The following is a 52,557-nucleotide window of genomic DNA, read 5'->3' on the forward strand; positions in this document are numbered from 1 at the left end:
ACTTCAAAAAAAAAAGTATACAAACAATGAGTTACTTGATTAGAATGAAAAAGAGTTTGAAAGCTAATTGATTAAAAGGATAAAAAAAAGGTATTACTATGTACTGCCCTTATTTACTAGATAGCCCTTTTAAATTACCTCCTTACCCTTTAATCAAAACATAATAACGTTTTACCTCTCAACCTTATTGCAATCCTGAAATTGTAATGACTGATTACTATTTCAATTTATCAAAAAAACAAGTATTAAAACTACGAAAAATTTCCAATATAATTTTTTTATTTTTATTTTGAATTTTTTTCTTGGAGAGTCCCCAGATTGCGTCTCCAAATATGATGGGTCGTCCCCATTTTGTATTCCACCATATGGTGGGACGTTTGCGCAAAACGTCTTACCATATGGTGGGACAATAGCACAAAATGTCCCACCATATGGTGAAACGCAAAGTGGGGACGTCCCACCATATTTGGAGACGTCCTCAGAAAAAAAATCAAAAAATTATTTAAAAAATCTAAAAATTATTTATCGAGATATTCTATCTTTTACTCAGTGAAATTTGATATTTTTATTCGAAATTTTTATTATATGTTCTTCGTGTTTGAATGTGAGTCGAGAGAATTTGAATATGAGTTTTAAAATTAAAAAAATATAAAAGGAGTTTTAAATAAAAAAAACGGTATCTAGTAATTTAAAAACAATAAATAGTAATCTACTAAAAAATGATTTATTGGATCCTAAGCACACAAGTCCTATAATCTAATTGATAAAAGTCTTTTTTTTCGAAATTGATAAAAGTAATACAAAGATTGCCATCATTTTAATGACGTGTCATTATATGATAGGCTTAATTCACGGATGACGTGCTGGACTGAGTCTACCTAAAAATCTCTCGTGACTTAGACTCTAATCCTTTGCTGAAAAAAATAAAGCAAAAGATATTGAATTTTATCGAGTAAGTAGATTTTCATGTCTTGTATAGCTTCTTATATAAACGACAAGTGTCAAGTATATATCCTTGTGATCCACTACACTTCTCTTCACTTCAAAAATTCTTCCCTTGTCCTTTCACTTATCTCCCTCCATCACCACCCCTACCACAAACTCTCCATCTCCAGCTTTCTCTCTCTACAAACAACCACACTTTCTCTCTCTAAATCACACTGTCACAGACTAATTATACATAAACTACTCCTCTTCTGCCATGGCGGTGGCAGAGCTATCATCACGTGCAGCACTGACTCCATACACACAAACAAGAACTGGACTCAGTAACTCTTCGTCTCAGCTCTCATACTCATCGTCTTGCCATCTTTCTCTTCGTCTTCGTCGCTCTTTTCGGCCTCTTCGACAAATTATTAGTCCTATCACTTGCTCTGTCAAGTAAGTTTCGCCATTTTGTTTACTTAGAGAGGAAAGCGCTCGTGGGAGGAATAGAATCCATGCATGCAGACTACTGCCCGGCGTTTATATCATTTGAGTTATAACTCGTTTTTTTAAATTCGTAAAGAATTCAATTATTTAGTGACTGTTTATATTTGTTTGTTGAATTTTGATGGTAGTCAAGTTGAAGCTCGAGTTGCTGAAGAGACTAAAGAACAGTCCACGGATAAGTCTGAGTGCTTTGGTGTTTTTTGCCAAACATATGATCTTTTTGCTGTATGTTCTTTTTCACCTTTCTTTTGTCTTTTTCTATCTCAATCTGATGTCATCTATGTGTTTGATTTAATATATGCACTTTAACTCAGAAAATACTCAAAATGTAATATGCAATTGAGTTTTAATACATTTTTATAATTAAATTTTTATTTTTATACTAAACTTTGATATAGAATAGTTGAGTATATTTCTAAAAATTTCATATAGATAATTGAGTCGAGTGGAGTTGATTCTCAACTATTCCATTGAGATTGAGCTCCCAAAACAAAACTTAGTTGAATTCGGATTAAGTTTTGAGTTTTAGAATTGAGACAAATTCAAACTTGGTAGTGTTTCGACACCACGACTCCTGCTATTGCGGGTTCGGAATATGTTTTGAAGAGGCTAACTGAAGTTCTCTGATTCTTAGTTGGCTTCAATTTTATTCTGAAATCAATATAACATAAACATGTGAGAAATTGACTAAAATTTTTGTATCTGTAGTTTGTCAGAGTTCAATTTCTTTGAAACTATATGTTCTAAAAATTCATTTCTTAGTGTCCTGGTTTGTCTTTATGGAGTAACTCATATCATTTGACTATAACACTTATAAGTTATAATCTATCCGATTCCGCTTAATTTCAGGAAGAAGAGACAAAGAAATGGAAGAAACTAATCAATATAGCTGTTTCTGGTGCTGCTGGAATGATTTCCAATCATCTACTTTTCAAAGTAAAGATATTCCAACTTTTTCTTACTCTTTTGCTTATATATTAGAAAAACAATATTACTTGCTTTCAATTTCTAATACAAAAAACAGTACTTTTCTTGTTGTTTAGGTCCCTGATTTGTTTTGTCTTGCAGCTTGCGTCTGGTGAGGTTTTCGGGCCAGACCAGCCAATTGCATTGAAACTAATGGGATCTGAAAGATCATTACAAGCCCTTGAAGGTACTCTTACTAATGTAACCGGTGGCAGTATATTCGAAGAATATGTTGTTGTATAAAATACTAAATCATATGGAAATTGATATGGCAACGGATGTGGCAATATAGTTTAAGAATATGTTTTATCTGGTTGCTATATCAAATCGTAAAGTGAAGAAGTATCATCACCTAAAATAAAAATAAAAATTTTGATACCACTTTGATACAAATTGAAGCTTAGACTTTCAACCTCATTTAGATGCTGCATTCAAGTAATGTTGGATTGTTGTTTTTTATTGCATATCATGCTTGACATTGTTTCATAGCTAGTTCAGTTTCTTAAGAAATCCATAGTAAGTATCTTCAAAATGAAATTTTATTTTGTGCAGGAGTCGCCATGGAGCTTGAGGATTCTTTGTATCCCCTATTGAGGGAGGTGAGCATAGGAATAAATCCTTATGAGGTTTTCCAAGATGCGGAATGGGCTCTGCTGATTGGAGCAAAGCCTCGAGGACCTGGTGTGGAGCGAGCTGACCTATTAGATATTAACGGACAGATTTTTGCAGAACAGGTATCATTTATTTTCTTTATTTTACACTTGCAGTATCATATCAGCTATGAGTCAATTATCAAATTACAATCTTGGTGCTAATTATTCTAGGGGAAAGCTCTGAATTCCGTTGCATCTCGCAATGTTAAAGTGATCGTAGTGGGCAACCCTTGTAACACCAAGTAAGAATTTCCATTTCCTTCCACACCTTTTATACTGTGTTTGCTTTATACCCTAGTGACACTATGTGCATGTCAATCGCCATATGTAACGTGGCGCTTTAGGATATATGCTGTTATCGATTTCCGATAAATTAATTTGATCTGAATAAAGTGAAAATATATTCTTAGTACTTTATTTGAAATAGAAAATATATTCCTAGTATCGTTTTAATATGAAATGAAATCTTGGTAATTTTAACGCATGTTTTAGTTTAAGAGAATCTTTTTATGAGTCTAATTTGAATTTTGTTTTTCATGTATGGTGCAGTGCTCTAATTTGTTTGAAAAATGCACCAAATATACCTGCTAAGAATTTTCATGCTTTGACTAGACTAGATGAGAACAGGGCAAAATGCCAGGTAAACCTCTCTTCACAATTACTTCTAAGGATCCACAGGAAATATAATTATCAGAAAAAGTCACTAAATCGATATGATATATAACGGTTTATGCAGCTCGCTTTAAAAGCTGGTGTTTTCTATGATAAAGTATCGAATATGACCATATGGGGAAATCACTCAACCACTCAGGTACTTAATTTGGATGGAAAAAAAATATCTGAAGATTAAATTCCCATCAACTTTTCTCAAAAGGAATTATTTTTTCAGGTTCCGGACTTCCTAAATGCGAAAATCAACGGATTACCCGTCAAAGACGTCATCACAGATCACAAGTGGTTAGAAGAAGAGTTTACTGAGAAGATCCAGAAGGTAAAACATAATGCATCATGTGTAAAAGTTCATAAGTTTTTCCATATAAATAACTTGGATGTTATCCGAGTCTATATGGTCTTTAACTGTACTCATGTTTGCAGCGAGGTGGGGATCTTATTAAGAAATGGGGACGATCATCAGCTGCGTCGACTGCTGTGTCCATTGCTGATGCCATGAAATCCCTAGTAAATCCCACCCCAGAGGGTGATTGGTTTTCTTCTGGAGTAAGTTTATTAACTTTAATCATGCGTGATGTAGTAAAATCGCAGACTATAATATAACTTGAGCGATTAAATTTTATAATATTTTTTGATATTGAAATCGACTTAATAATAGTATATTGGGGCTAAACAGTAACTTTAATGACAGTGGAAATATGAAATAAAAACTGAATCTGAAACAAAGTGAAAAAATCTAAACTAATGAGATGCATAGATTTTTTGACAACTCGAAAATTTCTTAAATGATGAATTTTGGCCTGAAAATCAGTTGGCCCGGAACTAATGTAGATCTCTGAATCAGCTTCAGTTTGATACATTATGGCTCTGCAATTTCCAAGCCAAGTTCATCCTCCGCATCCATGCATATGCTTGTCAGTTTTAGACAACGAGACTGATGTAGTGATATCGTCCGCAATCTAATTATAAGATGATAAAAGCCTACTTGGCAAAAATTATGATTTTTGACTTGCTACTTTTGCAGTCTTTAATCTCATGTTTTGTATACAAATGCAGGTCTACACTAAAGGAAATCCGTATGGGATATCAGAGGATTTAGTTTTCAGCATGCCGTGCAGATCGAAAGTAATTTCTACCTCGAAACCTTTCTCTTTTTTGCTCTTCCTGTTCATTCATATGTAGGTTTTCTGTCAATCTGACTCGCATTTGGCAGGGAGATGGTGATTATGAACTTGTCAAGGATGTCATATTTGATGATTACCTTCTGAAGAAAATCGCCAAGGTATATTTTTTGCTTTTAACGGAACATAGCTAAAAAGTGAACTCTTCTATTTCTAGCTATGTTGCACAGAAATGGAAATGCTGAAATAGGAAACGTTGAAATGACATTTTTATTACAAAAAAAAAGATATTAATTAAAAATTTAAGAGTTCCAGAAGTGTTTCCGAAAATGAAACACCAAAATGTACGAGTTCGATAACTTTATGTGCAATATAGATCTCTAGTATGTGATTTCCAAACATGATTTTCAATGAGTCGCATGCATGGCCAATTGGCCACCAAGAAGCTACATATAATTCCAATCTTACGCAATTTGTTGTAGACTGAAGCTGAATTGGTTGCTGAGAAGCGCTGCGTTGCCCACCTTACTGGAGAGGTAAATATATCTTTTCAATGTTTGAGTGTGTCATCCTTACGTTAGATAAGCCATATCAATTAATAAAATTCCTGTTGTTTCCAGGGTATTGCCTTCTGTGATTTACCGGAAGACACGATGCTGCCAGGAGAAATGTAGTATCCGAGCAGACACAGCTGCTCTTCTTTTGGAATTCTTCTGCAGCTAGTAGCTACTAAATGAAACTGCTGGATTATAAGTACAGACATAATGATTTGTTATGAAGAATAATAGAGCTGGTATTAGTGATATGTCAATCCTAAACATGTAATGAATTTTGATTAATTGGTCCGCAAAGGGGCTGGTGTAATTATGATTCCTTCTTTCCTTTCTTTGCCTAATGTTATGTATATTACACTCTGCACTATTTAATTGAATGATCTATGGTGATGTTCAAAAAACAGTATATGATTTATAATTTCTTCACTCACTTACCGACCAAGAACAAGAAGTTTTGACCCGTGAAATTGGCCACTGTTTCAAATCGACGCTTTGGCAAAAGCCTTCCGAACTAGTCGCTCACATAAGCACACCTAGATAAGAGAATACTAATCCAAAACCCTTAAACCTTCCGACATTTTCAATTTCTCTTTCGAGTCCGGAAAACCTCCCACCTCTACATTAAAGCTTAAATTTTTAGTAGAATATTGATTAATCTAAAGTTTAAACTTGAGAAGCTGCCCTCCTAGGAAAATGAGAGATCTCCAAGAAAGCAAAGCATTCAATGTAGAAAATGTGAGATCTCACCAAAAGAAAAGTCAGCACGATGAATTATGCTTGCTTGCTATCAAAGCAAGCATCAATGACACACCGATGCAAAGTCCTTTCAAGTGAGATGAACTGCAATTCCAGTTTGCTTTTAGGAAAGCAAAACCTGTTGCCAAGTAAACTTCAAAAAGAAAAATGCAACCCGTCAGCCACCGGATACCACACATCTTAGCAAACTTCAAGCCACCTATTGCCAATCATCAACACTCGGAAAGATTCCGATTGCTAAAATCTACTGGAACTCCTCCAAAGCATATGGGATATCCAACATTCTCCTCTACGATAGCAATAATAATGAAACAGCAAGCAAAGGAACCATATAGCCCATTCAAAATCATCTCTCTTAGCATCAAGGAGGGAACACTATCTTTTCACTTGAGCAGATTGTCTTGAATGGTTAATTATTGTTTACACATGACCATATAATCTCTAATGTAAAACCCTATTTAAATAACGTGTGCAGTTCTGTAAAATTACAAAGCAGTAGAGTAGGTCAAAACATACCCTCTATCAGACTTGGCAGTTAATATAATTAAAGAATCTATAACATCTTCCTGTCCTAACATACCTATAATGGAGATCAAAGGTTGATCAACCCCAAAAGAAAATTAAAAAAAAACCCCACAGAACAGTTTCCAGGTGTCTTATGGCCAATTAAATTTGACCAGATAAGTTACTTGGTAGAAATATAGGTCCCAATTTTGAAACTCGCTGAAAGAATTAGAACCCAGAAGAACATTAGGAAGAACCAGCACCGCGACACCATTGACCATGTCTTGCTCGAGAACGGGTTCCCCATTGGAGCCAAGTTACCATCGCCTTGTGACACGTCAAAAGAGAGGACGATACTGACATTCCCGCTTTTGTCAAATGACCAGTCCAGTCCATTGTTTCCAAAAGTAACATTTTCCACTCTTATCATACCAGCAGTAACACGAATTGAGCTGGATGATGACGCTGCATTTAAATGCATAGCGCTGCCCTTGAGAGGAAACTCGGAAGCAAATGCAGGAGGTGCAGAAATACTGCCCAGCATCTGACTGGCCTGCTTCATAAATGGATATTTGAAATCTGCAGCAAAAACCAGATAAAAGGATGAAGCCTAATCACGCAAAGCAGGGCAATACAAACTGTTGCAGGAAGGAATATCAATGAATTTAACTAAGATATAAAGTTACCTGACTCAAACTTGGCTGGTTCTGGCTTTTGTTGGTTAGAAGAGGATGTATTGGTGCTATTATGTGTTTCAGGTAGCTCTTGGTTTGCTATGGGCAATTCTTTAACTCCTCCATTCACATCCTGTTGCAAAGTAATAGCTAGGTAAGCCTAAAGCTCAAAAGCTGATAAACAGATGCAAGTGACGGTTAAAGTGAGTATTTACCGTCTCAGAAGACACAGCTTCATTAGAAACAACATTTTCACTTCCGAGAAGTTCAGAAGGATCAAAAGTCAGGTTGTCATCACTAGCATCAAAGAAATTGAGGTACTCATCAACCATGTCAAAGACTGTTGAATCACCAGTACAATCTCGTTCTAAAGGATTTGAAAGATCATTTGCTTCCAGGTAAAAGCCTTCATTGAATGGAGGACTGTCAGTAGCATCCAAGAAGGGTTCATCAAGCAAGTAATTGTCGTCAGTAGCATCTATATTGTTACTTGATTCAGCTCTAAATTCTTTTCTAACTGGTTTTGCATCAATCTGATAGTCTTCAGGGAAGCTGAAAAACACTTTTTCCTCAGGCCGATCAGAGCCATTCTGGGCATCCTCCTGTTCAACTATAGGCTTTTGCTCATCTGCATTGAAGTTCCCAAACTGCTCATTGCATGTTTCCCCATGATAGTAGTTCACCGGAAGGACAGCATTTTCAGATACAGCTGCAGCATTGAAATTCTGCCAAAAACCGTAGATTTAGAAATTCAAAACTAACAAGGCACTAAACCAAGTTGCTATGTTGGTGAGACACTAGATATCATTCTTTTCATAGTTTTCAGTGACTTCAAATATTTCTATCCTACCAAATCCAATATTTGAACCCTACTTTCACATATAAATCCCAACGTCAATATCATCTTTTTCAAGTATTATTAAATTTGAAACTGTATTTTATAAAGCATTAAGGACCAAACAGTTCCAGATTATTCATAAAGAGTCTTATAAAAGTACAAACCTGGTCAACTTCATTTGCCTCCACATATGCACCATCGCCAAGTGCCAAATCATCACTGACAACCATCTCTTCACCTGGTAATAGAACCACCTCATCATCATTATCCCATTCCTCCTCAACAAATGGCGCCCCATACTGCTCTCCATTCTTCGGTCCAGTTCCACTTTTTTGGAAAATCCTACAAAGCACAAATGCATCCTTCTTATAAAAAGGATGCAGACAAGAGAACAAACAGCAAATCAAATAAAACGCAACAACAGCATAAACAAAAAAACACCAAAATTTACAAATAATTTATTAATCTCACTTGAACAACACCCGCCTTCTCCAAATCCACATCAACTAAGCGGTACTCATGCATCACCCAATTGGATCTCTCACCACGCGGTGCCCTTCCAAGATGATAAACAAGGGTCTTCTTCATCCCCACATCTCGCGAGTTCCACCGAACAGGACGGTCTTTCCCAGTTGTCTTCCAATATCCTTTCTCAGTAGCTCGATTCGTCTTAGAGCCATTGCTATACTTCTTATCCAACATACTAAAGAAGTACCACTCTAAATCCCTAGTCTTCAACTTAGACTTGCCTAAAATCACAAAAAAATGAACAAGTTCAAATAAAATAAACAGTTAATTTATAAAATCAAAATCTCAAACAAGTCATGTGTGATCTAAGTAGCACGGAGACTTCATTCGTCCCATTTCGTAAACATTTCGGACACAAAACTTCATCTTTTACATAGAAAACTTTAAAATAACACTATTCAGCGGGGTCTGTGCCAAGTTCCCTGTGTCTCTGTCCCTGCTACCTAACTTGTGATACAGCATAATTCCAAAATTTAACTACTTTTCCCAATTACCTAATATAATTTAACAATTAAAACATCAAAAAACAAACAAACAAATACCAAAAAAAAAAATTAAGCAACAAAACTCAAAATTTCCAACCCAATCATCTAAACATTACACACAGCATAAAAATAACAATAAACTGATTAAAAAGGAAAGAAAATCTGACCTGGAAGATCCCAGGGCTCAGTCTTATAGACATCAACAACAGCAATTGCATCGAATTTAAAGGGTTTATTAGTAATTTTCCGCTTAAGATAATACCTAACCAGCTCTTCATCAGTTGGGTGAAATCTAAACCCGGGTGCTAAAGAAGAAGCTGAACGATCGCCACGCGCCATAACAAAATTGGAGTCTTTAGGGTTTTGAAAATGGTTTATCAAAGTAAAAAAATATGAACAGAGTTGAAATTGTGAGGGGATTAAGTGAAATTGAGAGCTAGGGTTTGTAAAATTGAAGGGGTTTTAATGGGGGATTTGAAGGAATCGGAGATTTGAGAGGGTAGAGAGAGAAATAAAAGACATTGTTTTTAGAGAGAGAGTGAAAAAAGGAGATGAGACAGAGGAAGCTTTTATTTGGGTTTTCTTTAATTTTAAATATTTTAAGTTTTATTACTTTTTATTTAAGTTGTGATTTTAGGAGGAAGAGATTGCAAAGGAGTTGAAGTAAAAATGGTGGAAGGTACATAGGTGACGTGTTTCCACACGTTGATGAAATGTGGCTGTCTATTAGGAAAGTACAACATTTATAAATTTTTAAACTTTTTTTTTAAAACTAAAATTTCTATTAATAATAACGAATAATTTTTTAAACTTAAAAATTACATTCATATTTTTACCAACTTAATGTTTATTATTTTATTTTTATTTTATCTATAAAATTATGCTTTAAAAAACTTTTTTTTTGCCGGATAAAAAACATTTGAAACACCCAAAAAAATATTGTCGGAGTCCAATGACTTGTCGTTGAAATTTGGCTGAATTTTACCCGAATTTTTATGTTGATGTCAATCAACAATATGGTCAACAAGTATTATGTTCGCGGTTGACCAATGGACTATTAAGTTTTGTAGATATTTATAAATGTGTCTTGTAAGTTATTTTTAGAAATATTATAAGTGTTTTTTTAGTTTTTTCAGCATTTTTAAATGTATTTTTGGTGTTTTATATAAATTTCAATGTTTTCGATGTGTGTTTTTTCTAAAAAAATTGCAAATGTTTTTTTCAGTACCTTAAAAAATTTATTTTTCGTGCCAATATTTTTATAAATATGTTTTTTACGGTCGTTTTGACAAAATCCCTAAAATTAAATTACTATTTTTAATCACTGATTAAATGTGCATAAAATTATAGATTTTTGATAAAAAAAAAATAATAGAGTTAAAATTGATTTTTTACATAACTATGTATTATACAAAATTATAAACTTTAACTTTAATAGATTGTTATATTAAAAAGGCCTAATCACTCAAAAATCTCTCACCTTTAAATTTTTTTTCAATTCCACCCCGACGTTGAAAATTTGTCAATTTTACCCACTTTTAAATTTTCCGTTTTCAATTGTACCCCAATATTTTAATTTTTGTTAATTGTTTTACTTAAATGATGAAATCATTCAATTAATTAAGTCTAAACATGAAATTAAATTCTTTTTCATTAAAAAAAGTACAAATAAGTCCTTTATTTTTAAAAACTAACTAAAAACCATAATCAAATTAACACTAATTTAAATTCTTAATTAATTTAACTAAATTTAAATAAATTTTAAAAATATACAATCAATATATGCGAGACATGGAGAATGTTTTAAACAAATTTCCAAACGTAAAAGACGTTAATTTAATTTTTCAGGGTACAATTGAAACACAAAAATGCAAAATAGGGTAAAATTGACAAATTTTCAACGTCAGGGTATGATTGAAAAGGGGCTAAAAGGTCAGGGTTTTTTAAGACATTAGGCCTATTAAAAAATAACTAATACTTATATTATTTTTCAGCTCTCAATTCGACCCCAACTTAAATTAATAGTGTTTTTGAAAACCTTTGACCCTAAATCAATTTTAGACACTTTATTCGACATTTTAAAGTCAAATATTAGAGTTTGTTTTAAAGATTGAGTGTTGGATTCAAGTTGAATCTTCAAGGGTTTTAAACTCTTTGGGTGATTTTTGTTATTTTTTTCTAAAACCATTTGACTTAATTTGAGAATCTTTAATAAATAACTAATTTTGTCTTTTGTTGATGATTTACGTGATATTTGGATTTGGGTGGTTTGGAATGAGTTGAAATTGGGTTTTATGTTATTAATTGTGAATAGTTGAGTTCAATATGATGCTTATAATTGATGAAGAATGCAAAAATCTCTTTAAGGACTATGTTAATAGTTTGTTGTGTTTTGTCTCGGTTGTCCAATTATATGTCTGGTATTTTCAGTTGGAGCGTCAGATGTTTCAGATATTTTATTCTTGCCTTTGTATTCGGATATTTCTAATCAATATTATGAGCGAAGCGGGGTTCGGGGCGGCTCGCTCAAGGCTTATGGCTGACTTTTCGATCTGGAAATGGTTTGAAAAATGGATCGCCACCTAATTCAAATAGGAAATGCTTTTAACCGACTAGATAACCTTACTCGCCTCCGGTAAGATTATCGTGCATCGGACCAAAGACTAAGGTTCGTGAACCTCCCCAACACTCTTGTGCTTGACTTATCTGTTATTGGCTTTATTTACTGGACATATTCGTTTTATTCTCATCTCAACAGTATATGCAGTTCATGGGATATGAAAACTGTAAATAAACATGTATAAAAGCTGTAATCACGTTTGACGCGCATATGACTCGATCTGGACTGCATTTGAGGCAAATAGCAGGTAAACCTAAACATACATCTAACCTTAGAGGTTTATAGCAAATAGTCATACGTCTGCATGATGTGGATTGATTACATGAAAAAAAAACACTAAACTGGATGTAAACGTTTGATTGGTTAATTGATTTTATTAGGTGAGTCTTGAAAAACCTATACAACCGTTACTATATTTTTGTGGTAGTCCCTATGATGTCTAAGTGATCGGATGGAATGCAGTAATGGGCTAATTTATGTGATTAATTCTTTAACCGGTTAATTTGATGGATTTTTGGAAAGCGGTAAACATTGCAGGCATGCTCAGGGAGCAGTTTAGTATACATACAAGGTTAGCGATACTTTTTAACCTCGTTGACTTTGAGTGTCTGACATTCGCGTGGGTTTTGACCCTTGTTCTGGTCAGAACGAGCCCTCGGTCAGATCACGAGAGTTGTGAGTCTCATCGATCCGGTTCTACTGGTTTGATCCGGAGTCGATTCCGAGTTTGGGTTAACCCGGAATTGGGTCCAGAATTTGTTGGTTTGCTGGGCTTCGTGCTCGTGGGCCCGGTATATACACTATGTTACATTTTTGGACTTCTGAGTTTTTTTTACATCGGGTATGGCCCGTTACAAAGAAGGAACATAAAATACATGAAAAACAGTAAATCTGGATCTAAACAGAATCTAATTCTGAGCTTAAACGAGCCCGAAAACCTAAATTGAATATCTAGAAGTCGTCAGGAAAATCTGAATGTCAATATGAAGCAGGAGTCATCAAGAACACGGCGGCACCGGCAGGTTGGAGTGGCGGCGGCGGTTCGTTGGCAGTTTCAATACACGTTTTGTTTTGTTTCGTTCTCACTCGTTTTAACCCCGTTTCACATGCAAAAGTAGTTAAACTCGTATAAAATAAAATAAGGAATTCAAATATGGCATTTAAATAGTGTTTAAAGCTGATTTAAACAAAAATATATTGGGCAGCAACTTCGAAAATAGATTTTTCATGGCATATAAGCTCAAAATCACATCAAACATGTATCCTAAGAGCTACAATTAACTGGGTTTCCGTAGTTGAACATATTAAACACATTAAATCAGTCATTAACATGCGTATTCGTCGATTTCATGGCAATTTGCAATTAAATTATTAAGTCTAGCATGTCAATTTTATGACTAAAATTGGCAAATAAACTAGCATACAGGTAAATCACGCAACTTTAGCAAAAATAATGATCATGACATACAAATCAAAAGAAAATCAAAGGGATAAATAAGAGGGTCCTCATATTACTGGTCTGAGTCCTCGGCTCGTTTGATGGCAAAATGGATGCGGAATCCAGCTTCGAATCTGGTGCTTACGCTGCGTTCTTGGAGAATTAACACGTATTAGGCTGTTTTAGGACTAGAAACTGGTGCAATTTAGTGTGTGTGGTGGGAAAGTCAGCTAGGGCTTTTGTTTCTAGTTAGGGTTTTACGAAGTTGCTATCTAATTTCTAGGATTTGTGCGCCTAACCCTAAGCCAGGCTGATTAAGGGTTCTATTTATAAAGTTTAAGGGTGACCTAGGATTAGTTAGAGGTTAAGTTGATTTTAAATTATCTTAGTTAGAGTTTTATATATACAATAATAGTTAAAGAGTGTTAAGTGATAGATTATTAGAATTAGGATTAGGTTTAAATTATTTACCTTAACTTTTTACTTTTTAGATTCGTATTAATTAATTAAGTGATAACTATGTCTAAAAGTATTATTTGGTGCCCGAAAGTATTAAAAGCGACTCTTGACACTCTATGAGTTTGAGTATGGTCAATTTCAGTCCATAAAACTTGGAAATTGGCCATAAACTTCTAAGATATTGCATTTTAGTCTAATTTCTCGCTTAGACTACAATCGCTTTGGATTTTTATGGGCTATTTACGTCTAATTGCGTTTTAATTCTCCAAATTTGCAGCTGTGCACAGATTACGGCTGCTTGAATTCCAGCAAACAAATCGAGAGCTCATCATCCGGACAGATTTCTCTGAAAATCATCATTGAACGCTTCAGTCCCTTATCATTTTTTACCTGTCCGAGAAATAGGTGTCTATAAATATATAATTTTATTTTCTAAAAAAACATATGATAAATCAGAGCGAGCTAATGTTTTAAAGCATTACCTAAATTAAAAAATTTGACTCATGATTTAGAAGATATATATGAATCATATAAGAAAATAGGATAATTGTAAAGATCATCCCTATAACAACTATAACAAATGGTAAAATTCAAAGATAATTTTTTCTACAACTATTTCTACATATTTTTTTTCAACTTAATTAAAGTTGATTTAATTGAAAAACAATTATGCAAACATTATTTAAAAACAAAATTTAATAAATAATAATATAAAATTTTATTTTGTATCTCATATTATATTAAATACATTACATTTTTCTAAAAATATGTTTAATAGAACATATTACTCAAAGAGGATAAAAAGAATTAAAATAAGAAAGGTTAGATATCTATATAACTAGTATAAAGATGAACCCAAAACACTGTTCATTTGAGTTCTCTTTTACAATTTTCTCCTTATTTTGCATTGAATTTACAAAATATAAACGACTAATGAATGTCATCTTTTACCTATTTTGGTACATCTTCACTTTTAAAAATATAAAAGCCCACATCTGCACATTTATTTACATAAAAACCATTTCAAAATTTAGTTTTTATTATTTTGTCATTACATTGATATTATAAGTGTAATAAAAAGTCTTCTATTTCATTTAATTTACAGTAAAACCTTCATAACCCTACAATATTATAAGTCTCTTTTGGTAAACCATCACTTTGTTATCATCCAAAAAGCCACGTTTCATCTTCTGCTTTCTTAGAATCTCTAGCTGATTGCCAGCTATTATCCAGCTTATTGCATAAGATAAGATGGCTTAAATTTTAATAGTATTTATATTGCATTTCAGAGAATTGTAAATTCAGTCTTACTTCTCTCTCACTCGGCTGATCTTTAATTTGTCCCGTAATTTTTTCCTTTTCTCTCACTTAAATGGCCTCATGCTTTCTTTTCGTTTCAATTCTCTATTACTTTTGATTTCTCGATTCTTGAAACTTTGATTCTCTCTCAGTTTTTCTTTTATATTTGATCTCTGACTCCTTCAAGCTTTAATTTTCTCTCAATTTACCTTTTGCTTTTAATCTTCGTCTTTTTACCTTTATTTCAAATGATGCGTTTGGATTCAAATTTCGTAGAGTTTGTTTACTACGTTACTCTCAGAGATGACACAATGTTGGTATTGATTGATTTGAATCAGTAAGTTGCGATAGGTTCAGATCGTGTTAAGCGAGGTGGGCAATCCAATCATGGTAAAAACTCTGGCTTTAATGGTCTCCTGGTGTTGATGTCAAAAAAAATCAGTTTCTTAATTTTGGTATTACCAAAAGTGTTGTTTTTGATTGGAAACATTTTTAGTATTTACTTTTTTTCCTTTGTTTTGTAGTTGTGATGTGATCGGATTATGCTTCAGTACTCAAATTGGCAAAAGACTATCGTGGAGTGGATTGGAAACAAAATAGGCTCTTCGTATTTTGCTGTGTCTTCCAGACGATGTGAAGCCTCCTGATACTGACAATCTTTTTCGTTGCCGCCGGTCAATCTATAATTGATTTTTTTATTGACAGCAATACCTTTAGGAAGTTGGTATTGAGTGGATTGTTGATAATGTATAAATAATTTTTTATTGGAATATATGATGGATTGGTTAGATCATTTTTTGTAGTTTTACTTTTAATATAAATGAAATTCAACTTTCATGTAATTTCCTTTCCATGTTTATATTTTTTATACATCGCTTCGTTTCCAGTTTAGTTTTAATTTGATTTTCCGAGTTGCATGACCTTAGACCATTAATAAAATTGGACTATTTATAATTAATAAAGCAAAAATTTAAACTGGCTTTCCATATATTTTTAGTCAATTAAGAATTATTTTTCATTACATATTTTTAAATTTTCACGCTTAATTACCACAAGTCTCACAAACATTAATTCATTTGGTATAATAATTTCAAATTATTCATATATCTCACATATTAACGCCAAAATGACCACATATTTATTTCTTTATTTCTCTCAAAATACTAGAAAGGAAAAAATAGCGGATGAAACTTTTTTATAAAGCAAGGCCATGGAAAACTGAAAAATTATCCTTTTCTCCAAAACTTGGTTTCCAGGTTTAACGTCCAAGTTTATCCGTAAATTTGGAGTCCTAATTTATTGTTCAAATTTATCCATAAATTTAGTTTTCAAGGTTTAAGTTTATCCGTAAATTTAGTGTCCGAATTTATTTTTCAAGTTTATCCACAGATTTGTAAACTTGGACATCAAGTTTATAAATAATCTTGGTGTTCAAGTTTTAAGTTTAAGTTTATCCGTAAGCTTGGTGTCCCAATTTATTTTTCAATTTATCCACAAAATTAATTTTCAAGTTTATCTATAAACTTGGTAAGTTTATCTATAAACTTGGACACCAATTTTTTTTTTTTTAAAGAAAGTTTACAAGTAATACTTCATTTTTAAAAAAAATATATATTCTAGCATTTTGTAGTTTATGTCCAAATTTAGATGTTAAAAAAGATTTTTACCAATTCTCCATTTCATTTATGGAAATGAACTTTTTATTTTCATGGGAATAAATCAAAATTTAACTACATATTTTAATAATAAATAAATTATATATAATTATTAAAAAGATTATTTAAGTTAAAAGTGAAAAAAATTAAATCTTTTGAAAAAAATAATTTAATATTACATATCAATAAAAAATATGTGAAACTTAAATTGATTGTCCTTTATAGAGTGTAATGTTGGTTCAAATCGAACCAAAGTGATTTTCATTGGTTGATCAAATTTAGTTTATGAATATCTATATACATTATTAATCAAACTATTTGTACTACTACTTCCAAATCAAGTTTTATATGTTCTTTTAATATATGTATATACATATTTCTATTTACGTCAGAATAGCTATATATTAGTAATCTAGATGTTACCACACTTAAGAAAATTAATAGTTTGTATAATTATACTACTAAGTTAGATAAATGAATCAGTTATGTGAAGCTTTTTTTTTTATATATAATTTATACAGTTTATTTGTTGATATATTATTATTATTATTATTATTTATTGTTGTAATGTTAGTTATAAAGTGATTATTTCCGAAGCATCGCGAGGGTATCATACTAGTATCATTTACAAATGAACAATTTGAGCATATTAAGCTTGGTTTTACTATATATATCCACGACCGTAAAATTTTAAATTTAGATATCAATGATAGCAAAAACAAATGATATTATTGTTATAACAATGTCTAAGTAATATGATTAATTGAAAAGTGAATTTTCTTTTAATATCAGGTTTAACTATTCAAAAATATCTCATTTTTTTTATATTTATTCATTTATAGACAAAATTTTAAAATTGTTTGATGTCAATCCATTTTTCTATTTCCAGTTTAAGTTGTAACCATTTATTCAAGTTAAAATGAAAAAAAAATTCATATTATTTTATATTATTCTAATTTATATTTTTACCATCGAGAATTCCAAATATAAAGAGAATATTTGAATTCTTTTCACTCCAATTTAAACAAATAGTTACAATTGAAATTGAAAATTAAAAAATTGACAATTTCAAAAATTTGGATTATAAACAAAGAAGTCGAAAGATGAGTTATTCTCAATGATGAAACCTTAATATTAATGTTTAATTTGGACACTAATTTCTTAATTACCTCTAAATTATTGACGTGAATGGCCAATTTCTCAGTTACATACTTTGCTTGGCGTACTGTTTGATAAACATTCAAGAATATGTACATTAAGCAGCTAAAGAAAGACTATTTGCATGGAAATTGTGAAAATTCAAACTTTTAATTCAAACCAGTTTAATCTGCTTTCATATTTTAAAAAATTGATCATAAACTGTATGTAGCCGAAAGTCTTACAATCCCATAGACTATATAAATACCAACATCCTCATATCAATTAATCATAATCTTTAATATACGGAAAATAGGAATGGCAACAAATTCTCTCAAGTCTGTCTTGGTCACTTTCTTTATCTTTGCCTTCGTATTGTCGCCGATGATGCCTAGCGAAGCAGCTCGGTTTAATCATCGAGGTATATTAATTATTTTTATTTTGCAAAATTAAAAGATTTTCTTAGTTACAAGTGATTAATGGTTATGTTATTGTAAAAAAGAATATTTATTACTGTATAGTTACAAAATTTTAATTAATTTTGCAGACCTCCACCGACGAACCCATTTTTTGCCCGGCTTGTGTGTGTTGCTCGCCTAAACCACCGCCACCGAGCGTGTGTTGTGAATGCTGCCGTACTCCGGTACCCGACACTGTTCATCCATGAAGGCTGCTTAATTTATGTTAAATGTGAAAGCCTTAACATGAATTCTTATTACTATAAATAAAAGAATGATTATATATTACGAATAAGCTTGAGGAGTGCTTCTCCTTTAATAATAAGTAACTATGTATTCCAGAAATAAAATATTCTATTTATAAAAATTCTAGTATATATATAAACTCTTATGTTTGTTTGATTTTTAACTTGCACCTTGATAACTGTTTTGTTTTAAAGTGGTATCTAAATGTTATTAAAAATAAACAAAACAGACACTCTTTTAATACTATTTTTTTACTTATGCAGACGTGAACGACTTATGGAATATGCAACATAGCATCCAATAAATGTCTATTTTCTAATGTTAAATTCCAAATAAAAATAAACATTTATGTTCAAATTAAATAAAATGCCACTTACATGTCGTACGTCTTCTCCATTGACACAGCTAGGATAATGGTAAAATAAAAATTGATGAAAAGAGTCAATTTTATCATTTTTAAGAACGTTATTAAAATAAATCATTAAGGTCTAAATTAAAAAAAAAAAAGAGCGTTAAATGAGGACTAAAATTATACACTTGGCCCATATAAAATATATAAAAAGGGAAATTGCAGAAAATACTCCGTTTTAAAAATATTTATAAAAATACTACGTTTTTGAAATGTATTTTTTTACTTTTTTTTCCGAAAATTTATTTTTTTACTCTGAAAATTTGTAAAAATACTCTGTAAACTGTTTGAAACTGTTTTTTAGAAACCGTTTGACACTCTATTTAAAACTGTTTTTGAAAACAGTTTCAAATTATGTTTTAATAAATTGTTATAAACCGTTTGAAACCCTATTATAAACTGTTTTTGAAACGGTTTATAAAACAGTTTCAAATTGTATTTTTTTTGAAAATGTTTAAAACTCTATTTGAAACTGTATGCGAAAAGTTTTATAAAACGGTTTCAAATTTTGTTTTTTTGAAACTGTTTGCAACTGTTTGAATCTGCAGAGTAAAAAAACAAATATTTAAATTTTTTAGGTACGTTTGCAAACTTTCAGATTATGAATTAAATTTTGCAGATATTTTTAGTTTTTTTAGATATTTTGCTAAACTTTCCATATAAAAATTGTCAATAGAACACCTTAAAGAAAAGAAACCCAATTTTTAAACATTATCGCGATCGGATCTTTTAACTTTAACAGTCATATGGCAATTGTATTCAAATTTTTATGCCCCACTTTAAAATCCAAATATTTGGTCCTTTATCAGTTAGTACCAAACTTTTAAAATATGGTACAACCTTGAAAAATGATGATGATATTTATGATTTGGTCGCAATTTTAATTTAGAACATTAAGATTTGAATTTTAAAAAAATGGAATGAAAAAAATTTAAACCAGAGTGCAACAAGTGTTTCATATTAGGACATAATTGTACAAAATTAAAATATTTGATCGCCATTAATTAAAAAAGCGTACAAGTTTTAGACTTATAAATGATTTGGGCAAAAACCAATGTGCCAATTTTTTTTAATTTTTTTAGGCAAGTAAATGTGTCATCAGATAAGAACATAGGAGCAATATGTGATGCTACCATGTGATGCTACCATCTTTGAGAACATAAATAGAGGAACAACAAACAAAGCTGTAAAGTGTCAACAATATGATACATTACAACTGATAATACTAAAAATTTGTCAAGCTGATTAAGCAGCACTCTAAATTTGTCATCACAGAGTAAATCCAATATTATAATAATCCAACAGCACAAATTATTCAAATGAACATAATAAAATAATAACCTAATTTTACATATCCTCAAGTCATAACAACTTGAGGACAAAACTCAGCATTTCGTACCCATCATTTATACGTCAGGATATCAATAATAAGACTGCAGGAAGCCGTCGGTACGCTTATTTATCACGAATGCTACGTTTCAAATCCTCATTTTTCTTACTGAGAAAATCAACTCGAGAATAGAGGTTGAAGGATGTTAATTATTGCTTGAGCACTCATCATTTGAAGCTTCGATGTCCTTCGCTCAACAGAAATCTAATGGATCTCACTCTGCAAATCACTTTGATTACAGTCTAATATGTCACAGCACCTAATTGGTATTGATTTAGTTTTTGAAGAAATTGGCATTGATTTTCTGTTCTTGCATGTAAAATGTTTTTCTTTTGTTATAATGAAACTCACAGGACCGGAAACAACACCTAATTGGTATTGGTGTTCTGTTTTGTTCTTGCATTTGGTGCTGGTCGAGCAGCAGCTTATAAAATGTTCGAGACTATTAATAGAAAGTCAGAGATACCGATGGCAGAGCATTGGATGACATCCGCAGAAATATAGAACCGAGGTCCGTACAGCGGTCGAGTGTATATCGGTGGGTGTGGTAACCAAATCGAAATGACCAAAAACGAATTGTTATAATTTTCATAACTAAACCAAAACAAAATTAAACATAAAATATGGGGTTTGGTAGGATAACAGAGCTTCACTCCAACAGTTTCTTTCATAAAAATTAAAATAAAAATAAAATCACACAATTTGACAATAAAAATTACTCAATCAACTTGAATCTCAAGTTTCAAAACACTACGAAATACAAAATTAGCTAACTGGTTCATAACACTTAAAGAATTGTTGTGTGGTGAGATAAAAGTTAGCTAACTTGTTTAAAGCACTGATTAGAAAAGAGCAATAGAGTATTGTGTTTGAAGCTGAGATTTTTGATTTTGTTTGAATTTCTTACACTTGCTTTAATTCATAAAAAATCAAAATGCTTTATTTACGGACAGAGCACACATTATCAATAGGCCCTCCATCATTGTTATGTATCATGGAAGAACTCTCAATTTATAACTAACAAGCAAACAATCTCTCCCAGCGGAAAAACATCAGCAATACAGCGAATCAGAAATGCTACAAGGCTTCAATTAAACTGTTAATACTAATCCCGATAAATCGACCATAATAAGAAGCGAATGCACATTTCGTAATCCTCAATTTCGAAACCATATTGCAAACTAGCTAGAACATGAACCATTACAATATGCCAAATTATTCATCCCTACACTGCCCTTCTCTCCAAAAACAAAGAGTCGGTAACTGCACATCTACTTATGTCGAGTTTGTTTTAGCGACTCACCAAAGTTATAATGATATTTCAAAAATCTGAAATTTCAAACTCGTTCCGCACAAAAATAAGAAGATAGTTTGACAGAACTATATGAAACTAAGCATTACTCCAACATAATTTTATCAGAGATTTCAAGTACCATTTGCAATACCGCTAAAAACAAATGCCACGAGTAAAAACTAAACAAGTAATGGTCGCTAAGCTCATGATAGCACAAAAAGCAAAATTTAACCCTAAAAAACACAAATCGACCTATATAAGCCGCCTGATCGAGTTGATGAACCCGAACAGCAATTAAATAATCTCCCTAATGTCACTGCAGCACAATTATGAATTTCTTAAACTATCCAAATTAATTTATCATGATTTAAACACACACCCATCAACTGATATACCAAACTCATATAAGGAATTTTCAACCAAATCAAATAGGACCCAATTGTAATAAAAGCTTAACATTCAATTCAAACTACAAATCCAAGAGTTGCTATTTAAAAATTCAAAATTAACATAATAAAATGTCTGATAGGCAACAGCAATCCCACAATCTATAACATAAAATTCAAAACCTGAGCTTAGAGAAAAACCAACGGTTCTTCCCAGTTTTGAACCGCTCTTCGAACCGCTTCTTGATCTCCTTAGAAGCGGTTACCTTCTTATCCTTAGAAACCAAAGCATCAGGGGTAACAGCGTCTTTTAAATCAATGTCAAGAGTGTACCTCGTCGGCATCAAATGGCTGTAGTTCACCACCTTCATGAACGCCTTCACACGCGACTTCTTCGCCGTCTTCTTCGCCGAGTCCTTCTTTATCACCTTGGCCGGGTACTTTGATATTCCGGCCACCAGGCAATGTCCGTAGGGACGGTCGCGAGTTCCGTCGTCGAATGATCTGACGATGACGGCCTTCCGGCCGGCGTAGCGGCCCTGTAGGAGGATTACGGCCTTGTTGGTTTTCAAGAACTTCACCATTTTGGCAGCTGCTGTGGTTTCTCTGTTTGCCGTCTAGGGTTTGGTAGTTGTGTAATTGTCACTTATATTGACGCTGGGGTTTTATTTTAGGGTTTGCTAAATGACTGGACTTGATTTATAAGTCCAGTCCAGTTTTAGTGATGAAAATGTTAGTTATAGGAAAAATTACGGAAATGTCCAAAAAAGAACAAAAAAATTCAAAAATATACATACTAAAAAAAGTTTTCATTTCGAGATCCAAATCGAGATCCAAAAAGTTTTTGCTTTTTATATATGCACTGTATTAGAGATGTATCGAAAATGCATTAATAATGTGTTTTTAAAATATCAAATATGTATTAAAAACATTAGTAAAAATATAAATACATAAAATGTAATAAGATTTTTAATTTTTAAATAAAAGTAATTTTTTTTGACTTAGGGCGTATTTTTGAAATTTAAATGATTTTTTAATGTCGTTATGTAAACAACCCAATGTTATAATGTGACAAAGTTTGGGATTTAAGTCAAAAAAAACAAATATAATAGAGTTGGATTATGTGATTAAAACCTGTTTAATCTTAATAATAAGATACAAAGTTAAATGGTAGTGTAGTTCTAATAAAATTTATGTTAATTAAGAGTTTAATTTTAATGAATAAATTATTTCCTAGGACCTACTCCTTTCATAATGAATAAATTTCAAAGATCTCCATATAACACAAAATTGAGAAAATAATTTTCACCACAACGTCAAGTGCTAAACTATTAAGCTACTGAGGTGCTCCGACGAATAAAATAAGACCAACGAGATTCAGACGAAAAATATTAGTATAGACAAAAAGAGGAGGAAGACTAACTAACAATGTGAAAGAAAAGATGTAACTAGAATTTGATCTTAAGATTTGATACTAAGGGAAGTATACATTTGGTCTACCACACGTTTTTATTATATTTTTTGCAAAAGAATGTACTTCTCATATACCAGTCGATCTTTGTAGTCCCTTATAATCTTTCGGACCAAGTAATGTCTCAGACTCTGAGCTATACTTGGCTCAGTTCAAACTTGTGTGGCAGCTCATACTTTTAAGGTACATGTTTGACAGTCTCTAGCTCATGATACTCAACTATAAAATCAGCTTCTACAGCCATGAGAGATCATATAACTAAGGTAATTTTTTCTACAACAATCATGTAATATGACCAATAGAATAAAAGTACTAGATAGATTAACAACACTCTAAGCTGTAAGGTCTTAACAAGACGATACATTACAACTGATAATACTAGACAAGGTCTCGAGCTGATTAAGCAGCACTCTAAATTAGTCATTACAGAAAGTAAATCCAGCATTACAATAATCCTACGACACAGATTATTCAACAAACATGACGAAATAATATCCTAATTTTACATACCCTCCAGTCATAAGGACTTGAGGGGAAAACTCGCATCTGGGATCCATCATTTATACGCCAGGATAACAACGATAGACTGCAGAAAGGCGCTGCTGTGCTTACTTGGGACCACGAATGCTGCGTTTCACATCCTCATTTTCCTTACTGAGAAAATCAACTCGGGATTGAAGGATGTTAATCATTGCTTGAGCACTCATCATTTCAAGCTTCAGTGTCTCTCGCTCAACGGAGATCTTATGAATCTCACTCTGCAAATCGTTGATAAACTTCATACAGCTAGGAGGCACTGTTGAATCGAGACCAAAAGAATCAAATTTTGGAGTAGGAACACGGGGTTTCTCTTTAGGTTCAACCGACTCCATCAGAGAAAATTCCAACAATGCAGATATCGCAGTTGTTGTTGCGGCAGCTGCTGCTGTTATTGTTGTTGTCTCTGTAGTTGTCGTTGTTGCTCCGGTTGATGTTGTGGATGAGCAAGGATCTTGAGTTGTCCTAGTTGAGTTCTGTGAAGCATTTGTTTGGTTAGGCACAAAGTCAACATTGTGCTTTCTTCTTTTGTATTGGAGCAAGGGAAAGGATGCTTCTGTATTAAGCACACAAGGAGGGCAATCCTCCATTTTTTCTGTCTTGCACACAGGTAAGTCATGTCGGCGAAGTTCGTCTTGAGTTTGAAAATCATTGGGAATTTCATTAATATTAAGAGGATCTCGATCTCGATTGAAGTAACCGTTGTCCTGCAAAAATCAATATACATACTTTTACCACATTTGAACAAGTTCAGGTAAAATCATAAAATGAAGTTTCACCAAGTATAGCCATGCAAGACATATAAATCTATGACCAAAGACTTCCAAGAATGAATTTTATTTTTTCCTTGTAGTGTGTCATCTTATTAATATTAGATACAAAGTGAAAAATTTAGGCAGAGTTAATCACCTCAGATAGAAGCATATACCATATAACTCTACATACAAATGCCAAACCCAATTCATTCATTATTATGTTAAAGCTTATAGTTCGACAAGGTATTTTACAGAATAAAACTGCACCCTAGCACAATATCACTAGACACACTACAAATTACTACAAATTTATCTCATATGCTCATTGCATTAATTAATGTGACAAGCAAATTATCAGTTTTGAAATTCTTGGCCAATTGCAAAGTAGAGTTGACTTGGAGAGTAAATTGACAGGTTTTCTGATAAAAAGTTTGCAATCATAGTTTCTTAAGATCATTCGTAACCTAGCTGCAATGCTTGGCCCTACAAATTTGACTTCAATAGTTCCTATTCCTGCATTTCCAACCAATTATGATGGAAAACTAGATGTACAATTCTAACTATTCGGGCAAACAAACAGAGTACTCCCATTCAATCCTATAGGCATTCCCGTTTCAACTACACCACGAACTTTGTCATAGCTTTCTAATATATGATTTGTAGTGCCGTAGCTCACCATGTTTACAGTTAAACATAAGGCAAAACAACATGGGCATTTCCAATCAAGCAAAACTCCTCTTTTCAAGCAATATTGTGCTGTTCACAAAATAATCCCCTAATTTAAATCCCAACTGCTATGACTGTTTGTCGTTGAACATCTTTCCTAATCAAAGATGAAGACATCCTTCACAGCTCATAAAAATTCCAAGTTAAAAACCCAATCACCATTACAAGGCTTACATCACATGTAGTATCCTTTTACAGCAACCCTGAGGACATCTACTCTGAACTATATATTTAATAATACTCGTCCAACACTTTTCAGACCTTCAATTCAAAATCTAGCCAATCAGAGTGTTTCCTAATAACATCGGATAGCTTTTTCAAAACTCCAATATAGATAATAATGCCAAAACCTGTCACAGTTATTGACATCAATAATGGTTCAGCCAAACCAAACAAATTTGTAGACATTTTCCATGAATCAATAATTTATATTTCAGTCAATATGCGTCCCTTGACTAAGGATTCGAACAGCGGGGAGTCGCCTATAATTAATAAGGATAACCAGCAGCACTTCGCTAGTCATCTTGCCAATCAACTGCACTGTCCTTAATCAACAAGGGTGCTTAATCAACAAGGGTGCTTAATCAACAAGGGCGCTTCTCAACCTCTCAATATTCACTTCTCTATAAATAAGAGCAGTTAAAAAATTTACTGATGACAATGAGAAGAAAAATTTAAGAAGAATTACGTTTAGATTAGAAATGCAAAACAACTTATTTATCTAGAAGGAAAGCGCCACTTCTTTGTTTGATTTTTTCCTTTTCTATATACCAATGTAAAGCAGTGTTGTCTATATAAATCCAAAAGATAATTCAACATATAGGTTTTCCACCTCTTTTATTTTCATTAGTAAGTTAATCAGACAAGGAGGCTTTCCAGTGGTTTTTAAGATCTTGTTAACCATTAAAGAATAAAGGTTATCAATTTTTATGACGTTTATGGAAATTTCTACCAAAAATAACTACAAATTCAATGCGGGCATGAAGGCAAGAAGATCTAGAATTTGTGTAATAATGGAATTTGCCTCACAGTAGAATCATTTAGGGACCCAGCCAGTAAAATTTTCAATTTATCTTTTTATTTGACAATTTGCTACAACAATCCCTCTCGCTATGCACATTTATTTGGTTGTTTATGAACAAGGACTTCATTAGGAGACCAACTAGCTTCAAGTCCAATATTCCAAGGAATCACCAGATTGAAAAACTGGAAATTTCCGGAGTTGTGTTAAAGCTATTTTCTAAGCCAGAAGTCTGTAAAAGATTACAGTGCATAAACAATCGTCCATCTTAGACAAGAGAGGCCTTAGCTTAACTAACATCTTATTAAAACAAATTGGAGAATATGTAAGTAAGTGCTTAAGCAATTCAATGTGCAGTTAATGGTATTATTGAAATTCAAGCAAGGAAATCTTTGAAGTTGGCCTTTTTGGCATGCAAGAGGATCTTACCAATAGATGAGTAAATAAGGATGAAATGAGGCAGCTTATTTGACAAATAGATGTTGCAATATAAAAGTTAATGAATCACTTGCTACTCCATCGAGAGCAAGTAAAGTAGCTTTGTCTACTTTGTCTACTTTGTCCTTTGGCTTATTCTTCATGAATAAAACTAATGTGTCTAAATGGAAGGGATAATAGGAGCAATTCCTTTGAAACATTATTAAATTTAAGGCAAAGTTTAAGAGTTTTTTCAAGTAGATAACCCTCTATAATGAAAATATGGGAACATGGCTGCAAACTCTTCTTTGACGTTTTGACAATTCCGTGGAAAATAATTTTTAGTTATGCAATTGCAAACCTAGGTATATGTTGGACACACCATTCCGATGCCTCCAACATCCATTCCTTCTTCTCTTAAAAAACACCAATACATATCACTGCCTAACTACAACGGGATAGGCTTGGATTCAGTTGCAAAAGATAGTGTTGAGCACCCCTAATGAGCTCCCCAGACTCTTATCAACAGATACCAGACCAATACCCAGGCATGCCCTCCTTTGGAAAAAAACTGCCAAATTGCTTCTCATCACTGGTATTCCTTAATGTTGCACCAAAAGATACCTACTTGGAGAAATGGAATGCTCATCAACCTTCTACTACAATGCTTATCACATGTCTTGTTGGAGATACGGACTTCATGCTTACCGAGATCAAATATTTAGCCAATTTAAGGTTTCAACAAAAACACAATTGTTCGCTCTTAGACCTCTTCTTTTGAATTACACTACTGCCTAATTGCCGCCTCATTTAACAATAACACTAAGGCGTAACATTACCACTAAGACACAACAAAAGTAAGCATCTCTACTAATGGTTCAATAGAAACTTAACCAAATAATGCATTTACCTGCTCAATCCGATTGTAATCAGCATTATCATGACCAGCAACCCCATCATCAGCAGCATCCTCTCCCGGAATGAGAGCTGTCTCACCATCAACCCATTCCTCCTCAAGGAATGGAGCGTAGCGATTTCCATTTGGTGGTCCTATGTTATTCTTGTGAAACACTCTACACAGCACGTATGAATCCGTCTGCAACCAAGGGAAAAAAAACAATCGTGAGATAACCAATGCTGAAACAAACAACAATATACTTTCATTGCCTAGATATTCATTGAGAAATAAGAAGACAACTGAACTAAGATGTTAATCATATTTCAAGACATTCATAATACTACAGTTTCCTGTTGCACCAACCTCAACATGCCAATTTAGACATAACATAATTCAAATAAAACAACTTAACACATAAAAAAAACGAAAAGTTTTCTCTATCCGCGCAATAATATTTTATTATCAGATTCTTACATTCATTTTCAAAACTTTCTACACAAGCTAATGAGAATCAATGAATCACCATAAACTGCTAAACAATTTCTTACCTGTAAGGATCCAAGTCTTTCCAATTCTTCTTCAACAAGACGGTATTCATGCATAACCCAATTGGTCCTCTGCCCACCAGGGGCACGTCCACTATGAAACACAAGTGTTTTCTTCATCGCCATGAGTTGGTTAGCACGACGAACTTCCCTGTCCTTACCAGTAGCTTTCCAGTACCCTTTAATCGTAGCTCGATTCATTCTTGCTCCATTTCCATACTTCCTATCCAATGCACTAAAAAAGTACCATTCTTGGTCTCTACTCTTCAATATTGCCTTATCTACACTCACAAATCACATAATCAAATTTAAAATCCTCGCAATAACCCGCTATCGAAAAATTCAAAATTGAACAACTACAACACTTCAATAAACACAAAAAGCTTCAAAATTTCTCAATTAAACATACAAATAGGTAAACATTAGTAACTAATCAAAACAATACATACCCAGAAGTTATTTCCAATTCCATACACAATAAAGTACACAAATTTCGTGAAAAAAAAAACTCAATCAAAACAAAAATAAACACATACCCAAAAAACCCAATGAACCAAAAACAACAGACAAGTAATTAAAAATAAATTAACCTGCAAGTTCCCAGGGCTCGTTCTTGTAAATATCGACCTCAGAAATAGCATTAAAACGAACTGGTTTATTAGCAACCTTTCGTTTCAAGTAATAGCTAACAAGTTCGTCATCTGTTGGGTGGAATCGAAACCCAGGTGCCAAAGCTGTTGTTTTGACCGCCCCGGTGGGTACAATCGCCCCCGCCGCCGCTGCTGACGGCGGTGCTGGTGTGGGTGGTGGGGTATAGGTTTCAGGACCCATTTAAAATCTGGAAAATTGAAGAGATGAAGAAATGAGTTAGGTTATTTTTTGAAGAGAGAGAGATAAGGTTGGTATATGTAATTGATTGATAGTGAAGAAACAGAGAAGGGTTACCTTCGATTGCAAGCAATTTGCTTTCTTCTTCTCTTTTTCACTGTAAAATTATTATTATTTTTCTTGGCTTGGTTTGAAATCGACTTGTTTATTTTTATTTATTTATTTATTTATTTTGGTGGGTTTTGTTATAATTAGGATTTAGGGGTGAGTAGAAACCGAACCGGATTGGAAAATCAAAATAAACAGAACTAAAATTTGTTGTTGGGATCGGTTTTTTAGTGAAAGCAGTTTAGTTCGGTAGGTAATTTAGAGAAATTTGGAGTTTGGTTAATAGTTCAATTTTGGATATGTAAAACTGAAATAAAAAAAAAAAAACCACATCGAACACAATTAGCTCTAAATTTCGGAGCTTTTTTTGTTATTTTATTTTAAATTTTAAATTTTTTATTTAGTATTGAAAATAAAATTAATCCGAATTTCAAAACCGAAATCAAACCTAATCAAATTAAATTAATCAAACTTTTCGGTCAAATCATTTTCTGTGTTTGGTTAAAAAATTATGGTTGGGTAGAAGATATAGAGAATTTTTGACATTCTGTTGCGGTTGATTTAGAATCGAACCAAACCTACAAATGCTCGCCACTGGTATAATTAATATTTCTGCATTTTTTTACTTTTGGAAATGGGAATTGGAAATGGGAATTGGAAAAAATTGAAAATTAGAAAATGATAAAAAGTGTGGATATATATGGGAAATATATGATTATTTTGGTAAGTAATTGATCATTAAGGGTTTGTTTGTTTGTATATATCCAACGTTTAAATTTGTAACAGGATTATTCTTCAAGAAAAAGTTATAAAAGAGTTTTATACTATTTTTATTGAATTTAAAAATTAAAAGTTACAATTCTAAAAATATAAATAATAATAGAAAAGGTGAAAAATATATGGAAATCCATTTTTATAACATTACTATTATGCTTATAAAAATAGATTAATTATTACTATATGATATTTTAGATGATTGTTTTACATTATTTTTATTTATTTTTAATATAAATCACTTGTTGAGAAATTATATTTTATATAAATTTTTAATTTCATCTAACGCTGTTTAACCTTCCGAAAAGTGAATTACTAACTTTTGATGTTCAAGTTTTTTTAACTATATTTACTCTGTTTACTATGAAAATTATTAAAGAATTTAATTGACAAGTATAAGATTCAACTTAATCTTTCAACTTAATTTTATTATATATTAGCCATAATGTTTCAATAATCTAATAAACAAAAACAATTTCACATAATTTATTAAAATCAAATATAATATTTGCATGATAAGTTATTTATTTCTATTTAACAGATAATTTTTTTATAAATATAATAATTAATTATCAAATAACTATAAAGTGTTTACAAATAATAATTTAGATATAGAATATATTAATCAGAATAATTATAATTTATTATGATGAAAAATAAATTAATTTGAGGATTTAATTTTAAGTATTTAAAAAGATTAGTATATTACCATATCGATTGATTCTCAATTATATATAAATACTTTGAAAAAATAGAATATTATGCTACTAGCGCAAGGAAAGCACTACTAATATAGGTAGGGGTAAGTATTCGGTCGGTTTGATTGAAACCGAATCGACATCCTCTTAGCCGAATTAATCGTTCGACCGAATAGCCAAAATCGTACCGACTGAATAAGAATTTTTAATCAAAAACCAAACTGAGGTAGAAACAAATTTCCAAACTGAACCGAATGAATGGATTGGTTAATTCGGTCAATTCAGTTAAAACCTAGAAAATTATGAGGAAATTTTTTAAAAAATCAAAATTTTGGCTAATGGTCGGTTTGATCAATTTTGATAATTCAAGCCGAAACGATAACCAAAAAACCAAACAAATTTACACAAAAACTGAATTGACTGAATTAACCATTTTAACCAAATTGGACCGATCATAATTCATCGGTTCGGTTGTTTAATTCGGTCGGACGGTTTTTTTACTCACTCCTACTAATATGTGGTGTTCACGCTCTATAGGCGGCTACAAACTTGTGGCTACACTTACCACTTCACTAATAGCACTAATAGTTTGTGACAGCCACAAGCCGAAGACATGCATGAAGAATACATATAATGATAATAAAAATCAGAAATACAAAATTCTAACTTGTAACTAGGGAAGATTAATTGTTGAGAAATTAAATAAAAAATTATCGAACACCTACTTTTGAAGCTAATATTGTTAAAGATAAATCAAATGAGGACTTTAAAAGATGCGCTAACATCTTGCAGTGGAAATTTAGAATTTTCAGATGTTTTTGGAGTGGATAGAATATACAGCCAATTCTGCCTAAAGAACTGGCCACAGAACTGACTTGAGACCAATTTGGACAGAGGGCTAAACTAGCTTTACAACCGATTATGCCCAATGAACCGGTTGAAGAACCGATGAAGAGGAAAAGTGAGTCAGTTCTATATCCAGTTTTACCTAGTGAACCGGCTGATGAACCAGTTTAGGCAAAAAAAAAATAGCATAAATCTTTCGATCCAAAATTTTACGCAGATTCATGTTGTTCATATTTCATCTGTGTTATTTTTGATTGGTTTTCCGCCTACAACACTGTTAATAATGGAGTTATTGTTATAGACAACAGTCAAACGTGAAGAATTTCAGGTATTGTTTCACTCAAGATCAAGATGCATGATGTAGAAGTTAGAATATTCACAGATGTTTGAGTTACAGATATTAGTTTTATGACAAGAATCTCATATCTCTATCTAATTTAGAAATTTGCGGCCATAAGTTTTATGTCAAGAATGAAATTTGGGAAATTGTGAAAGACGTTGTGATGTTATCGAAATCCCATTAAATTAGTTGAGTGTATTAGATTGATGGATTAGTTACAATTTTGTCGTTTTACCAGATTCTACTAATGATGTTGCTAAACCGAGGGCCAACAAATTCATAGTGTGTGTGCCAATTAATTGATAAATTTGTTGATTAATCTTTTGTGTCATTTTCTGTTGACAAATTCATAATATTGTTGGGCTTGTTTGTAGTTCTTCAATCGAAGTAATCTTATTAGGATAAAGTGGATAAGGTGGAGTTTTGTATTTGTTATTTTAATTTATTGAAAATACAAGAGAATTGTATTCAAAAAAAAATTGTTAGATTATTTTAAAATTTTAATTAGTTTGGTGTTGTTTTAATTAAATTTATTTTTTAATTAATTATGCTTATAATTGGTCTTTTGTGTAGGAATAACAAGTACAATCCTATTATGGCTCTTACTCTTTAGAGTTAATGTTAAAAAAATCACGAACTTTATACGTTTTTTCATTTTAATCACGAAGTTTAAATTTTCTCATTTTTATGCACGAAACTACTATTTTTTTCTCAAAATCATACACGGTGTTGAGGTGTCACGACTCTATTGGTGTAATTCGCTGAGGTGAATGTCATTTTAAACCAATAAATGAATGTCATCTCAGCGCCGTATATGAATTTGAAAAAAATGATAGTTCATACATGAAAATGAGAAAATTTAAACTACGTGATTAAAATGAGAAAACATGTAAAGGTCATTATTTCTTTTGATATTAACCCTACTCTTTATTACTTTTGATCTAATTTGATCCATAAATTGACAAGTCTTATACTTATAAAATTTAAAAATGTAAGCAAATTAATACTTATCTCAAGCATCATTTGGATTTGTTTAATTCTAACTAAGTTTTGAAATTAGAGTGAAATCTCTCCCAAATGTAATCTTGAATATTAGTAAATTAACCTTTTTTGTGGAGTTGTTCTTGACAATCCATGTAAATTTTGTGTGATTCCGTATTTTTCTATAAGTTTAATTTTTTAATTAATTTTTGACTATTTCAATGTGATTAATCTCACAATCCATTACTTTTTACTTTTAATCTTGAATCCCCTTAAGATTGACATGAGACTAAGTAAAAAAAAACTCACTGTTTTCAGTTTAAATCTTTCTTATTAAACTATTCATCTACTTCAAATGAAATAGGTTTTCTATAAATTAGTATTTATTTTAAAAATAGTATTTATATATTCATTTATGTTTTATAAAATAACCAAATACAAATTTTAAAGGAAAATAAAATTTTAAAATGGACAAAACTATACCATTAGATTTTATATTAATATTTTTTAAAATAAATAAATATTAAAGCAAACAAAACTATATTATTAAATTTTATATTTATATTTTTTAAAAATATGAAAAATTATAAGATAGATAATTACCTACTTTGCTTTCTTTTTAAAATTGTTCATGCTTATAGCTCTTTTATTTAGCTATGAGAAAACAAAGTTCAAAAGTGAATAGCAACTTTAATTTTCAATTATTTTGAATTAACAGGATTGACTAAATATTATTTCATAAGTTGTATAAAATTATAATTTTAAATTTATGTTTTATCAAAAATATTGCCACATGAACAGAATAATAGAACATAATTTTTGGTTAAACAACATTTTCAAGAAACAATTTCAAAATTTTTGAAAATGAATTCAAAACCCTAATTTTCTCTGATCCAATAATGGTGAAAGAGTAAGCATCACGTTTGTGATATGATACTTGTCCGGTAAGGCAAGAAAGTTGATGTCGAATGAGTCCAATCCAATACTTTAGTTATTAAAGACAACACTAGAATTCAATAAATTACAGTTTTTGATACCAAAAATTAAATTATATCAAAGTAATACTAAGATAAAATATTATTTTAGTAATATAAAATATTTAAAAGTTAGATTAGATATGACAATTGATTAATTTTAAAAAGATGTAATAATAAAACATAAATCTAAGGACAAAATTTTATGGCACGAAAAACGGATAATATAAGTGTTAAACATTTCTGAATATAGAACATCTATATCTTTGAAGTGCTTCGTTATTCTATTAAACGGCAACAACTTTAAGTTATTGAAAAGTTTAAAATTACAATCCGAACAAATACTAAATAATTTTAGTTCTAACTAAAATTCGACATACTCAATCACTTAAAAAAACATCACGAGACAGTAGATTTTTATAATGAAGCATTTTATTAAAAAAGATAAAAAAATTATATAAATGAAAGACGGTAATTTTTGGATCAATTACTGAAGATCATTAATTCTACAAGTTTTTGCATTAAGCTATTTGTCCTTTTCTGTCTTTCAAAGCAATAATCAGCCCTTGACCTCTTTCTCTCTTTACTTCATCAAGCATTATAATTTTCTTTTGGTATTTTCCTCTCTTTTCTTGAAGAGTTATCAAAGGTATATGAAGGTGGTGTTTTTTTGTTTGTTTAAGAAAAAAAAAAAGAGAACACTCATCAAAAAGAAAATATAAAGATTTATTTAGTTAAAAATAGTATATTTTTAGAAAATAATATTCTCTTAAAATATATTTTCAAAATTCTAAATTTTAAAAAATTATACTCCCTCCGTCCCATTTTATTTGTCCACTTTCTAATTTCATACATATTAAGAAAACTTTAATTACTAATAATTCTTCCCTTTGTACCCTTTTTGATTCTTGAGTTAATTTAGAATTACTACTCTCAATAAGTACTAATTAATTATGTTTGGTACATAATGAGTATGTATATATATATATATATATATATATATATATATATATTATATTAATTCATATTAAATTAAAGATAGTAATATCTTTAATAATGTAATTTATTATCAATGTAATTTAAAATATAATCATATCATCATTGTATATTTATTTAATTTAAAAAACTTAACTTGTTTAAGATTAAAGTGAAGTTTGATTTCTTACTTTTCATAAAATAAGATTAAAAAACGAAATGTAAAAAAAAAATTCGTTCCCAAAAAATTGAGTTACTCTAGTTTATTATTGGGATTATTTGCGAATATCCGTTTCTCCCAAAGTATTTACATCGTTTTTTGCCATCTTTCCTTTATTTCCTACGATACCTATTTTTGTAAATTATTTATAAAAATACCCACTATATATAATAGTTTTATCTCATTTTATGTTAAACTTTTATATAACTGCTTTTTTCTCTCTCTTCTTTATCAAAGTTTTCTCTTTTTTTTTTATTTTCAATTCGGCTCTTCCGGCTGCTTTATAGTTGGTTGGGACATTCTTACTACTCGAGTTAGTCAATCTCGTCAACTGTTTGGGATTTAAAATATAGAAAAAGGCGCAAATATATACCCCTATTGTTTATATAGAGACTAAGATATGCTCTTAATGTCTATAAAAGTACAAATAAAAATTTGATGTCTATAAAAAGGGTCAAAGATGCCCCTCTTTTTAAAAGGGTGTTAACTTCTGTTAACACAAGATAACGTGGATGTAAGTCATACTATATGGCATTCCAAATGCATGTCTAATATGGATGTAGGTAATTCTAGATATGTTGGTTAGGCTATAGATTAGTGTTTTTTCCTGATTACAGACCTATAGTTTACATTATTGTTATAGGGTAGTATATCACTGATATAATTGATGTATGCTACGAATTATGTTTCATGTTTAAAGTTAAATTATTTTGATACCGTTTATATATGTATTTGCTTCCGTGATGGATTTTACAAGTATTTTGCGCTGTATTAAACCGTTTTCTAGTATTCGTTAATCTATGATATACTTACTTAATTATATATAAACGTTTTATGCTTGCTATGTCTATTCACTGAATTTTCGCTCATTTTAGTTGTTTTTAAATCTTTTCAGTTAATAAGGCATTTTGTAGTACAGTTCGATAGAGAGAGATTCAGTCATAGTATTTGAGCTCGAGATTTAGAGGTTTGCCACATATCCAAGTTGAGATGCTCTGAAGTTTGTGTTATAAAATCTTTTATATTGATTATGTATATGTATATATTCATGTTTTGGATCAATGTGTATATAAGTTTGGATTTATACTTACTTTAAATACAATGGTTTAAATATTACAAGTTTGTTTAAAGATTTCCTTGTATTTGTATTTAATTATTTACAGAATGTATTTCATTGTTTTATATGGTAATAAAGAAGTTTTAAATTACTGTCAATCTCGTGCTTAGTAAGGGGAGTCTGACATATTATAATCTATGAGTTAGATGAGCATATCTTGGTGACGTCTTGAATCTAGAAGTCTCACAAGCATGGGCATAGCAATGAGCACATGAATCATTAGAATTGTGGACATGTACTTCGGTATATGAATGAACATATGGATATGAATGCACATGTTTTTTCATGCTATTCCTTTTCTATTTGTGACTATATTGGAAGACATTGTCCACATCTAGGGAGTCTTTTACCTGCCTTACTCTTAGGCATTTGAGCCAATGATGACTTACGATTGGGAGGTTGGACATGTCTCTTCTTTGCCCTTTTTAGTTTGCCCAAAATAATAGGAACTTTTATAGAAGAAATTTGAGGCAAAAAGGCCTTCACAAATGTAGTCACATTAGAGGTTGAGACTAAGTGATTATAGCAAATTCAAATTTTATGGTTGGATTATTTTTTTTAGAAACTAAGAGTGTATCCAAAGATTTCTTCCCTTTATGAAATTTTGAGATAGAGTTATTAAGAGCAAGAAATTCACTCTTTAATTTATCATTTTCTAAGCAAGACATTGACATTTTACTTTGGGATAGATTTGAAAGAAGACTTAAGCACTTCATGAGAAGAATTTAATTCTTGAAGTTCTCTCTTCAAATTACGCATCTCAATTTCAGCCATTAAGGCTTCCTTTTAAAAAAATCATTTTGGCATTAATAATTACTATATTTATTAGTCAAATCATTCAACATAACATTCATCATCAATATCATAAATAATAGCATCATCAATTATGGCATCATCAACAATAACAATATCATCCATAGCAACATAATTAACAACAATATAATTAGAGCAAGTATGTATCTTAACATCAATACCATCCCAAGATAGAAAAGATAGGGGAGTTACCTCAGGTGTTAGTTCTTTCTCAAAAGCCATGATGCAAAGATTGGCTCTTTCATCGCATTGGTAATTGTCAGCGGAGCGGAGGTTGGGCTCGCCCAGACTTATGGCTGACCTCGGTCTAGTTAAGTTTGAAAAATGGAGTCGCCACCTAACTCAGTTAGAAAATGCCTTTTATACCGGCTAGATAACCTCACGCGCCTATAGATGAGATTATTGTGCATCAGACAAAAAAACCGGGTTCGTGGACACCACCGAACTCTTGACTTGGCTGATTGATTTTATCAATTTAAATGTTTCAGATAGAAAATCATCTCATCAAAGTAGGGAATCCAAATAATATCATACTAGAAAGTAAATAGTTGGAAATGTAAATAACTGGAAATAAAGGAGTGAAAATGTAAATATGCATTACATGTACGACTGACATATGATTGGATCTGGACTGGCATGATGAGCAAATAGCAGGTACTCCTAAACTGTAATATCCCGTATTTTTAAATTATTATTTTTTAAGATTTTTAATTATAATTTTTGCATTCCGTCAAGTTTTAGGTAATTTGTTGTTATTATTATTATTAAATATTTTTATTTAATTTTATTTGAGTCATTCATGATTCGGTCGTGTTTCGATTCATATTTGATTTGTATTATTAAATCTAAAAACAAATATATATATATATACACACACAATATATTCCATGCAAAGAAGCCCATGGATACACTGATTTCATTATTTCCATGTAAAGCCCATGATTGATTCAATCATGTGTTTTGCCATAAGCCCATTCATGCTTTATGCTTCAGTATGAAACATAAACTAAAATTTGATTGCAGTGATTGCTACGTTTTCTTATTCATTCGTTCCTTCACTTTCAAACCCTAATATACTTCTATCACTTTTCTTAAAACCTTAGCCGTCTCTCCCTAGACATCAAAGACAACCAGAAATCACATCGTTCATCCCTCTCATTGCTTCAGATATTGGTAAGATATCTCGTCGGTTTCGTCGTTCGTTCAGTTATCGTCTTTATCGCATCTAATTCGTATCTCACTTATTGTAGCTTATATCTGAGATTTTCTTTGACGTTCATCCTTATTCATCGACCTCATAAATCCTTAGGTGTTGGAATCGATTACATTACGTAAAAATCTCTCTGTTCATTGCCGTTCTGATTCGCTCGTATACATGCAGTGTTGCTGCGGTTTTTTATAAATTCATGTTGCTGCTGTGTCTTATGGTTTTGTTGCTGCTGTATCATGCCCAAACCCTCCATGGTTGTGTTCTCATTGATATTGCATTGTTTCAATGAGTATAAACTGAAATATTATTATTTGATAAGTATATCGTTCTAGATTATTTCGAATTAAACATTATTGACTGCAGCACATGTTGTTCTTGTTATTGTCCAATTGAACTTATTCTTGCGTTGAATGATGAAGAACTACAGTTATTGCTTTCTATAAAAATCTGAGAAGTTAATTGATTTCATGTTGAACTGAACCATATTGCTGACAATGTTGATTGTTTTGTTCATGTTAGCTATGGCTTCTTAGATTTTGTTTAGATACTGATAATGTGGAGACCAACTCCGGCATCTAGATTTATTGTTTGTATGATTTCAAAAATTGATTTATTTTCAAATTTGACGTGGCGCTGTTCTTTTTAATATGTTAGAATTTGTTATTCTTGTGTCCCACGTTTTGTTCATGAATTTCATGAGTTAATTCTTTTAATTTTGGCGGCAATTCATAGCCATTAAGTGATTAATTTGGTTGTTTCATAAAGCATGGATTTTGGTTGGTTATGAAATTATGGATTTGTTGGCCAATGACTATTCATATTTTGCCATTAAAATTACTCATAATAGTGTTTAAATTCTTAGATTATAGATTATTATTTTTAAATTATTTTTAATAATTATAAACGAAAAATGATAATTATATTTTTAACTTATAATTTTATAATTACTCGGATTATAATTATTATTTTTGGAAACTTTGGCTTGACGTGCCAATTTGACTAAATTACAATTTAGCTTCTAAATTTTCTTATTAATTTATTTTCGTTAAGTATTTTGTCGGAAACTATTGGTTACTTGTGTTTTAAGCTATTGTGTTCAGTTTTTATTAAGATTCTCTATTTTATCAAAATTATTATTCTTGGAATTATAAACTATGATTTATATTTTTAATAAAATATTTGGGTCGGGTTTGACTTGGGTCACCCGACATGTGAGGTAGCTTGGTAGTTATCGGTAATTCGGATAACCCACTAATTGAAAAATTGATTCATCTTATTATTTAAATATTATTTAAGTAATATTTTCTGAAACGGATTTTTAAGCGGGAACTCAATAGACTGGAATTGTTTATGGTATTATAATTTATTTGAGTATTGTGTTACTCTATGTGGTTATTCTTTGATTTATAAATTGTGCTGTTCTTATGTGGTGTCTAGTACTCTTTAGAGTTAGGGTCTGTTTTTAATTTTTTATTTTATACCTTGTCTAGACCCGTCGACTGTTCGTACTTCAGAGGCGAACCAGACTTAGATTGCTTGCTAGGTTTCACGTGGAATAGCAAGCAGTGAGTTTATATCTCTATTTACCTCTTTATTAAGAAAATGTTATATTTTGTGTATATATATATATATATATATGTATGTATAAACAGCTTTTGAACTGTTTTCGGCATTGTGGATTTGATTTGGAACGTGCTACTCGATGGGCATCATCGGGACTGCGTGCGCACCGATAATGATTATTATGGTATTGAGGTAGGTTTGAGATACGTCTCACCTTAGTGAGGGCACCGGTGGAAGATTCGTCTCCTGGACTCACTATGTTATTAAGTGATAGTCGGGGATCGGTTATTGAGATACGTCTCACCGACACGACAATGGATTTAGAATTGTGGTTTAGGGTTTCATTGATGATCGATAATGAACAAATGTTTTATTAAACGTTTTAAAGGTTTTTCAACTTAATAAATGTAAATGGTTATATAAACTCTACTCAATAAATCTGGACCCGTTGTTTTTCGCAAATTTTTGCAGGGTTATGATTTGAGTGAGTCAGCTAGTCTCTGATTCTTTATTTCCTCAGAGGTTTACTTTATTTTATTAAAACTATTAAACTGATTTTATTCTTAGACCGCAGTACTAAGTAGAAGTCGTATTTGTCTATTACTCGTTATCAGAATTATTCTATTAATGTAAGTGTTATTTTGGCATTAATATAATAACTTGGGTTATTAAATATTTATGCTATGTTGGAGACTCGGAATTGATCGACCATTTATTATATAAATTTTGTATTTTATGAACTGCTAGAACTAGGCTGAAGTCTCGGTTGTCCCCGAGCATTGGTTTCTTGCAGGTTATGTATTTATAAGGTTATATGTAAGGCTAGCTACGAGTTTTGGTACAACCATACCCATACCCTAGCGCCGGTCACGATTCATGAAAATGGGTCCTGACATAAACAAGCATCTAATCCTGGGATTTCTAAAATATAACAGACAAAAGTAGATTTTATTTTGTTTGCATACATAAAAGCTAAACCAAATGTAAAGAGATTGATTTTTTAGTAATTACCATCTTAAATGCATGTACAACCACTAATTACATTTCCATGGAAGTTCCAGGATTTCTATATAATTTGATTAGTTTTAAACTAAATTAACGTGATTATCATATCATCCTACTAATAATGGTGGATATGGACATACATCGAAACCAATAAACAATATAAACATACCCAAATTGCAAGTGATATACATACAAGGTTAAAGATACATTTAAACCTCTTTTTGTAGTATCTAGTGGTTGTCTATCATTTATCTGTCAATACAGAAAGATTCAGAATCTGGTCAAAATACAAATTTTTATTCTCTTATATATACGAGTCCACTGATTCAAGCCGGAGTCATCCCGAGACTGAACGAAGAAGGAAACTTTTCTAGAAGTTGATGGGCCGATAGATGGGCTTTGAAGTCCATGATGATGTGGCACCCGTCAATGTTTCTGATGTAGAAGAGAGGTGCTGATCGGGACTGGTCTGCATAGTTACAAAAAAAATCTACAACTAATTACATGGCTAACAGTTCAAACGGGGAGCGCTTCCGAATTTGGATGAGCCTGTTAGCAAAAATACTAACTTGTAGTAATCCGGAAATACGGAATCGATCCCACGAAGACAAGAGGTTTAAAGTGAGCGAACACGTATTTGGAAATTCAATTCGGAAAGCAACGATCAATTGGAATTTATAGTAATGATTACGGAATTTAAAACTAGTGAAATTAACACTTGAAGCAATTAAAAACTAAAGCAATTAAATAATAAACGGGATAAAACAATAGGTAAAAGGCGTTTAGAGGTTGTTAAATCGATTTGAAACGTTCTAGCTAACCGAGGTTGATTTGGTAATTAGTTCGGGTCAAGTTTTTCTAAAATGCCTAATCCGCTCTCTCGAGTCCGCAATTAGAACTAATTGTAATTAAATTAATACCCCGAAATCTAAATCGCTCTCGCGTAATTAGATTTCGATTATACCAATTTAATCCAATCACGAAGTTTAACCTAAAACCGATTAAGCCCTAAACCGCTCTCGCGTGATTAAGCCCTAATTAAGTGATTTGCTAATTCCGGGTTATTAAGTGACTCTCGCCTAATTAATTACCCTCTTAACCTAGGATTAGGAGATCAATCTATCCTAGGCATTAAGCATACAAATCACTACAAACCCTAATACCCAAATCAAACCCTAGTCAACTAATCACAACCAAACTTCATCAACAACCCCTAAACTAAGGATTTAGCTACTCATCACAAACATCATAGCAATAACTAATAAGTAAGCATTAGGAGTAAACATAGTTTAGAGATTAATTACCTTGCAATAATTGAAGATCCAAGCATAAAAGAGATAATGAAGAACAATAATAAGGAACCAATAATCTTCTATTAATAATAATAATCTTCAATCCATAACATAAAACTCAAAATAGCACTAAGAACAAGTGTAATTCAAAAAGCTGAGAATAGTAAAAGGAAATGGGGGCTACAAATCTAAATCTAGTGCATAACCCTAAAAAGGAAAATAAGGTGTCCTTAAATAGTACTACCCAAAACAAGGAATAAAGTACAGCCCAATCTTGGATGTTTGGCCCAATAAGGAAAAGTCCAAAAGTTGAAATCCCCTCTTTTCTTCTTGTCTCGAATCGAGACACACAACTTATGGATGTGTCTCGATTCGAGACACATCTTGCATACAATTCTGCTTCTCCTTCTCTAGTGTCTCGAATCGAGACACACATATAAGTGGGGTGTCTCGATTCGAGACACCTCTTAATAAGGGGGGAATCACGTCGCTTGCTTCCGGCTTTAACTCTTTTCGCGCTTGACTTCTGCTTCCGCTCATTTTCCACTATTCCGGCCTCAAAACTCTCTGTAATGCTCTTGATTCCCTGAAACATACAGACCCTCTATAAGGTATACAATTCCAATGAAAAACGAGGTGAACGCATATAAAAGCATACGAAAAGACATCCTAAAGATAGGAGTATTTTACTCCTATCAAACCTCCTCACACTAAAACCTTGCTTGTCCCCAAGCAAGAAATGAATCTCACTAACAACTGCAACAATTAACAACCTTGGTGATTGTAAAAACATGACAACACACGAACTCCCAACCAATGAAGGCACAAGACAAACTTCTAGTATTATCAATCGTAAGCGATGCAACCAAAGATGAATGCAATTATAATGGCATAGTCCAATGACATTGAGAATATTATTGGTAAGGCATTTGTGTTAAGCAAATTCGAAGTTACAATCATCTACGGGACATGCACACATTGGCCAAAAAGAAACGGTAAATCATGGCATAATGCTCATAGAAATCAAGCAAAGCAAAATGAATCTCACAAGATGTCACTCCAACACACAAGTGTTTAAGGTAAACATTTAAACTCACATCGTGCTCATTCACCATAAGCTTGCTTTTAGTCCCGAACTCCACTATTTGGTTCGGTAATCAACAACTATCATATGAACTTGTGAGGGTTGTAACTTGGCTATGGGTTAGGGGTAGGTAGATTTGGATACTTGGCTAAAACTTGATTTGAACGACTCTTTTCTAATACACTTTCGACCTAGTTCGGATTTTCAACACTTGTGAACTTTTCACTTTTTTATTGCCTTAGTTTATTCTTTCTTTCTTTTCTTTTCTTCATTTCCTCTTTTTCTTTTGTTTTTTTTCTTCTTCTTGATATTGTTTTTATTCTTTCTTTCTTTTGATTTTCTTTTTCTCGAGGCAAATTCCTATTCTTTTAGCACTTTCACATTTCTTTCTAGTCATCAAGCTAATGTCGAATTTTTCTCATTATTAAGTTATTCAAATCAAATTTGGGTGTTTTAAGAGGTAAATTGTTGACGGGAAGTTGTGTGATTTGTGTTTGTCAAGGAAAGGCTTAGGCTCAAATGGTGATTCTAAGGGTAGAGGGTAGGCTTTTAAGTGATTTTGTTAAAAAATTTGGGGTATTCCTAATGCCATATTCATCTAGTCATTGACACTCAACCTCTATAGTCTTGAGCGGACACCAAGCAAGTTCTAGGAATTTAGCAAGCAATCGAGACTCACCACAACAAATAGGCTCAATAAACGCTCAATAAAAGGGGTCATGCTAAATACTTAATTCCTATGAACACATGCCAATCATACTCAATTTTCAAAAATGGCTCAAATTGTCAATTTAAAAGCACACATCATGCATCCGCATTAAGTACTACAAACTTGTCAAAACACAAAACCAATTCACATTGAATTAATTCTAACTTCATTGAACCATGTCATACAACTTGCATCTTATTAAACACATCCACATTTGATTGATTAAGCTAGAAAAATGCAATTGACAACTTCATTGATCGGGAATAATTTTCACAAGTACACCAAGACCACTAATCATGCTTCCAACAACACAAGCCAAAGATTTAGTGCGAGGTGACTCAAAACAAACAACATAATAAAAGAAAATAACAAACAACTAGACTCCTACACACAAACATTAAAAACAAAACAATAAAACCGAGACTCTAACGCATTCATATTTTCAACAACCCCTCCTCACACTATTTCTATGCTATGTCCCCATGGCAATGAAATAAAACGGAAAATTGCATGAGTTAGAGTTGAAGAAAGCAAATCTTCGAGTTCAATCGAACTCGGGTGGCTCCGGCGAAGGTGTAGGAGACGGGAAACGCGGACCGCCTTGGGCATTGTAAAACTCTTGCATCTTTTGTTCATGCCTCCTCATGCGATGTTGCATCCTTTCTTGCCTATACTCCATCTTCTTCCACATCCTTCTTTGTTCCGCCATAAAAGCACGGTGATCCGCTTGGAAATCGTATGGAGGCGGTTGCTCCCATTGGACTCCCTCCGGAACACTAGCAAACTGTTCCCCACCTTCGGCACTAGTGCCGGCCATATGCGTATCTTTTCTTCTAGGTTGATCCTTTGGCCGCCTCGGAATGGGCTCTTCTCTTGGCTCACTCCAACCCGCTCTAGGGAAAGGTTCGCCGGGATGGGTGTCTTCCCAATGATCTTGTACGTATTTTCGAACAACTCGTTGTTTCCTTGCATAGCCCCCATGTGAGAGATGATCCACATCGATCATCTTTGGAGGTAACAACTTGTATTTGCTTTCATCAAACTCGGGGTCTTTTCTTGCTAAGTGCATCACAAACCAACCATGGCCGAGTTTCTTCTTTTTCTCCGGAGCTTCTAACAAAATTTTCATGAATCGGTAGCCCACATTAACTTGCACATCCGGGTTGGTTTGATCCTTGAGTACCCAAAGAATTAGCAAATCCGATCACGTTACCTTATTGGACTCATGGCGCCCGACATAGGAATGAGCATACTATTTGAGCAAGACTACGGCACCGATATCCCTCACTTCATTGAGCTTCGCATTGTGGCTATCAAAGACCGCTTTACCCGATGTCCCATTCCAAGCCAAATTGTCATCAAATTCTTCCGGCATAAACTTCAATCCCATATCCCACAACGAAAAATCTTCAATCAAGTTGGCCAACGTGTATTCCCGCTCTTTCCCTTCTAGCCGGAAAGTGATAGTTGTCTCGCTTGTTGGTGATGGTTTGAGCGTGGTGAAGAACTCATAGGTAAGGTCCTCACAATACTCATATGGAGAAGCCTCCATTTTTGTGAAATCCAACCAAGCGAGATAGGGCTTTACAATCCCATGGATTCCCAACTTCGTCATGCTCTCCCAACAAATCTTGTATGGAGCGGAAATACCTTTCTTTTTAAGGCTCTTGAACAAATTCCCTTCCGCCTCGGTACGTATATCAAAAGGCGTATCAAAACGGTGTCGAAGAGCCCCCGGAGTGTTAACTCCGGAAATGTTGGACCCGGAAGCACTTTTCTTGCGATTGGAACGGAAGGTCCCTAGCGTTGGTTCAACCTCCGGTGGTGGTGGGTTCGATGTTTGCGCGACGGTCTTCTTTGATCGTGTAACTCGTGACATGGCTAGAGTGGCGTAAAGGGTGTTCGGAAGTGTGTTTAGAATTGAATTTGGGTAGATTGAATGATGGCTAGGGCTTCTTGAAGATTTGGCTTGATGAAAGAGAAAGAAGCTTTTGGATATGGAGGTTTTCTAATTTAAGTATGGAATGGTGGAGAAGATGAAGTGATGGAGTCCTTTTTATGGCTAAATTCATAGCTATGGATTGAAGGGCCAAGATGTGTTGGAAGTTGGTGATCCATGTCAAAAATTTGAATCTTGAAGGGTTAGGATCGTGCCACATCATCAATCCATGTGAAGCAAATAAGAGCCAATGAGAAAATTTCAAAGTTCTCCCCTTAAGTCAAGTGTCTCGAATCGAGACACCCTTGTTAAATAGGTGTCTCGATTCGAGACACCAAGAAAAGAGAAGCAGAATAATCTGCTTCTTTTGTCTCGAATCGAGACAATTTCCTAAGAAGCTTGTCTCGATTTGAGACAAGGGAAAACATATTATTCTGTTTTTCCTTTCTTAGGGAACCTTGATTTTTCTGAAGAATCGCTTCACCGAACTCCTACACATCCAAAAACCGAACATACCACGCATTATCTCGAACAAAATAAACATATGAAATGCGCCAAATCAATAACAACACAAAAAAATAAAACTTTAAGGTAATTGTAAAACAAAAAACAACAACTAAAAGCATTAAAATTCAAACCTCTTGGGATTGCCTCCCAAGTGCGCTTGTTTAAGGTCGAAAGCTCGACCGTCAATCCGTGGCACTGAAGTTGAAGGGGGAGCAAGATAGATCTTGTCATCTATTTGACCCGTCAAAGGTCCCAAGTAGGGCTTGCAACGGTTTCCGTTGACCTTGAACGTCTCCCCCTTTTGATTTTCTAATTCTATTGCTCCATGAACCGCCACGTGCCGGATCTTATACGGACCACTCCACCGAGATTTTAATTTTCCCGGAAACAACCGCAACCTTGAATTATAAAGCAACACAAAAGCTCCAACTTCAAATGACTTGGGTGAGATGTGAGCGTCATGCCATTTCTTCGTTCTTTCTTTATAAAGCTTGGCATTCTCGTAAGCATCAAGTCGGAATTCATCTAACTCATTAAGTTGCAACAAACGCTTCTCACTGGCCGCTTTGAAGTCATAATTCAACTTTTTAATTGCCTAATAGGCCTTGTGTTCTAATTCAACCGGCAAGTGACACCCCTTACCATACACAATTCGATAAGGCGACATACCGAGAGGTGTCTTAAATGCCGTGCGGTAGGCCCATAAGGCGTCATCCAACTTGAGGGACCAATCCTTTCTTGTCCCATTTACTGTCTTCTCTAAAATCCTCTTCAATTCACGATTTGAAACCTCCACTTGGCCACTCGTTTGAGGATTATAGGGGGTAGCAACTCGGTGGTACACATTGTACCTTTTCATCAAAACTTCAAATTGCCGGTTGCAAAAATGCGATCCCCCATCACTAATGATAACCCTTGGAGTCCCAAATCGGTTAATTAGACTCTTGAGAAACTTCACCACTACCTTGGCATCGTTTGTAGGTAAAGCCTCCGCTTCTACCCATTTTGATACGTAATCCACACAAACCAAGATAAAAAGATTTCCATGAGACATCGGAAATGGCCCCATAAAATCTATGCCCCACACATCAAAGATCTCTACTTCTTGGATTGAGGTCAATGGCATCTCATCTCGTTTGGAAATGTTCCCTACTCGTTGACAACGATCACAATGCCCCACAAACTCTTTGGCATCTCGGAATAGGGTAGGCCAAAAGAAACCACTTTCTAGCACTCTAACCGCGGTCCTTGACGCCCCATAATGCCCGGCGTAATCCGCCTCATGACAATGGCTCAAAATTGGCATCATTTCCTTCAAAGGTACACACCTCCGAATCATCCCATCACCACATATCTTGAAGAGATACGGCTCATCCCACAAAAAACGTTTCACATCACTCAAAAATTTCTTCTTTTGATGATGCGATAGATCCGGTGGTATGACATTTGAAGACAAGTAATTAGCTATATCCGCATACCAAGGTGTCTCCACTTTCGAGATTACCATCAACATTTCATCCGGGAACCGTTCATTAATATCAACACCAATTGGAATAGGTTCCGGAACCTCTAACCGTGATAGGTGATCCGCCACAACGTTCTCCGTTCCTTTTTTGTCTCGGATTTCTATATCAAACTCTTGCATTAAAAGAATCCATCGAATAAGCCTTGGTTTTGCGTCTTGCTTAGCAAAAACATGTCTCAAGGCGGCATGATCGGTATAAATGATGGCCTTCGATCCGAGCAAATATTGCCGAAACTTGTCTAAAGCAAATACCACCGCCAACATCTCTTTTTCGGTGGTAGTATAATTGAGTTGAGCTCCCGCCATAGTCCGGCTCGCATAGTAAATCACGTGGACCTTCTTGTCCTTCCTTTGACCCAAAACACACCCTAAAGCTTGGTCACTCGCATCACACATGAGCTCAAAGGGCAAGCTCCAATCCGGAGACGATATAATTGGCGCGGTCACAAGTGCCTCCTTAAGCTTCTCAAAAGCACCTTGACATTCCTCTGTGAATTCAAACGGCGCTTCTTTAACTAGCAATCTCGTCAAAGGCCGTGCAATAGATGAAAAATCCATAATGAATCGCCGGTAAAAACCCGCATGGCCTAAAAATGCCCGAACTCCTTTGACCGTAGCCGGAGCGACTAATTTTTCAATAACCGCCGTCTTTGCCCTATCCACTTCAATTCCCGCCTCCGATATCCTATGCTCGAGTACAATGCCTTCATCCACCATAAAGTGGCATTTTTTCCAATTTAGCACCAAGTTTGTCTCAACACATCTTGCTAAAACCCGCCTTAAGTTCGCTAAGCAACCATCGAACGAATCGCCAAACACGGAGAAATCGTCCATGAACACCTCCATAATATCCTCAATCATGTCGTTAAAAATTGAGGTCATACATCTTTGAAATGTGGCGGGTGCGTTGCATAGTCTGAAGGGCATTCGCCGATATGCAAAGGTACCGTAGGGGCATGTGAAGGTCGTCTTCTCTTTATCTTCCGGGAGAATTAATATTTGATTGTAACCGGAGTACCCATCAAGGAAACAATAAAATTTGTGTCCCGCTACCCTTTCTAACATTTGATTGATAAATGGTAGCGGAAAGTGATCCTTTCGGGTTACTTCGTTGAGCTTCCGATAATCGATGCATACTCGCCAACCGGTTACCGTCCTTGTGGATATTTGCTCTCCTTTTTCATTCTCCACTATTGTCATACCTCCCTTCTTAGGAACACATTGAATTGGGCTTACCCACTCACTATCTGAAATAGGATAGATTATTCCGGCGTCGAGGAGCTTTACAATTTCTTTGTGGACCACCTCCTTCATATTCGGATTTAGTCTTCGTTGTCTTTGAGTTTACTTCTTCGACCCATCTTCAAGGTTGATCTTATGCATAACAATTTGCGGACTTATTCCCCGAATGTCGGAGATTTGCCACCCTATTGCTAACACATGCTCCTTCACCACTTGCACAACCCTCCTCTCTTGTTCCTTAGAAAGCTTGTTCGAGATGATTATTGGCAAGGTCTCATTCTCCCCAACAAAGGTATACCGGAGATGAGATGGAAGTGGCTTCAACTCAACTTGTGGTGGCAACTCGAAAGATGGTGGAGTCACACCACTACTCTTGTTCAAATTCTCCGGCTTAGGTTCATCCTCTTCGGAATACTCATCACTCGGATTATCGGAATGGAAGGTGACTTTCGAAATTTCAGAAAAATGTGGTTCCCCTTCTTCTGCTCTTGGCTCGATTCGAGACAGTCTACTTATGGGACTGTCTCGAATCGAGACAAAACCATAGGGAGCTTCTGCTCCCTTTTCATTAGTGTCTCGATTCGAGACACTCTCTTTAGTTGGGTGTCTCGATTCGAGACACTCATGTAGGGAACCCAGAATTTGATTTTTCGTCACTCCGTCTTGATTAAACTCTTCCATACTCGCTTCAAGTTGATCCCTCACAAGTTCATCAACCAAATCGATTATCATGCAATCTTCCTCCTCGATGGCATTCCGCATCACTCTCTTCATATCAAACTCCACACTTTCCTCATCAATTCTCAAGGTGAGCTTGCCGGCATGAACATCGATGAGAGCACGCCCGGTGTTCATAAAAGGGCGACCAAGAATCATAGGACATTCTTTATCCACCGCATAGTCTAAGATCACAAAATCCACCGGGAAGATGAATTTATCCACTTTAACGAGTACGTCTTCCACTATCCCATAAGGCTTTTTGAGAGAGTGATCGGCAAGTTGCAATACCATCGAGGTGCGCTTTACCGGTTGATCACCAAACAAAGACCTAAAAAGAAACAATGGCATCAAGTTAATACTTGCCCCAAGATCACACAAACAATTTATAGCATTCATATTTCCTATGGTGCAAGGAATAGAAAAACTCCCTGGATCTTTAAGCTTTATCGGTAAGTTGCTTTGGATTATGGAACTACAATGCTCCGTGAGCGGTATTGTCCCACCTTGCTCCCAACTACGCTTGTTCATAATTATGTCTTTCAAGAATTTTGCATATTGGGGCATCTCCCGAAGTGCATCCGCCAAGCTTAGATTGATTTGCAATTTCTTGAAAATCTCAAGGAACTTGTGAAATTTTTCGTTCCCTTGAGCTTTCCTTAACCGGCTTGGGAATGGAACCGGTGGTACAAACGGTGGCGGCGGCGGTGGCCTCACATAGGGCTCTTCAACCTCGACAACCACTTCCTCACATTCCTTTGGCAACTCTTGACTTGAACTTGCTATGTCAATTACCACTTGAGGCTCATCCTCCTCGACAACTTGCCTCTTTCCATTGGCTTTCTCAAGGTTTCTCCCGCTTCGGAGCTCTACCGCCTTAACATGTTCTCTAGGGTTGTTCTCCGTAGTAGATGGCAATCCCCCTTGTGGTCTACCTTGAAGATTGATAGCAAGTTGAGAGATTTGAGTCTCAAGCATTTGATTAGTGGCGGCTTGATTCTTTTGAAGTTGCTTCATCTCTCTAAGCTCATCCATCAACTTAGCAAGCATATTCCCTTCATCCATGTTTCTTTGAGGTTGAAACCCGGGAGGATGTTGAGGTCTAGCACCCGCATTGTTGCCATGACCTTAATTGTGATGGTAATTTCCTTGTTGTTGGGGAGGTCTATTTCCACCTTGGAAGCTTGGACCTGCTTGATTAGGCCCTTGAGCATTGCCTTGCCCTTCTTGATTTCTCCACCCGAAGTTTGGATGATTCCTCCATCCGGGGTTGTAGGTGTTAGAGTAGGGGTCATTAGCTTGCCTTTTTCCCCCAATGTAGTTGACTTGCTCACTCAAGGCTTGACCCATAACTAGGCACTCTCCTCCCGAATGGCCAAAGTCACCACAAAATTCACAACCTACTTGAACATAAGCCACCGGAGCGTTTCTTTGCATAGGAGCGACTTGTTTCTTGAGAGCATCCACTTGAGCTTGAAGCGAAGCATTTGCGGCTTTTATGGACTCCATCTCCCTCACTTGATCAAGAGTCATGGGTGACTTTTGAGTAGGTGGCGCTCTTCTTTCCATAGGACCCCAAGTACTACTAACCACGACCAATTTCTCCACCAATTCAAGGGCTTCCTCATAGGTCTTTTGCATAAGCGAGCCCCCCCGAAGCCGCATCGATAGTAGCTCGGGTAGTGACATTTGTCCATCATAGAAGATTTGTATAACATGCTCTCTATTGAGCCGATGATGGGGTACACTTCGTTGTAAATCCTTGAACCGCTCCCATGCCTCGTGAAGTGATTCTCCTTCAAATTGGACAAACTCAAGTATGTCTTTAGTCAACTTTGTAGTCTTGCCATGAGGGAAATATTTGTTAAGGAAAGCTTGAGCCAACTCCCTCCAATTGTGAATGGACTCATTAGGTAGAGAATGCAACCAAATGCTAGCCTTGTCCCTCAAGGAAAAAGGGAACATCCGAAGCTTAATTTGGTCCGCCGTTATCCCATGAAGCTTGAATGTGTTTAGAACACCCAAAAACTTGGCGATATGCTCATTAGGATCCTCATGACTCAACCCAAAGAAGGCACAACGATTTTCCAAAAGTTGAATGGTACTCGGCTTGATCTCAAAAGTTGCCGCTTGAACCGGCATTGCGAAGCATCCAAAAGTTGCATTGTCCACATCCGGCAAGAAAAACTCGCCCAAAGTTTGTCTTTGTTGGTTTGGCACTTGTGCGTGCGCTTGGGGTCGATCATCCCTTGGGTGGTCTTGTTGCCTTGTTCGGTTCACATTCCCTAATGGAGGATCGGGTGGATATTGTTGTTCTCCTCCATCCATTAGAGGATTGAACCTCCCCTCTTCATCATAATTGTTTCCCTCGTTATTCATAACTTCGGGTATACAGGCTTTTCTTCTTACACCTCTTTCGTAATTACCGAGGTTATCTTGGAACGGTTCTAGTGGTAGATTTGCTCGTCGCGTATTGTGCATACACGAAAATCAAACTCCTTACACAAACAAAAACAAGAAAACCGAGTGTAAACCACGAAAGATAATTAATAAACAATAAAACCAAAAACAGAAAATAACGATAACTCGACCGAATTTCACAATACTTTCAATCAATTAAACGCAACCTTGTCCCCGGCAACGGCGCCAAAAACTTGTTAGCAAAAATACTAACTTGTAGTAATTCGGAAATACGGAATCGATCCCACGAAGACAAGAGGTTTAAAGTGAGCGAACACGTATTTGGA

At 33.7% G+C, this 52,557-nt stretch overlaps 4 protein-coding genes and 1 long non-coding RNA gene across 6 annotated transcripts; 2 read left to right on the forward strand and 3 right to left on the reverse strand.

The window, feature by feature from the left end:
* Nucleotides 1–1,034: 1,034 nt before the first annotated feature.
* LOC126660106 (malate dehydrogenase [NADP], chloroplastic) lies at nt 1,035–5,757 on the forward strand. The gene is made up of 14 exons (XM_050353440.2): nt 1,035–1,380; nt 1,560–1,656; nt 2,281–2,367; nt 2,500–2,584; nt 2,950–3,131; nt 3,222–3,292; nt 3,600–3,690; nt 3,787–3,861; nt 3,940–4,041; nt 4,146–4,268; nt 4,779–4,847; nt 4,936–5,004; nt 5,326–5,379; nt 5,464–5,757. Exons 1-14 carry the CDS (start codon nt 1,202–1,204, stop codon nt 5,515–5,517), a joined length of 1,338 nt encoding a protein of 445 aa, XP_050209397.1. The 5' UTR covers nt 1,035–1,201; the 3' UTR covers nt 5,518–5,757.
* Nucleotides 5,758–6,533: 776 nt separating this feature from the next.
* On the reverse strand, nt 6,534–9,771 carry LOC126660105 (NAC domain-containing protein 78-like). Of its 2 annotated transcripts, none has more exons than XM_050353438.2 (6): nt 9,350–9,771; nt 8,641–8,918; nt 8,334–8,534; nt 7,547–8,056; nt 7,344–7,464; nt 6,534–7,236 (listed from the first exon to the last, which is right to left on the reverse strand). In XM_050353438.2, exons 1-6 carry the CDS (start codon nt 9,519–9,521, stop codon nt 6,839–6,841), a joined length of 1,680 nt encoding a protein of 559 aa, XP_050209395.1. In that variant the 5' UTR covers nt 9,522–9,771; the 3' UTR covers nt 6,534–6,838. The 2 variants fall into 2 exon arrangements, with proteins under 2 accessions (XP_050209395.1, XP_050209396.1); XM_050353439.1 differs by having other exon boundaries at nt 8,334–8,531; nt 9,350–9,769.
* Nucleotides 9,772–14,835: 5,064 nt separating this feature from the next.
* LOC126661235 (uncharacterized) lies at nt 14,836–15,840 on the forward strand. The gene is made up of 2 exons (XR_007635562.2): nt 14,836–15,388; nt 15,523–15,840. It is a non-coding gene; the product is annotated as an uncharacterized LOC126661235 (long non-coding RNA).
* A 6,159-nt stretch (nt 15,841–21,999) lies between these two features.
* Nucleotides 22,000–22,646, reverse strand: LOC126662356 (60S ribosomal protein L27-like). Its single transcript, XM_050356317.1, has one exon. It carries the CDS (start codon nt 22,555–22,557, stop codon nt 22,150–22,152), a length of 408 nt encoding a protein of 135 aa, XP_050212274.1. The 5' UTR covers nt 22,558–22,646; the 3' UTR covers nt 22,000–22,149.
* A 1,099-nt stretch (nt 22,647–23,745) lies between these two features.
* LOC126661031 (NAC domain containing protein 50-like) lies at nt 23,746–29,383 on the reverse strand. Its single transcript, XM_050354784.2, has 5 exons — nt 29,289–29,383; nt 28,934–29,181; nt 28,347–28,624; nt 27,811–27,996; nt 23,746–24,688 (listed from the first exon to the last, which is right to left on the reverse strand). The coding sequence occupies exons 2-5, from the start codon at nt 29,172–29,174 to the stop codon at nt 24,053–24,055; spliced, it is 1,341 nt and encodes a 446-aa protein (XP_050210741.1). The 5' UTR covers nt 29,175–29,181; nt 29,289–29,383; the 3' UTR covers nt 23,746–24,052.
* Nucleotides 29,384–52,557: the final 23,174 nt, after the last annotated feature.

The sequence above is a fragment of the Mercurialis annua genome, linkage group LG8 (genome assembly GCF_937616625.2).
Source record: "Mercurialis annua linkage group LG8, ddMerAnnu1.2, whole genome shotgun sequence".
Classification (NCBI taxonomy): Eukaryota; Viridiplantae; Streptophyta; class Magnoliopsida; order Malpighiales; family Euphorbiaceae; genus Mercurialis; species Mercurialis annua.

Excerpts from the sequence above, each read along its gene's own strand:
- LOC126660105 (XM_050353438.2), bottom strand. The coding sequence starts at position 9,521 with ATGGCGCGTGGCGATCGTTCAGCTTCTTCTTTAGCACCCGGGTTTAGA. Across the intron at positions 8,919-9,349 it reads TGAGCCCTGGGATCTTCCAG|GCAAGTCTAAGTTGAAGACT; the intron begins GTCAGATTTTCT and ends TTGTGATTTTAG. Across the intron at positions 7,465-7,546 it reads AAGCTGTGTCTTCTGAGACG|GATGTGAATGGAGGAGTTAA; the intron begins GTAAATACTCAC and ends ACTTTGCAACAG.
- LOC126662356 (XM_050356317.1), bottom strand. The coding sequence starts at position 22,557 with ATGGTGAAGTTCTTGAAAACCAACAAGGCCGTAATCCTCCTACAGGGC.
- LOC126661031 (XM_050354784.2), bottom strand. The coding sequence starts at position 29,174 with ATGGGTCCTGAAACCTATACCCCACCACCCACACCAGCACCGCCGTCA. Across the intron at positions 28,625-28,933 it reads CGAGCCCTGGGAACTTGCAG|ATAAGGCAATATTGAAGAGT; the intron begins GTTAATTTATTT and ends TTGTGAGTGTAG. Across the intron at positions 24,689-27,810 it reads ATTACAATCGGATTGAGCAG|GACAACGGTTACTTCAATCG; the intron begins GTAAATGCATTA and ends TGATTTTTGCAG.
- LOC126660106 (XM_050353440.2), top strand. The coding sequence starts at position 1,202 with ATGGCGGTGGCAGAGCTATCATCACGTGCAGCACTGACTCCATACACA. Across the intron at positions 2,368-2,499 it reads CCAATCATCTACTTTTCAAA|CTTGCGTCTGGTGAGGTTTT; the intron begins GTAAAGATATTC and ends TTTGTCTTGCAG. Across the intron at positions 4,848-4,935 it reads GCATGCCGTGCAGATCGAAA|GGAGATGGTGATTATGAACT; the intron begins GTAATTTCTACC and ends CGCATTTGGCAG.